This window comes from Lathyrus oleraceus, chromosome 2 (assembly GCF_024323335.1).
Source record: "Lathyrus oleraceus cultivar Zhongwan6 chromosome 2, CAAS_Psat_ZW6_1.0, whole genome shotgun sequence".
NCBI lineage: Eukaryota > Viridiplantae > Streptophyta > Magnoliopsida > Fabales > Fabaceae > Lathyrus > Lathyrus oleraceus.
Window position 1 is genome coordinate 450,206,390 of NC_066580.1, and position 72,089 is coordinate 450,278,478.

General features: G+C 39.7%; 1 protein-coding gene and 1 long non-coding RNA gene across 2 annotated transcripts; both read left to right on the forward strand.

Annotated features, from left to right (window-relative positions):
• The first annotated feature begins 26,424 nt into the window (after nucleotides 1-26,424).
• On the forward strand, nucleotides 26,425-33,986 carry LOC127120261 (uncharacterized). Its single transcript, XR_007803167.1, has 4 exons — nucleotides 26,425-26,559; nucleotides 26,648-26,699; nucleotides 26,791-26,907; nucleotides 33,858-33,986. It is a non-coding gene; the product is annotated as an uncharacterized LOC127120261 (long non-coding RNA).
• A 6,284-nt stretch (nucleotides 33,987-40,270) lies between these two features.
• Nucleotides 40,271-43,063, forward strand: LOC127123672 (cation/H(+) antiporter 15). The gene is made up of 3 exons (XM_051053873.1): nucleotides 40,271-40,546; nucleotides 40,636-41,643; nucleotides 41,816-43,063. Exons 1-3 carry the CDS (start codon nucleotides 40,361-40,363, stop codon nucleotides 43,061-43,063), a joined length of 2,442 nt encoding a protein of 813 aa, XP_050909830.1. The 5' UTR covers nucleotides 40,271-40,360.
• The last annotated feature ends 29,026 nt before the right edge of the window (nucleotides 43,064-72,089 follow it).

Below are 72,089 nucleotides of genomic sequence, written 5' to 3' on the forward strand. Positions count from 1 at the left end.
CTTCTCTTGATCCTGCGGTCAAGTGGTCGGTCAGGTTGATGGGTTTGCGAGCCTCTGATATAGCTTGGACTCATAACGGTATGGATGGACGGAATTTCATATATAGTTGTGGGAGTTTTCCCAATGTGCCTCTCATAGGAGTTCAGGGTTGCATTAATTACAACCCAACGCTTCTTAGGAGACAGATGGGATTTGCTATGGAGGTTCCTCCTCTCGAGTGCGAGATTCAGGAGTCTTTTTACTTCCCAGTTGAGGGCAATCAGGCCAAGTTGAGGCAGGTGTCTGAGTCATGGCGTAGTATTCAGAGGAAGGGCAAGGTTCCTTTTGGCAAGGTCAATAACCGGTCTTTTCCTCCATTTGATGATTGGCTTCGGAAGAGGATCGAGATCACACATCTACCATTTCCGGGAGGTGATCCTTGGTGTCCTTTGATTGAGGGTCCGCGTTCTTCTGTCAGTATGGAAGAATTCCTCGAGATGAAGAGAGCCAGAGATCAGTTGCTTGCAGAGAAAGCTGAATTGGAGATGAGTGTTGCTCGGATTCAGATGGCTAATCAAGAGATCAGAGTAAAGATGGAAGATCAAGACAAGCGACATGCCATGGAAGCAAAGCGCTTTGAGATGGATACTGCCTACTATGGGAAGATCAGCCAAGCCCTAGCGTCGTCGACAAAGGAGCACGACGTCACGAAGGAGAAGCTAGCCAAAGCCTCAAAGGTCATTGAAGATGAGAAGAGGAGGCAAATCCTCGTGAGGGATCAGAGGGAAGATAGAGTTAGAATCCTCATTGCTGAGTGGGAGTCAAGGCTGAAGACCAAGGAAGCAGAGAACATGAAGATCACCGCTAAGAGAGATCATTACATTGCTAAGAGAGATCATTACTTCAGGCAGATGAAGATTCACCAGAAAGAGGTGGGGAGATTACAGCAGGAGAACACCGAGCTTAGGTTCGCCGCAGAGTTTGCAAAGATGGTTGATGATATAGGGCCTTCTGTGGGACCTTCATCAGGCTAGACCTTTCATTTGTGTGGATTACCGTCAGGCCTGTTGACGAAATTCATTTGCTTGTATTTCTTTCCCGATTTTGGAGATTTGTATCAGCTTTGATGTATGACTATGGCACTTATTGTGCATTTTGCTATGTGATGGTTATTTTCATTCAGTGATTGATCTTCAAGCTTTATTTGCTTTACTGTATACACTCACACAGCACACACATGGTTGGGGGTATAATGCTAAATCATATATCTCTAATCCGTATGATGAAATCAAATGATGAATGTCAGAATATTGCTGCCGGATTATTATCTGTCTCGATGAAGCCAGGATCGAGAGACAAAGTGTTCCTCATGTGGATAAACACTACATTCATGCATGATCATAATAACATGTTTTTATTTTGCAGGTATCAGTTCTAACGTGCTTGATTGTTTCAGGAATCATTGCTCGTGCTCGTAGAGTTGTACCTTTGCACTCAACACGTCCTCACCGATATTTTACCAGACGCAACACTCATAGACTGATGGATCTCCCTAACACAGATATTCTCGAGCTGAAGGATAAAATGAGCGAACTGATCAACATCATGCAAGGGTTTGCAGTTGGTCAGAAAGCTTTGGCTGATAAAGTTGAGAAGCTCGAGCGGGCTTCGGCTGCTAACAGTGGTGTTAACCTGGATGGTGTCTCCAACCAGGGGCTGGGTGGTTCTAAAGACGGTGGCAAGAGAACGAATGTGGGTGTAGTAAATAATGCTGGTGGGTTTGGTGCTGCTGCTGGTGGTCAACCTTGTCAGATGGGTAATAATATGAAAGACAGTCTATTCCCTCCATTCTTTAGGGTTGATGATGACAGAGAGGAAGACCGAGAAGCTGATCAGTTCTCCATGCATAATGAGTCGTTTGGGCAGTATGGCGTCCAACCACCCAATAAGGAGATCCAGTTGTTGGCAGAAAATATCAGAGCTTTGGAGAGCTATGCCACTCCCGGTGTTGTAAACATGTCAAATATGGGGCTGGTTGAGGGGATTGTGATCCCATAGAAGTTCAAAGCGCCCGCTTTTGATAGATATAATGGGAGTTCCTGCCCGGAAACTCATCTGCAAGCATTCGTTCGTAAGATCTCTGCATACACTATGGACCAAAAGCTGTGGATGTACTTCTTCCAGGACAGCCTGTCTGGAGGATCCTTGGAATGGTACACCAAGCTGAAGTCGTCTGACATTAAGAGCTGGCAGGATCTTGGTAATGCATTCTTTAAACAATATCAGTTCAACGCTGATATGGCTCTGAGTCGTACCCAGCTGCAGGGTATGTCTCAGAAGAATAACGAGGGGTTTAAAGAATATGCTCAAAGATGGAGGGAATTGGCTGCCAGAGTGCAACCTCCGCTGGTGGACAGAGAGATGTCTGATTTGTTCATGGGTACCCTACAGGGGGCATTCGCCGAGAGGATGGTTGGTTGTCCAGTGACAAACTTTGCGAACATTGTGGTAGCTGGAGAAAGGATAGAAAGTTGGCTGAAATTGGGAAAGATACAGGGTAATGCTTCATCTTCAGGGTCGAAGAAGCCCTTCGGAAATGGGCAGAGGAAGAAAGAGGGTGATACAAGTGCAGTATATGCTCAGAGAGGACCCAGTAGGGATCGTTACTTTCAGCACACTGCTGCGGTAACTATTCCTGTTGATAATCAGCCTGCACAACAGCAACAACAACAACCACAACAGCAGCGTCAACCATTTCAGCAGAGGCCTCAGAGGGCTGGATATCAAGTCAGGGGAAGGATGAACGATCGGCAGTTTGATAGGCCTCCTGTGACTTATTCCTTCTTGTTGAAGAAGCTGACAGATCTGGGGTTGGTACAGTTGAGAACTCTGGCACCTTTGAGACCTGATCAGAGGCCAGCCAATTACGATGAGAATGCAAAATGTGAATTTCTTTCAGGTGCGCCCGGACACAATGTAGAGAACTGCAAAGCTTTTAAGCATGTGGTTCAAGACCTGGTGGATTCAAAGGCGATCAACTTTGCGCCGTCTCCCAATGTCAATGCTAATCCCATGCCCGCGCATGGTCAAAGGGGGGTGAATGCAGTCTCGGAGGAGAACAAAATTGGGCTATTGTCTGTTGATCAGTTGGAGACTCCTTTGGCTGAGGTCAAGAGGCAGTTGTTGTTGAATGGGGTTTATTCGGGTTGTGGTGATGATTGTGTTGCGTGCACTATTACTGTCAATGGGTGTGAACTCTTGAGAGAGGCTGTCCAAAGGCTGATGGACGATGGAAGTATTCGGGTTGAAAAGGTGGATTTGGGGAAGGATGAAGTCTCCACCATAACGATTTACTTCGACCCGGTTGATTTGTCAACTCTGGCGGAGGCGGCTCCAGTTACTATCACGGTACCTGGACCAATTCCCTATGACAAAGATGATGCTGTGCCGTGGCATTATGGTGGGGAAGTTTATTGTAACGGAGAGAAGGTAGAGGATCAAGTTGCAGGTGAAACCACCGCTTCAAAGGTGGATAATGCCGGTCCCAGTGGTTTCACTCGCAGCGGAAGACTGTTCGCTCCTGATGCGTTGAGGGGAGGAGAAGGAGAAAAAGAGAAAAAAGAAAAGGCCGAGGCTTTAGCCAGGGCAAAAGGAAAACAAGCGGTAGCCAGTGAAGGTACTCCCGTGGTGACACCGACACCTAGGTCGGAAAGAGAGTTTGATGATGAAGCAGAAGAATTCTTAAGAATCATCAAGAAGTCTGAGTACAAGCTTGTTGACCATCTGCAGCAGACTCCATCCAAAATATCAATTCTGTCTTTGCTGTTAAGCTCTGAGGGGCATAGAGAGGCTCTGTTGAAAATTTTGAAGAAAGCCTATGTTCCTCAAGAGATAACAATCAACCAGTTGGAGACGGTAGTGTCTAATGTGCATGCCAGCCATGGGCTGGGTTTTACCGACATGGATTTGACTGTGGATGGGAGGAATCACAACCGGGCTTTACACATTGCAATGGAATGTAAAGGGGCCGTGCTTTCGCATGTGCTGGTTGATACCGGCTCCTCTTTGAATGTGTTGCCAAAGAAAGCCTTGGCGAAGCTGAATTGTGAAGGGTTGATCCTGACGCCCACAAACTTGATAGTGCGGGCTTTTGATGGGTCGAAGCGGGCCGTATTTGGAGAAGTTGAGCTTCCGGTGAAGATAGGCCCTGAGGTGTTTAAGTTGACTTTCTACGTCATGGATATTCAGCCGGCATACAGTTGCCTGTTGGGTCGCCCATGGATTCATGATGCTGAGGCAGTGACCTCGACTTTGCACCAAAAGCTGAAATATATATGGGAGGGGCAAGTCGTCACCGTATGTGGGGAAGAAGATATCTTTGTCAGCCACCTTTCCTCGTTCAAGTACGTCGAAATGGACGGTGAAATATGGGAGACGCCTAGTCAAGCATTCGAAACCGTTAAGGTGGAGAATGCTCTTTTTGCAAAAGAGGAAGAGAAGCCGTCCATATCTTCGTACAAGCAGACCGCCGAGGTGGTGAAGAATGGAGAGGCTCCTGGTTGGGGGAAGATGATGGACATCTCCACCAAGAAAGACCGCTTCGGAGTGGGATATCAGTCGGGCCGAGGCTCAGGACAAGGCAGAGGACGTCGTACGTCAGTCACATTCACCAGTGCCGGAATGCTGGATCCGGATCACATCTGTATGGTGGGTGATGAAACTGATAGCGACTGTGAAATTGACCGATGGATAAAGCCGTGCGCACCAGGGATGGGAATCCAAAACTGGAGGGCTGAAAAGATCATCACGGTCACTCTGCTCGAAGAGTAATATTTTCCTGTTTTCAATTTTATGTGCATGAAAGCCATACGTGTTGCCCGACACGTAATGGTTCATTGTAAGAGCCACCTCATGTTCATTTCTGCAAATTTCTTGCATCATAAATAAAAGGATGTTTTTCAGTCAAAAGCGGTGTTCCCTGTTTTTCATTTATTTTTGCAGTTTAAAAATAAAAAAAAATGGCAATGTTTTCATTTTTCTTTTCTAATTTGTCTCACTCCGGTTCTAAAGCAATGCATGAATCCACATTCATGCAGATGCGATCATTCTCCGGATCTCATTGATAACAATCCTGTTACACCCTCGTATGACTTCGACAATCCGATCTATCAAGCCGAAGAAGAAGGCGAAGAAGATTGTGAACTGCCAGGGGAATTAGCCAGGTTGTTGAAACAAGAGGAGAAGGTGATTCAACCGCATGAGGAGCAAGTTGAAATAGTGAATTTGGGTACCGACGAGGTCAAGAAAGAAGTGAAAATCGGGGCTGCTTTGGGGGAAAGTGTCAAGAGCAGAATGGTGGCACTGTTGAAAGAGTATGTCGACATCTTCGCCTGGTCTTATCAAGATATGCCAGGGTTGGATACCGATATCGTTATGCACAAGCTACCGTTGAGAGCAGATTGTCCTCCAGTGAAGCAGTTGCGCAGAACACGACCTGATATGGCGATGAAAATTAAAGAGGAAGTGCAGAAACAATGGGATGCTGGTTTCCTTGCTATCACTAACTATCCGCCTTGGGTCGCGAACATTGTGCCAGTACCGAAGAAAGATGGGAAGGTAAGAATGTGTGTGGACTACCGGGATCTGAATAGAGCTAGCCCGAAGGATGATTTCCCACTACCTCACATTGATGTGTTGGTAGATAATACAGCTCAATTCTCGGTGTTTTCCTTCATGGATGGCTTTTCTGGCTATAATCAAATCAAAATGTCGCCAGATGATATGGAGAAAACAACGTTCGTTACACCATGGGGCACTTTTTGTTACAAGGTGATGCCATTCGGTCTCAAGAACGCCGGTGCTACTTATCAGAGGGCCATGGTGACTTTGTTTCATGATATGATTCATCATGAAATTGAATGCTATGTTGATGACATGATAGCAAAGTCCCAGACAGAAGAGGGGCATTTGGTAGATCTGGCCAAGTTGTTCGACCGGCTGAGACAGTTCAGACTGAGGTTGAATCCGAACAAGTGCACTTTCGGAGTGCGGTCCGGTAAATTGCTGGGGTTTATTGTAAGTGAGAAGGGAATCGAGGTTGATCCTGCTAAAGTAAAAGCGATAAGAGAAATGCCTGAACCGAGAACAGAGAAGGAGGTTCGTGGTTTCTTAGGTAGATTGAACTACATTTCACGGTTCATATCTCATCTAACAGCCACGTGTGAACTGATATTCAAGTTATTGAGAAAAGATCAAACGGTCAGGTGGAATAATGATTGCCAAGCGGCATTTGAAAAGATAAAAGAGTATTTGCAGGAGCCTCCGATTCTGATGCCTCCTGTGGAGGGACGACCGTTAATTCTGTACTTGACGGTCCTCGAGGGGTCTATGGGGTGTGTATTGGGGCAGCATGACGAGTCTGGTCGAAAAGAGCATGCCATATACTACCTTAGCAAAAAGTTTACCGACTGTGAAACAAGATATTCACTGCTCGAGAAAACTTGTTGTGCTTTGGTCTGGGCTGCTCGCCGACTGAGACAGTATATGCTGGTTCATACCACTTTATTGATTTCCAAGATGGATCCAATCAAGTACATTTTTGAGAAGCCAGCATTGACCGGACGGGTTGCGAGATGGCAAATGATTTTGACAGAATATGACATATAGTATACCTCTCAAAAGGCGATCAAGGGGAGTGTATTGTCTGATTACCTCGCTCAGCAACCCATTGAGGATTATCAACCGATGAAGTTTGAATTCCCTGATGAGGACATCATGTTTCTCAAATCGAAAGATTGTGAGGAACCGATCCCGGAGGAGGGGCCTGACCCTGAATCCGAATGGATTCTGATGTTTGATGGGGCCGTTAACGTGAATGGTAGCGGTGTTGGTGCTGTTTTGGTTACGCCGAAAGGATCCCACATTCCTTTTGCTGCCCGGCTAACGTTTGAGTGCACCAACAACGTGGCTGAATACGAAGCTTGTATATTGGGGATTGAAGAGGCGATTGATTTGAGGATCAAGAACCTTGTCATATATGGAGATTCAGCTCTAGTTGTAAATCAGGTTAACGGAAAATGGTATACGCATCAATCTCATTTAATTCCATACCGGGATTATACGAGGAGATTGTTGACGTTTTTCACTAAGGTGAAGATGCATCATGTGCCAAGAGAAGAGAATCCTTTTTGGCAGATGCTTTAGCTACTCTGGCCGCCTTGATCAAGGTGCAGTGGTGGAATCAGTTCCCCAGTGTTGAGGTTGGACGTCTGGATAGACCGGCTTATGTGTTTGCTGTTGATACAACGCCCGATGATGAGAAGCCGTGGTATTACGATATCAAGCGCTATCTAGAAACTCAAGAATATCCTGAGGGAGCATCTAAGAAGGATCGAAAGACTCTGCGGAGGTTGGCCATGGTGTTCTACTTGAATAAGGATGGGGTTCTGTACAAGCGGAATTTCGATTGGGTCTTGCTCAGATGTGTTGATGATAAAGAAGCAAGCCAATTGATGAAAGAGGTTCACGAAGGATCGTTCGGTACCCATGCCAGTGGGAATGCAATGGTGAAAAAGCTGCTGAGAGCAGGTTATTATTGGATGACAATGGAGGCCCAATGTTTCAATTTCGTGCGGAAGTGTCATAAATGCCAGATTTATGCTGACAAGGTGCACGTGCCTCCAAATCCGTTGTGCTTGATGTTGTCCCCATGGTCGTTCGCTATGTGGGGCATTGATATGATCGGAAAGATTGAGCCTACGGCTTCGAATGGGCACCGGTTCATATTAGTGGCTATCGATTACTTCACCAAGTGGGTGGAAGCAGCCTCTTACACGAACGTGACAAAGCAGGTTGTCGCCAGGTTTCTCAAGAGAGACATCATTTGCAGATATGGGGTTCCCGAGAGAATCATTACTGATAATGGTTCTAATTTGAACAACAAGATGATGGCAGAACTGTGCCGGGAATTCAAGATCGAACATCACAATTCTTCTCCCTATCGTCCGAAGATGAATGGGGTAGTTGAGGCAGCCAATAAGAATATAAAGAAGATTGTGCAGAAAATGGTTGTGACCTATAAAGACTGGCATGAGATGTTGTCGTTTGCATTGCATGGGTATCGAACGTCGGTGCGCACATCTATTGGGGCAACGCATTTCTCATTGGTATATGGAATGGAAGCCGTGTTATCGGTTGAGGTCCAGATTCCCTCTTTGAGAGTCCTGATGGACGTGAAATTGTAAGAGGCTGAATGGGTAAGAACCCGGTACGAGGAGCTGAGCCTGATTGAGGAAAAGAGGCTGGCGGCCATCTGTCATGGGCAGTTGTACCAGCAGAGGATGAAACGTGCTTTTGACCGAAAGGTACGACCTCGGGTATATCACGTAGGTGAAATGGTGCTGAAAATGATCCTTCCTCCTCAAAACGATCAAAGGGGCAAGTGGATATGGTTATGGATCCCATTCGTGGTCAAGAAGGTTTTCTCTGGCGGAGCCTTGTTGTTAACGGCCATGGATGGCGAGGATTTTCCATCCCCCGTGAAGGCGGACGCAGTTAAAAAATACTTCGTATAAAGAGACCCGCTGGACGAGAAAAATAAAATAGTCCAGGAAAAAATGGGCATCCCGGCGAACCAAAAAACAGAGAGAAAAGGTTCGGGCAAAAGTTAGGGATAAAAAAAGAAAAAATTGTACACCCGGCAAGTCGAAAACCTGAAAAGGCGACTTGGGCAAAAAAGGGTATCCCGGTGGACTGAAAACCCGAAAGGGAGGTCCAGGCAAAAGAGGGATTGAAACGAACAACTGCGTCTGGCATGATCGTTTGCGCTTTGGTTAAGGCACATGGATAATACCCGGGAGGGATCAGTCAGAAACGTCTTGTTCAGAAGGCAGAAGCACGGAGAGTCTGAGGACATATGGGGTGTAACCGAGTTGGAACTCGATGAGATCGCGGTTTCACATTGCCATTAGGATAGATTTTTCCTTTTGTGCGCAATTACCTCTTTTCAGGAATTGCTTCCTTTGTATTGCTCTATTTGAGCCACGCTTTTCAATCAATAAAATGCATATTCAGTCAAATAATTTTGTTTTTGTTTTTCATTACCGCTTTGATTGCAAAAACATCCGATTATTTTTGATAAAGAATCTTGCATTTTAAGACATACAGGTCCCTTCCAATGCATGCTTATAATATTGAAATTTGAAATCTTATTCGGAAGGTTAAGTGACCAAAGTGTTGAAATCTTGACACGTCTGGGGCACGATTTTGTCTAACGATCTCTTTTGCAGGTACTGTTAGGTATTTTCACTCACTTACAGGTTGTGATGTGGAAGCTTTTGACGAAACAATCCCCGTGGAGTCCGATCAGGGACGAGTGAATAGAAGCATGGTGAAAAGGGCGACGAAGGACGTACGACGATCCTGGATATTAATCAAGAAGACTCTTCAAAGTATGAAGATTGAAAAGTCTGTATAAGTCCCAGGAGGTTGTTCTCCGACGAGCACGAAGCGATCGGGAATACAAGGTGATGAATCAGAAAAGTCCAGACGAGTCTGGGAGTTCTCAAAATTGGAAAGTTGACATGGGAGTTGGATATGAATACCATGGTTCGACGAGTCGTCGGGTGTTCAGTATTGGACTGTCCTCCTTCCCAAGCAGAGTTGTGAGGACTAATTCCCCAGCAGGTTTTAGATCAATGCTTCCTCAGTCGCCGAGCGGATTGAGTGCAAAGAAGGATATCCCCAGCAAGGGTTGCTTTTTCCCAGCAGCAGGGTGGAATCGGAGTGTTGGCGGGTTCCTCAGCAGAGTGTCTCGAGCTCCCCAGAAGAGTCCCTTAAGGGGGATACTTTTTTATGCATTCATCATGTAGAATAAGCATAGCATATTGCATAATAAATCGCGTAGCATTTCCATGATTATGGAGCATTACGTTGAAAAAGTCATGCATCATTGCAAGCATAGGCTGGTCTCAAGCCGTGGTTACCGTTTGAGATATGGTTTTGCCAGTGGGTGAAGATGCTACTCGAACCGTGGTTACCGTTTGAGGAGTGGTTTCACTAGTTGGAAAATCATCAGCATTGCAAGTATCAGTTACTCGAGCCGTGGTTACCGCTTGAGGTTTTGGTTTCGCCGGATGGTGGAGATGTTACTCTGAGGAGTTTAACATCGTGGTGTTGGATCAGCAATATTCCCCAGTAGTGCGATACTGGAGGAGATTTCTGTCGTGCGAGACAGAAGTTGGTGAAGATGTTACTCAGAGGAGTCTAGCATCATGATGTCAGATCAGCAATGTTCTCCAGTAGTGCGATACTGGAGGAAACTTTTCTGTCGGGCGGAGATGGAAATGAAATCAAAGGACGTTACGTGATCAGCGCGACAATCGGGGTTCAAATGGAGAAAAGGAAATGTTGAGACATTTTCTGGAGAGCGGGGTTCAAATAGAGATGGGAGTTGAAGATTATATCCGGGATGAGGTCCTCAGGATTATCTTCTGTTCATGTGTCACCTTAGACTTTGGCTGAGGCCAATAGAGGTCGTTATGGGTGTCTTCTGAGGAAGAGATTCACATGTTACCTTCCTTTTGTGAAGGTGTACCCTCTGATATGTCGCCATCAGAGTGGTGTTTGGTGTTATTTCCGACATTGCCAGCGGAATTATCACAAGAAAGCGGAGAACGGGGTTCAAACGGAGAAAGGAAAATGTTGAGGCATTTTCTGGAGAGCGGGGTTCAAATGGAGAAAGGGAGACACGAGGTGTTTTCTGGAGAACGGGGTTCACAATGGCGATCACAAGTTATCGTCAGGCAACTGGGATTCAAATGGAGAATGGGGTTCATTATTTTGGCAAACAAGATGTCGGGGTTCAAATGCAGTGATCCGGGATCATTTGCGCGAAAGAAAATTTCAGGGTTCAAGAAAACGAAAGAAGAGAAAATTTTCGGGGTTCAGAGAAAAGAAAAAAAGATTATCATCAGAAAGTTTCGGGGTTCAAGAAAAAGTAAAAAAATAATAATCCCCAGCGGATAGGGTGTTCAGGCCATGGTTATCCCTGTGTTACCATTTATTTTGGTATCCAGGTCAACATTTCTGTTTCGGTATTCAGGCCGATTTTCTGCGTACCAGACGGATTCTTCTTTCAAGATTGTTTCTTTGCCGATTCTGACAGGCATTGTTAATTATTTTCCCATCAGAGTGCAAATTGTTCGTCTGTTCTTGGTATTCAATCACTCTACACCCTGATCATCTGAAAGCCGAGGCTATTCATATCGACAAGTTCACAGTGGATTGAATAGGGGCAGCTGTAACACCTCAAAATTTGCCCTCCTCTCTTGGGACTAGCTTAGCATATTGCATTTCATTTCTTAGGTCATTAGTCATTGCATATTTGCATATCATATAGCAACATTGAGCAAGCCATCCTCCTAGGTCTTGATCAGAAGATAAAGAGGTTAAAATTCAAGCCTGAGGGTTTCAATGAATTGATCACTAATCATCTGAGGGTTGGTGCTTCAAATTAGGGTTTCTTGGTTCTTCAAGGAGATTGATCATCATCTTGGTTGAAATGGTACATCATCATCATCATGGTTTTATCATCACCAAGAGATTCATTGTGCTTGATCAGATACCTTGAGATTAGGGTTTTGACCTCTAGTCAACCCTAATCATCTGCATTGTGCCAATCAGGGCTTGTCAAGGAGATGAGGTCTTCATTGAGATGGGGATCATCATATGGTTTCATTTAGCTTATGGAAGCTAGGGTTTCATCATTGAGCCATTTCATCAGGAGTTTGAGGCTCAAGATCATCAGTGCATAGCCAATTCATCTATCAGTCAACAAAAGTCAACCACAAGTCAACTGATGGATTTGGAGGTGGGAGAGGGTTACAGACACTTCATTCATGTCCAAACAAGTTTCATTTGACATTACAAACATTGAGATTGGAGAAAATAAAGTCAGATGAAAACTTTCCAAAAATAGAAAGTGACTTGTAATTCAAAATTGCCAAAAATGGAAAGGTTTTATCCTTAAAATTACATGTCAAAAAATGCTTCAAATGAAATTTTGCCCAACATGAAAGTTGTAGATCTTGCTCTCACCTTTCCAAAAAGTCCAAGAACATGAATTTATCATTTGTGGTTGGCAAGTTATGATCAAATCATGGTCAAGAAAAGTTGAATTTCAAAGTTGGATAACTTTCACACCAAATGGCCAAATGAAGTGGGACTTTTTGGAGCAAATTTCTTTTGATCTCCTCTATCCAAAACAAGCATTACATGTCATGAAAACTCATCACAAAAAAGTGCATTTTTCACTTGACTTAATTTGAATTTTGGAGGGAAAAAAGGCACTTTGAAAAATATTCATTGTATTCACTCAATTCCACTTGCATTTGCCTCTGCATCACATTTCCAATTGAATCAAAACAGAAAAATGCACTGTTACATTGGTTTTGTGCACTTGAGGGTGAAATGCTAAATTTGTCATAAAACTTGGTTTTGGCTTAAACACTTGCATTAACACTAATCATGATTAGCAACATGCTTAACATCACATATATAAACTAAATCACAACTGTTTCATTGCTAATCATAACAGAATTCTGAATTTGAGATCTAGATCCAAAAAACTCTTCACTTCTTCTCTCAACTTTTCTCCAAATTTCTTCACAAACCGTGCCAAGATCTTCATCAATCCTTCATCCATGAGCATAGTGGAAGCTAATTGAAGCAAGATCTCATCATTTTCAAGCCAAATCGTGAACTGTTGCAAGTGAACTCATCCATGGCAGTTCGAGTTTTCATCAAGATCAAGCACAACTGAGCTGTTCTTCCTCATTCATTCATCTTCCTTATCATCATTGAGCATCTGTTTCACTGTGCCATAGCCAGAATCCACGTGTTTCAACTCTGCCATCCAATCAAGGTCAGTTTTCGAGCATGATGATTCTTGAAATTGATATGTGTTTTTGATAGATCTTGGAATGTAGGTCACAGTGCAATTTGTTTCATTGATTTTCATCAAGTATTGAACAAGTTATGTGGATCTTAAGTTTGATGCATAGAAATGTTTCCCTTCGAATCTCTTGATTTAGGAGGAATTAGGATAAATAAGTTTGAGATTGTTGATGTACGTTGAGAGAGGATTCTAGTGATATAGATCTTGTTAATTTTGGTGAACAATTGTTCTTGAGCTATGAATGTATGAAGAACATGGATGAATGTGTGAAAAATCGTTTCCAGATTTGCTTTGATCCGTGCCTGGCCTGTTTCTGCATGGTTTTTGTGTTTGTCTCCCATACAACCAATTGCGCCGCGCCACCTGTATTAGTGAAATGCAGCGCTTCATGTGGCGCGCGCTAGATTTGAATTCGAGCGGAGTTCGATCCTCTGCTCCAGCAGTTCTCATATTTTGGTTTTGGCCTTTATTCAATTATGCTTATCATGTTCACATGTCTCCATTCATCATTTTTTAATTTTTCTCCACATTAGAAAATTCATATCTCACAAAATATTAACCCAATTAATATGAGATTTTTTCCACCATGATCCTTGCCATGTCTACTATTTTATGGTGATTTTTATTAAAATTGTGCACGTGTGGATTTTTGCATGGCCTAGGGTTTGTTCATACATGTGTTTGCTTGCACCTTGCTTGATATTTTGATCATGAAATGATGATGCTTAATCCAAAATTCTTGAAATTTTGCATGTGTAAAATAGACATCTCAATGAACATTTTGGTTTAGCGTTTGTGATTTTTTCTTTTCTGGTTTGTGAGATATGAGCTGTTGAATCTAGGTGTGACAATTTGTGTCACACCATTTCTTGCTTGACTTTCTGATTTTATTTGGCATGCCATATGAACTTGAAATGAGCTGAATTTTTGCATGTTGACTCTTTTTGATGTCAAGTTTGCTCATGAATATTTGTGGATTTTTTGAGTGCATTTCCAATTTGTTTGAGAATTTCCTTTCTGTTTGACCAATTGTGGACCTCTTGTGAGTCATGATCTTATATGATTTGTGAAATTCTTGTTGTTTATTGGATGGACTTGAAATTTTGTGGAGTGATTCTAGACATCTTGAAGTTTTCCATGGATTTGGTTTGGTTCATTTATCTTATGCCAATTCTGTTTTATGCTTGCTTGAAGTTGATGCATGATTTGGTGCCTTGTATGGACTTGTATATGCATACCTTGACTTATGGATTTTATTTTACTTGCTTCCAATTGTCCAAATGGCTTGAAATTTGGTGTGTAGATTATGGTATGAATGTTGTTTGATCATGAATTTTTTGGGGATTTATTGAAATGTTTGTGAGTTGATTTGAATTGGATCTTTCTGTTTGATCCTATGAGGTTCTAAATTGCATGCTTTGCACTAAATGCTTTATGAAATGATATTGGCTGATGATATGAATATGAGACCACTTGGATTTGATTCTCATTTGATTGATCTTGGTTTTTGATAATTTTCATATTCTGTTTTGGTTTATTGCTCCCATTTTGACCCTAGGCCATGTCCTAGTGGTTAGTGCTTAATGTTTGAGCTTTGTTTCAGGTTAAAAGAGCACAATTGCTTATACTTAATGATGTGCACTCAATTGGAGTTGGCCCATTGCTTGTTTATGACTAAACTTGAGTTTGTTTTGTAGGCTTTGAGACTTAAGCTTAAGCTTTATGGCTTGCACCTTTGTGCATTGATGCTTGTTTGTCTGTTTATGTACAGTTGACTGTTGACCATTAGCTTATCTGTTTGACTGTTTGAGCTGTGTACTGATTATGTTAGATTGATTTCAGGTACAGTTGCTATAGTTCATTGTGAACTTGCTTTTGCTATTGCTTGGTTGCTTAACCAATTGAGGTAGAACTCACTAACTCGATGTAGTCTGGAAGACCTGGCCTGTTACTTGGCCAGGCACCTGTCTGAAGTCCTCCTTAAGAGGCAATGCTTGTGATTGTTTATCTTTGTCCCCAAGCAGGAAAAGACCTTTGTTAAGGCAATTGGCAGATACAAGAGATGTGCAATCCATCTCCTGCTATTCAGTTAAGTCATCCCTTTGCTCACACAACTGGTGTTGATGCATTGTGGATAGTAACCCAAGATCCTTGTACAGTTGTACAGTTGAGTCAGTGTCATAAGTGTAGAAGGGTTCCCACTTTCTGAACCCACACTTCTTTGTCTGAAGCTCTCCCTGGCCAGGGATAAGAGCTGTGAGGCACACCCCTCACTTCCTATTTCATCTGGCTTCACCCTAACTCTCAATGTTAGGGTTAAGAGCTAACATCACCCGATTACAGTTGGCTTGTGTTTCGCAGCCTAACCCTTGTGTGAGCCCACTTTGTCTGTATATAGTGTGTGCTAATTGTGAATGTTTGCTTTGTTTTGATTATACTTGCATGCTTTGCTTTGCCTTGTTAGGATTAGCTTGCTGCCTGAGCAAGTTAGATAGCAACCTTAACTTAGGGATGATATGCATGATAACATCTAGGCTCGAGTCATAGTCTCCCTAGTTGTGTCTCCCTCTGTATCTGGTTAGGCTAGTCTTTCTCCCCTGTTCAGGGGAACTACGTTGCCCTGATCCTCATACCAGATGAGGTACGTAGGCAGGAGGTCGTACGAGATCTCTCCGGGCACCCTTTTCTTTTTTTGAGTGTGTTGTGCTTGACAGCTATCAGGCTCGAGTTCCTGACTCCCTGTTAGTCTGTGTGTTCACCCTTTTTCTTTTTTGTGTGTGTTTGCTTGACAGTTGCTAGGCTCGAGTGCCAGACTTCTTAGTAACTTGTTGCTTGTTTCTTATTGTGTGTGTTAGGAGATGGATGTAATCCCAGTGATTGGCATTCCGTATCCTTTTGTTGTGTGCTTGGAGTCCGGTATAAGTCCATCAAGTGGCATCTTCTTTCCAGTGTGGGTTTGTTTGGTTCGGAAGCTGATGTAAGTCCAGCGATTGGCGTTCGGGTTCCATGTTTGCCTTTTTGTGTCTTGTTTTGTTTCGGCGTGCGTGAGCCGAACTACGGTAGCTCTGATTCTCATTCCAGACGAGATACGTAGGCATAGGATGCGATATCCTAGCGAGCCCTCTCCCCTCTTCTCCCACCTGTGTTGTTTTCAGTGTGTGTGTGTGATGTTTGTTTTAGCAACCTTTTTCTATCGTTTGAGCGTGGATCACGTCGAGTATGACGGATGCGTAGGGGTGCTAATACCTTCCCTTTGCATAACCGACTCCCGATCCCATCTCTCTTTGGTCGCGAGACCATGTCTTTTCCAGGTTTACTTCGAGCGTTTCCTTTCCCTCTTTTGGGATAAATAACGCACGGTGGCGGCTCTGTGTTGTTTTTGTTTTAGCCCGCCGGTTGTTTTTCGCGGATGCGACACCATGTACTATTTGATTACGTATCCATTTTGATCTTATCTTCTAAGTCATTGGCTTCTAATGAAAGTTGACGAAGCATGAAATGAAGAAACATACAACTGGATTCAGAAACTTAAGAATCTTCAGTCATAATCTTGACAACATCAACAGTCTGGCTTGAGATCTTCAATATCTTCAGAATCTTCAGACTCTTCAATAAGAACCTTGATAACCTCAACGTATGGCTTGAGATCTTCATAATCTTCAGCTAAGTAACACAACTTTAGAAGCTTTCCATTATTTTGAAGTTTGATGATCAGAGTCACGTCCAGAAGCACAAACCGAGAGAACGTTATAACAACGACACAACGTCTCTTGATAAGCTTCTCGGAAGTGAATCAGCACAGAAGCAGAAAGATCATTGCAACAACAACTTGAACATCTTTCAGAACTTCTCATGATTAGCGCTAAAGCAGATTTTAGAACACAATGTTCAGAAATTGATGACATTGCACGTCATAAGCTCATAATCAGAATTGGATGTTAAAGCTACATAATAACAACCCATTAGGGTACCAAATATGTTCTCACATAAATACAACAATGTTATAATCAAAACTCAAGGTATAATTGCATAACCAAATATTTTTCTAACAATCTCCCCCTTTTTTATGATGACAAAAACATGTATTTTGATGAACAATTTTGTACAGGGTAATCATAGAACGATACATCTTACAGAAGCACAAAGCTCCCTATGAGATGTATAGTTCTAAAAAGATAAAATCAGAATGAAAGAACACTTTCCTGACTAACCTTTTTGAAGTACCAAAATGATCTTCCATCAGAATCTGGTTTGTCTTCAGAAGTTGCTTGATGTTATCCAGAACACTAGTTGTTAACATCAACAGTCTGATGAACTTCACTTCAAAAGCTTGGTTGAACTCTTTTGAAGAAGATTCAGAGCCTGGTTCTCTTTGAAATTCCTTCTGAACCTTTGAAAAAGCCTGATTATGAATTCTTCTTAAAGAGCTTGAAAGCCAATTATGATTACGATGGAATTAACAATTACTTTGAACTTGATGCTGAATTTTTAGTTCTTCAAAACTTAATGCCAAGTTTTGATTCCTGGTTGAGATCTTTCTCAAATAACAATGTTAAAACTTCAGACTCAAAAAGTATACCATTTATTCAGAAGCTGGTAACTTAAGTTTTGATCTGAAAAACTTTAAGAGCTTTTGTTGTTTGAACTTATCCCTGCAAAACATTTAACAAACTATTCTTCGAAGTAGTTTTTATCAGAAACATTAAAACATGTTTAGGTTATGATTCATGAATATAGGTATATCAAAATCAAAATACATTCTCCCCATTTATCATCAATCAAAAATACATAAACAAATAAAAGAAAAGTGATTAAAAGAAACACACGTGATTTCATTAAATAGTTCCAAAAGGCATAAACAATACAATCATGTTTTAGAAATACAAAACACTTAAGCACAATAAAAACACAAAAAGTTGCAAAACTATTTTGAAAAAGGCTAAGGGTTACATGGCGAAGGTGGCGGCGGAAGTCTAGATAGTATCAACTAAAATATCATTTCCTGCCTATCCAAACGTTCTTTAACTGGAGCATTTTCAGCTTTCATATCCTCAATGGTCTTCATAAGCACTTCAGGAATACCCCTAGAAGAGGTTCCAGCAGACAGTTGATTATTAGAAACCTCAATTTGTTGTTCTTCAGAAGCAATTGGCTGAGCAACAACATCTTCTATAACACATTATGGATGACCATAATCTACCTCAGTTTCCTGAACAACTTCCTTAACCTCTGGAGCAGGAAGACACAATGGAGTATTTTGTAACTTTTACAGTTCTATAAGGGGTATGAACCCAGAACATAATTTTCTTTCAAAAACTTTATACCAAAAGTTCTTCAACTTGGAGATCTTGGAGTTTATCCAGCTCCTGTAAGCTTTCCAAGTAGCGTCATTTTCTGCAGGATTAGCTGATAAACAACTAGTCCTCATAGCAGCGTGAAGACAACTTCTTGAGTTAGACTCAAAATTCTTTAGAATCGTACCAACATTTAGGTTAGGTTTATGTTGGCTAGGGAATCTGACATAAAGATTTCTTATGGTTGGATGAGGATCTGAACCATGAACAATTGGAAGAAGAGTGAGAATGAACTTATGTCTTTCCGAATCAGATACTTCTGGTTCAGGTTCAAATTCGAACATGCCTTAAGGAGTATCTTCAGACACTTGGTTACCAGAATCTCTCAAAGGAGATCTTCTGGATGTTGTTATATTTGGGATTTCAATGTGGGGAGCACAAACAATCGAAGATAGAGGTGGAATGGGTGATGAAGGTAATTGTGAATGAGGTGGTGTTTGTGATATATGTTGTTGTGGTTGATATAACTGAATTTCAGAAACTTTAGGAGTTTCTGTAACAGGTTCTATAACAATTGTGTTTGTGGGAGGTGGTTGTGAAATGGGAAATGGTTTGAGAAGGAGATGGAGAAGGGTGTGTTGGTAAGATCCATTCATAAATTACAGAGTCAGAAACAAAAATATTTCTGGCCGTAAGAATCTTACCAGGAGTAGGAGTGTCAGAAGCTTTGGAAGACAGTTGGACAACGCCAGACGTTTCCTTTAGAAGCATTTCTTTATGGTGCTTACTGAGAGGCACCTCATTTTCATCCAAAAAAGTAACAACCTTCTTCTTCTTTTTCTGAGGTCTTAAAGATCCTTCTTCACGAGACTCTTTCTTCCTCTTCCTATGCACATCTGGGTAAGTCTCTGGTAAGTTAAATGGGTCAACCATTATATTTATGCCATCATTAAGACAACTCTCAAGGTGATACTCCAGAACTTCCGGAGGATCAATCTTGGTGAAGATTGAGAAGTTGTCAATCAAAATCCTCGTTCCACACATATCATCCTTTGAAGGAATGAAATCTGGCTTGACGACCTTGGAAATGAGACCCATGCTCTTGAGATTCTTCCCTTAGAAGATCTTTCCAACATCCTTAATTATCTCCTCAATTTAACCACTGACCAGAAAGTCATCCACAAGACTATTTTCAACAAGAAGGTTAGAAGTTAACCTTTCATTTGGAATGAACCTTCTCTTCTTGGTCATACTTCTAGTTCTAGTCTCTCTAATAGAATCCCTGATAAACTTGAACAAAATCGCAGGAAGTGGCAATTTGTACCCTTTTTCCAAGAAGAACAACATATACTTTTGGATAGTGTTTATGTAATCAGTGGAGTTTGTATTGGGTCGATGATAAATACATCCCAAAATTATCTTGAACCAAAGCCTGAATCAACTTATCAGGTAAGTCTTTAGCACTTGGACCTTTGCCTTCATCCAACTTTGTTCCTTCCTTGAAAATAACAGATGCTACCCTAACTTCTCTTCTTGCATCTGTTTTAATATTGTAAACCCCTTTTCCATAACCATTGTGAGAAATTAGATCAGTAGTTGATTTCTCAATGACAATAATCTTCATGTTCATAACAAAGGAAGAAATGTTGTCATTGGTATAAATAACATGTATCCAAAACTGCTTCACAAGCACTAGATATGTTGGACTAGTTAATCTTTCGAAGAATCCCTTCCACCCTTGGAATTCCAAAGTCTCAGAGAAATTGAAGCCATTATCCTTCAGATTTTTGAAATCCACAATGTTTTCGCAAAGAACCATAAGCTAATCAATATGAATATTGAGAGTTAGTTCAAGAATCCCTTCCATAACGAGATGATTCTCGTCAGCAATGGAGCGGATAAGAGGTTGTTGTTGTTGTTGTTGAAGTTTTTGTTGTTGAGGAGCAGCCATTGTTGAATGTTGAAGATGAGGATGAATAGTTGCAGATGAGGTGTTTAAAGGTTTGAAATATTGAAAGTATGGGAGTAAAGTGCGCATAGTGTGAAAATGTAAGTGAAGTGAGTTTATATAAAAAAAATAGTAATGATGACAACAAAGGGAATACGTCGTCATAGGGAAACATAAACGATTTAACCTAATCCCAATATATAGAAACCCAATGTGTCACACTGACATCATACATGCTCAGAAAGTGGGACAACTATCACCACTAAGAACTACATGATATCAAATGACAAGACAAACATTTAATGTAACAACTGTTCAGAATCAAGAAGGAAAATCGATAAGATTGCTTCTGATCAAAATCTTTTTGATTCATGAAGCTTCCTCACTTCAGAAAGCTCATGTCTCATAATCAACAATTAAATTCTTATAACCTAATATAGAGTTCTGAAGACTTAACGTTCTGAAATTAATCTTTTCATTATGGACAAAAATCCATAAATAAGTTTTTCAGAATGAAAACGAATCTATCTTCAGCAAGGGATTTTATAAAGATATCAACCCATTGATGGTCTTTATCAACAAATTTTAAGTGAAAAACACCCTTCTAAACATAGTCACGTAAAAAATGATGTTTAATTTCAATATGCTTAGCCTTAGAATGCAAGATAGGATTCTTAGACAAATAAATAGCAGAAGTATTATCACAGAGAATAAGAATGTTACTCTCAAATATCTGATAATCTTCCAGCTGACTCTTCATCCAGAGTATATGAGTGATGCATCCAGAAGCTGCAATATACTTAACTTTGGTTGTTGAATGCACAGTTGTTGAATGTCTCTTACTGGACCACGAGATCAGATTGTCTCCAAAAAATTGACAACTTCTTGAAGTATTTTTCCTTTCTATTCTGTCCCCAGCATAATCAGCATTATAATAGCCTATTAATCTGTATACACTTGATTTTCTATAAAACAAACCAAGGTTAATAGTACGTTTCAGATACCTAAAGATTCTCTTAGCAACAATTATGTGAGTCTCCCTAGAATCTGATTGGAAGCGAGCATATAAGCAAAAATTGAATAAAATATCAGGTCTAGAAGTTGTTAGATAAAGGATAAAGCCTATCATATCTCTGAATAACTTTTGATTTACCTTACTGCTCATCTCTTCTTTCTTCATAATGCATGTAGGATGCATTTGAGTCTTTATTGGCTTGCATTCTGACAAGTTAAACTTCTTCAGAAGTTCTCTTGTATACTTGCTCTGATGAATGTATGCTCCTTTTGAATGTTTATCAATTTGGATTTCCATAAAGAACTTGAGTTCTCCCATCAGACTCATTTCAAATTATACCTGCATTGACTTAGCAAAATCCTTGCACAATGAAGCATTAGCAGAACCAACAAAATATCATCAACATAAATTTTCACAACTAGAATATCATTCTTAAAGGTTTTGCAAAAAAACATTGTGTCCACTTTCCCTCAGGTAAAATTATTTTCCAAAATGAAGTTACTTAGTTTATCATACCAAGCTCTAGGAGCTTGTTTCATACCATATAACGATTTTTTTCAGTTTGAAAACAAAATATGGGTTTTGAGAACTTTCAAAACTATGGGGTTGGAGCACATCCATTTAAGAATGCAATCTTAACATCCATCTAATAAAGAATGATGTTATGATTGACTGCAAACGAAATTAAAAGACAAATAGACCATAACCTGGCAATTGGAGCAAAGGTTTATGTATAGTTTATACGTTCTTGCTAACTATAACCTTGTGCTACCAATCGAGCCTTGTTTCTGACAACTTCGCCCTTCTCAGTGAGCTTGTTTCTGAAGACCCATTTGGTTTCAATAACACGGAAACCCTTTGGTTTCTGAACAAGACCTCAAACGTCGTTTCTTGTGAATTGATTTAATTCCTCTTGCATAACCAGAACCTATTCATTATCTAGAAGAGCTTCATTAATAGATGTGGGCTCTATCATAGATACCAAACCCATATGAGTTTCTTTAGAAGGTTTGAATGAAGATCTAGTTCTGACTGATGCGTCGTTATCTCTCAGAATCAATTCTTCAAAATGAGAAGTTCTTGGTCTACTCTTCTTCTGATGAGTTGGACCAACGACAGTTTCTGGTTGAGTCATTTATGAGTATTTTGCTTCAGCATCTTTAGTCTTTCCTTCTGAGTCTTTTTCTCCAGAATCATTATCCTTGGGTTCTTAAAGATTGATCTTCAAATCTGCAAATTTCTCAACTAGCTTTGACTTTTAGGGGTCAAGCTTATCATTGAATCTAACATGAATTGATTCTTTAACAATTCGTGTCTCAGTGTTAAAGACTCTGTAGCCTTTAGAGCATTCATAAAATCCTAACAATAAACACTTATGTGCTTTAGAATCAAACTTGCCAAGATTCTCTTTAGTGTTCAACATAAAACACTCACATCCAAAAGGATGGAAGTAAGAAATGTTGGGCTTTCTGTTCTTCCACAATTCATAGGGAGTCTTACCCAGAATAGGTCTAATAGGAATCCTGTTCTGAATATAATAAGCTATGTTAACTACTTTTTCCCAGAAATGCTTAGCCATATTAGTTTATTGGATCATGGTGCAAGCCATTTCTTGCAAAGTCCTATTCTTCTTTTCTACAACTCCATTTTTCTATGGAATTCTAGGACATTTGAAATCATGGGAAATACCATTTGCATAAAAAAGATTTTCAAAATGTTTACTTTCAAATTCGCCACCATGATTCCTTATGACTCTGACTATTTTGTAATTCATTTCTGTTTGCACCAGTGAGCAGAAGGTAGAGAACACAAAACATGACTTATCCTTGTGTTTCAAAAATTTACCCATGTCCAACGACTATAGCCATCAATAATGACCAATCCATACTTCTTACCATTGACAGAGGCAGTTTCCACTGGCCCAAATATATCAATGTGCAAAAGTTCTAACAGTCTAGAGGTAGATACAATAGTTTCGCTTTGAAAGATGTTTTAGAAAACTTGCCTTTCTGACATGCTTCACAAAGAGAATCTGAAGCGAACTTCAGGTTGGATAAGCCTCTAACTAATCCAAGCTTATTTAGCCGAGAAATCCTTCTCGTGCTAACATGGCTTAAACGTCTGTGTCATACCCATTGCTCCTCATTAGCAGACATTAAACATTTTACATTTTGATCCTCAAGATCAGAAAGTTTGATATTATAAATGTTGTTTTTTCTCTTTCCGTTAAAAAGGACGGTATCATATTTTTGACTAACAACCTTATAGGATTTTTGATTAAAAATGATACCATAATCATTGTCACTAAGTTGACTAATAGACAATAGGTTATGCATTAAACCATCGATCAAAAGAACATTAGTAATAGAAGGAAGTTTACCGTTACCAATAGTTCCAGAGCCAATGATCTCCCCTTTATGGTTTCCTACGAAACCAACGAAGCCTCTAAGCTTGAGTTCCAAATCTTGGAACATAGACCTTCTACATGTCATATGTCACGAGCATCCACTGTCCAGGTACCATGACTGGTGTTTCAGCTGAGTTACTAAGGATGCCAACAACATAAATTATTTTATCCTTAGGTACCCACTTTCTAGGTCCTCTTTTATTAGTTTTCCTGGAGTTTCTTACAACTTTGGGTCTTTGTGCAGAAGGATAATCACATGGAATTTGAGCATTATACTTAGGTTTCAGAACTGAGTTCTCACCCTTTGTATGTTTCTGTGTCTATGCAGAAACATCAAGCTCAGTGCCATCAGACACGAAATGCTCATAGAGAGGTTTTGGTTTTACCTTCTGATTTTCGTCAGGTTTTATAGTTTATATACAACCTAAACCTTTCTTGCCATTTATGCTAACTCCATAGATTAAAGAAGCTATTTTACTTCTATCTATGCTTTTAGCCATAAAGTACTGAAATGCTGGGTCATATCTAATGACGCAATCAGTACCAAAAGCTTTTGAGACTATTTCTTTCTCTAGTTTTAAAATTTTACTTTTCAAAGCAGAGTTGTTGCTTTCTAAAGAAAATACTTTTTCATTTAGGGAAGAAATATCTTTCTCAAGCTCGCTACGAGTTTCAGAAGTAACTACTTGGACTTGTTTAAGGTCCTTGTACCTACTTTGAAGACTCTAATACTTTTCTAGTATTTTAGAGAGACATGATTCTAAATCAGAACGAGATAGTTCAAAAAACACCTCTTCAGAATCAAAGTCTGATTCTGGTTTTGATAACACCTTGTCTTCTGGTTCTTCAGAACCTTCTGGATCAATTGTAGTTGCCATCAATGCAACATTGACTTGTTTTTCGTCAAAATCTTCTTCTTCGGATTATGAGTCATCCCATATAGCCATCAACCTCTTCTTGCCTTTAGAAAACTTCTTCTTAGGCATTATGTCGTTTTACAGCTTAGAACACTCATTTTTGTAATGGCCTGACTCCTTGCACTCAAAGCAGATAACCTTTTTACCAGAAACTTGCTTCCATTGTCCAGACGAAGAATTAAAGTGACCAACAGTCCTTCCAGCTCTTCTGAACTTCCCTTGCCCATTCTGCCTATGCTTCCAGAGTTTGTTGACCCTCTTAGAAATCAAAGGCAATTAATCATCATCTTATGACTTTTCACCAGAAACTTCTGATTCTTCCTCAGCTTGATAAGCTCTTATCTTTGCAGGCTTGGACTTTAAAGCAACAAATTTACCTCACTTATGAGGTTCATCTTCCTCGAGTTCAATCTCATGGCTTCTCAAAGAACTAACAAGTTCTTCACGACTGATACTATTAAGATCATTTTCCAACTTCAAAGCAGTTACCATAGGTCTCCATTTTTAGGGAGACTCTTGATTATCTTTTTGACATGGTCAGTTGTAAAGTATCCTTTGTCTAGAACTTTCAGTCTTGCAACAAGCATCTGAAATCTTGAGAACATAGTCTCAACGATTTCATCATCTTCTATTCTGAATGCTTCGTACTTCTGGATTAAGGCCAAAGCCTTTGTCTCATTTACTTAAGCATTTCCCTCATGAGTCATCCTCGGAGATTTAAATATGGATTTGACAGATTATCTGTTTGTTATCTTCTCATACTTCGTATAATAGATAACATTTAGCAATATCGTTCTAGCCTTATGATTATTTTTGAAATCATTCTTTTATTGATCTGTCATAGCACTTTTTGCTATATTATTTCCTTTAGCATTAACTGGATAAACGTAGTTATCGACTACAAGATCCTAGAGATCAACATTGTATCCAAGAAAGAAACTTTCGATTCTATCTTTTTAGTAATAAAATTTCTCACCATAATGTTCTCTTTCATTGTTGCTAACAATGTTAGCAGTGACCATTGTTTCTCACACAAACTAAATCGGTACTGAACACGGTGAAGTGTTGATAAATCTTTTATCACAATCAGAACAGGAGCTCTGATTCCAATTGAAGGTATGAAAAACATAAAAAATAGGGGGTTTGAATTGGGTTTTAAAAAACAAAATCTTTTTACCAACTCAAAAACACCACTCAAATGTTAATAACAAAGAGATAAAAACACAAGTATTTTTATCCCGATTCGCTTGAAACTCAAAGCTACTCCAATTCACCTGTCAAGGATATTTTTCCTTATACACAAGGATTTAATCCACTATAATCAACTGATTACTATAATCATAAAAAATAACATTCTTTGTCTTCTCAAGGATCCGACTATACCCTAGTCTCCTTAAAGAATCACAAAGAACAACCTTTCACTACTAGAATAAGTCATTTTAGCCTCCTAGTTTAGAGTCGGCCACCGACACGGACACTATTAGTGTCGGCTAAGCCTACACTAACGGACTCTATCTACGTACATCTTTTAAGACAAGTTATTTTTTTTATCAGTGTCGGCAAAACCGACACTACTTGTTATGTTACCTTTGAAGAATGTTTGATTAATTTATTTAGAGTCGGTGAGACCGACTCTATCTAGTAGCATTATTTTTTAATTAGTATTAATTTACTTAGAGTCCGCTTAGCCGACGCTATTCTTATAACATATACATTTTCCATTTATTTATCTATAATATATATATATATATATTTAAGGTTTAAGTATTTTATTTATTAATTAGAGTCCGCTTGGCGGACTCTATGGAATTTTCTATTTCGGACCAAAAATTGCGCGACAACTTATTTCCCTCTTTCCTTTTCCCTCGTCATTTTTCACTCTCCCTCCATTTCATTTCACAAAACGAAAACCCTAATTCCATGCTAAATCGTGAATCCGTTTTTTCCCAATTTCGTGAACCGATTCGTGAATCCCTAATCCGTGAATCCATTGAAGAATCCCTAATTCAAAATCCCTCGTTAAAGGGTTTCTGAATCATCAAAGGTAATGCATATTCATCTCAAGTGATTTCCATGGAGTTTTGGTTTAATGAGTATGAGATAGTCATATGTTTTATGTTTTCTGAATGTAGGTTTTCCAGAACTATCGGCTTTGTGGATGCTGGAATCAACTTTTCTTTGCAAGTTTAGTATTGTTTCCAAATATGTTTAAAGTCTCCTTTAAGTCTGAAACTACAAAAATCAAATTATTTGCTAATTGGTTTTCTGAATGTAGGTTTTCAAGAATGCTCATCTTACTTAGTGGAGGCAGTAAGCAGTTGTTGAATGCAAGTTAATTTGGAACCGAAGCACTATATCATCCGGGATTTTGCAAAGACAACTCTTTCTCAAGGTTAGTCATCCCTATGTTAATTTGGAACCAGACTGAACTGTTAGTGTTTGCAATAGTTAGTGTTTGCATCAGTTAGTATTTCTCAAGGTTGAGAATTATTTATGAATTGATTTTGTGGTTATGAGGAGGCTATGGAATTTCCTAAGTTCTGCTTAATTATTTCTTATGGGGTCAAACTAAAAGAGCTGAAAAAGTTTGTGCTGGTTTAGATTTGTTTTTGTGGAACCAAGGTTTATGGTATGTTGATGATATTGATGCATGTTTTCATCCTTCCTCTTATCTTGAATGTCCTTCATGTGGTTCTCTTGATGATGTTGCCTCCGAGTAATTTCCAGTTGTTGCATTGTGTATTGATGATGCGGCTGCTTGAGTGCTTTATAGATGAACTCATATCTGTAGTTTAGTTTCCTTTTTGTTGTTTGATGTATGTCCTCTAATGCTCTAGATTGTCCTATTCTTGATGAGATATTTGCTGTTGAGCCTTCCTTGCTTCAGGCTGAAGGTGATGTTTTCATTGTGCCACCTGATTTGGCTGTTGTGCTTCTTGAATTATCTGCTGTGCCTGCATTCCATAACTGATTTCTGATGTGAGTTGCAGTGCCAGTATCAGCCATTTGTAACAATCTGTGTGTCTGCTATATATTTGTGACCTGATTATTAGTGCTTGTTTTCTAACTGTTGTTGATGTGTCTTAGTTAGTGCTTTGCTTGCTTCTAGTGACTGCAATTGAGAAGTGTTCCTTTGTTCTGTCTTGTGTTGTTGTCCTGTTGTGCATTCCACGAATTCGCGATATAGGGTTCGAAGAGGTTAGAATGGTGATTTATGTTAGAACGTTCGAAGAAGCCGCAAAGTTATGAGAGAGTGAGGTTATAGTCATTTTTCAATTCTGTTTGCAGGTGATTTGCTTGAGAAGTTTGTTGGGAAAAGTTGTTAGGTAACGGTTTAGAATTTGTTGTGAAATTCGGTTAGTTGATTTTGGTCATGAGAGAATGATGGTTCTGTTAGTTGGTTCCGTTAGTTGTGAAGAGTGAAGGTTCAGTTCTGTTATAGGTTGGGAAGAGGAGTTTTGAAGTTTGTTATTTTCGGAGCGGTTGTTGAAGAAACCTGGAAGTTTGAAGTTGGTTAGTGAGGTTCAGTTTCTATTAACAAAGTTAGTTATTAGTGAAAGTGGAATTCTGTTATGAACTTCTTAGCTAATTAAGTGTTAGGAAATTAATTAGTTGAATGTGTTATTACTTATTAGTAATGTCAGCTGTGAACTATTGTTGAAAGTCTAATAGTTTGCTTCTGTTAATGTTAATGTTGAGTTGTTATGACTTAAATGAAACCATGATATGCTTTTATTGTGGACTGCTATTAGCGAACTGTTTGGTGATTACTGAATTTCTGTTAGGATGGAGTTAAGTTTCTGTTAGATTTCTTACTTGAGTTAAGTCTGCTATCAGTTAGTAGGTTGTTTTGAATTCTGTTATGACTGTTAATGTTTGTTAAATTTCGGTTAAGTGAAAATTGTGAGAGTTAATTAGTTAGGAAAACAGAATTGAAAAATGACTATAACCTCACTCTCTCGTAACTTTGCGGCTTCTTCGAACGTTCTAACATAAATCACCATTCTAACCTCTTCGAACCCTATATCGCGAATTCGTGGAATTGTGAACCCTACAAATTTTTGAACTTTATTTTGATTTCGAACACGCATTGGCTATGTTGTGTTTTTCTCTTTTCGGTTTCCCTTGGATTGCGAATTGGTTATGTTGTAAATGAAATTCTAGCATCGGGATATAACCTTTCACCTTTGTGGCATTTGATTCGCATAGATTTTGTTTATATTTCGAATTAAGTTCTATTCTGTTGTTGTGATCACTGTCCCAGTGTTGTGTTTTTTTTTCTGGTTTCGAGGCGGTTGCTTTGTGTATCGGCTACCTTATGCGTTTTGGTTGCGTATGTTTGTAGGTAGAAGTTTTGTTTTGGTTTGTATGTTGATTTGTGTTGGCATGGTAATAATTTGGTACTACTGTACATGACAGTCTATATAGTGACTACATACTGCAAGTTGTTAGTTATTTCCATTAACATGTAGTTTTGGTTCGGTTTACATTAAAAAATAAACTAAGAATTAAGGCTTACATTGTTTTAGTTAGATTTCAGGAAGTGAGTACAATAGCTTATTGGATTTGTTAAAATATACAGCAGTTTAATAGATTTATAAATCTGTGCAGCAATTTTGTTTACGGTCTGAAATAATAATGTACAATAGTATTAAAATTTGGTATGTTCGTCATGTTTAATTTTTGAACCACTGAAAATAAAATAAAAATCCCTTGGAATGCATGTATTCTATTCTCTCCTAATACCCATTAGGAAGTTATCTGATTTTCTCCTAATACCCATTAAGAACTTATCAGCCATTCATTTTTGTCTAATATATGTTTTAATTTTCAGTGGTTGACGAGTTAATTGTTTGCCTTATAGAAAATGGATCGTACTTGGATGTACGATAGAGTATATTCCAATAGACACGGATTGAAAGAAGAGTATGTTCGCGGGGTTAAAGACTTCGTAAAGAGGGCTTTGAAACAACCTATTTGTAAATCTGAGGGAGGGATAAGGTGTCCGTGTATAAATTGCAAGTGTCTCAAGATAAGAACACCAACTAATGTTAGACTTCACTTGTATCGAGATGGATTTCAACCAGACTATTGGATTTGGACTCAACATGGAGAAGTAGAGCTCAATGTTAATACAAGGAATGATTCAAATAGTAGTGAGCATGTGCATCATGATGACCAAATTGAGGCAATGAATCAGATGGTGTATGATGCTTTTAGGCCTTATGGAGTATTCTCTCACGTGAATGATAACATAGAAGTTGAGGAATATACGGAGGATGAGTTTCCCAACGAAGATGCCAAACGATTTTATGACAAGTTGATATCTTTCAACAAGCCCATTTATGAGGGAGCTACCCAATCAATATTATCAATATCTACTCAACTTCTTGAAATTAGGTCTAATTGGCATGTACCACAAAAAGGTTTAGATTTTGTTGCACAAATGCTTAAAAGTGTATGTCCAGTTCAAAAATGCTTGCCCGAGAACTATTACCAAGCAACACAGTTGGTATCTAAGTTAGGGCTAAAGGTTGAGAAGATTGATTGTTGTAAGAATGGTTGTATGTTATATTACAAGGATGATAGCAATCTATCAGAGTGCAAATTTTGTAATGCTCCTAGGTTCATTCCTCGCAAGACTGGCATGGGAAAGTACAAAGATATCCCAGTGAAGAGAATGTTCTACTTCCCAATCATTCCCAGATTACAAAGATTGTATGCATCAACTGAGTCGGCAAGTGAAATGAGATGGCATCACATGAACAAAAATAGTTCCAACATCCTTCGCCACCCGTCAGATGGAAAAGCATGGAAACATTTTGATAGTGTATATCCTGACTTTTCTAGGGAACCCAGAAATGTAAGGTTGGGTCTGTGTTCAGATGGTTTTACTCCTTACATTCAAGCGTCTGCTTCTCCATACTCATGTTGGCCAATAATAGTTACTCCGTATAATCTCCCCCCTGAAATGTGCATGACCAAACCATACTTGTTTTTGGCATGCCTCATACCCGGACCTAAAAACCCTAAATTAAAGATAGATGTCTACTTGCAACCATTGATTGATGATCTACATCGATTGTGGTCCAATGGAATATTGACCTATGATATATCTACAAAACAAAACTTCATCATGAAAGCCTGCTTGATGTGGACAATTAATGATTTTCCAGCCTATGGTATGTTATCTGGATGGGGAACACAAGGTAAATTGGCATGCCCTCATTGTATGGAACACACTGATGCTTTCACCTTGAAAAGTGGCCATAAGAATTCCTGGTTTGACTGTCATCGTCGTTTCTTGCCATCTAATCACTCCTTCAGAAGGAGTAAAAGAAGTTTCCTAAAAAATAGGGTTGTGACCAATGAGCCACCTCCCATTTCCACAGGGAAAGATATATGGGCGGTAATAAGTAATTTTCCAAAAGTTACTGAAATTGGATGGGAGGCGAAATGGAAAGAATTCGAAGGGTATGGAGTGGATCACAATTGGAAAAAGCGAAGTATTTTTTGGGATCTCCCATATTGGAAGGATAACTTGTTAAGGCATAACCTCGATGTGATGCACATAGAAAAAAACGTCTTCGATAATATATTTAATACTGTCATGAATGTTAAGGATAAAACAAAGGATAATGAAAAGGCAAGAGAAGACTTGGCTAAATTATGCTTTCGCGGGGACTTGGAGCTCCAACCCTTAGAAAACGGAAAGAATGGTAAACCAAAGGCTAGTTACACTCTAACCAAATCTGAAGCCAAGTTGGTTTGTAAATGGCTTAAGGAATTGAGAATGCCAGATGGCTATGCTTCAAACCTCAGTAGGTGTGCCAATGTAGAAAAGGGTACGGTGCATGGGATGAAGAGCCATGATTGTCATGTTTTCATGGAATGTTTACTCCCAATTGCATTCCATTCATTGCCAGATTTGGTTTGGAAACCATTAACTGAGCTAAGTCGATTCTTTAAAGATCTTTGTTGCAATACATTGAGGATGGACGACTTAATTAAGTTGGATGAGAATATTCCAATTATCATATGCAAGTTGGAAAGGATTTTTCCACCAGGTTTCTTTGACTCAATGGAGCATCTTCCAATCCATCTTGCCAAAGAAGCAATTCTAGGTGGTCCAGTACAGTACCGATGGATGTATCCATTCGAAAGGTAATTGTTGTGGTTGATTTTATTAAGTTATTGCATGTTTATCATAAATTAATAAACGTGGAATGATTGAATGTGCAGATTTATGGGAGTCTCAAAGAGGGCAGTGACAAATAAGGCTAGAGTTGAAGGTTCCATATGTAGTGATTATATACATCGCAAGACAAATTACTTTTGCTCTCATTATTTCAACTCTTTCCGTTTGTTGCCAACCATAAATCTTAGTAACAAACCTCATTTAGACAATGATGACATTCTACCTACAATGTCCATTCTACAAAGTGGCGGTCGACCAAGTGGGAAGTCACGAAAATATTTTCTATCTGATAAGGAATAGAAGTCTTCACATGTGCATGTCTTGATAAATTGTGATGAGGTTAAACCATATCTTGAGTAAGTGTGCATCATAATATATTCAATCAAATTATTGATGCATATCATAATAGATATTTACTTATGAATCGTGTGATTTATTTCAGCATATTCTTAGAGAACCACTCTCTAGATATAGAAGATTCATCTGGGCGCATACATATAGAGTTTCCCATATGGCTGAAGAAATATGTAAATGAGGAGACAAATGGAGTTACTAACCAAGATATAATTGCCTTGTCTCGCAGTCCTGCATCAATGGCCATATCATGGAACATGTATTTTATCAATGGGTACAAGTTTCATACTGAAGAATGGAGCAAAGGTAGAAAAACTAGCAATTGTGGTGTGCACGTGAAAGGTCTTGCAGAAGGAGGAAATACTGATTTTTATGGAATAATCAAACATATCTTTGAGCTAGATTACTTTGGTCTGAAGCATAAGATTCCAGTTTTTTATTGTGAATGGTTTGATCCAACAAGGAATACGGGCACAAAGGTTCACCCACAATATAAAACTGTGGATATTAAGATGGATAAACGTTATCGTCCTTATGATCCTTTCATCCTTGCGCAAAATGCAAGACAAGTGTATTATGTCCCATATCCAGAAATGTGTAGAGATATGCGTGGATGGTGTGCGACAATCACCACAAAACCAAGGGGTCGCGTAGAGATTGACAACATAGAGGATGAAGTACCTTATCAATCTGATGGGATGTTACCGGCGCTACCCAATGTAGAAATTGAAGCAATATCTTGTTTGCGTGACATGTCACAATTAGATGTGTTTGAAGAGATTTTTGATTGCTCTACTAGTGAAGCAGATAGAGGGCATTGATGAAGATAAGCGTGATGTGACGTGAATGAGGGTTCAAATAGAAACAAAAGGGTGAAGCAGAACTAAATTTTCTTTTCTTTCTAGTTTCTCTTTCTAGTTTCTCAGCTAGAATCAATTCTGGACAAGTTATGTAAGATAAATTAAGTCGCTGTGCATTTATCTTTTCCCTGTAGAGAACTTTTTCTTTGTTTACCCCTCCTTTGTTAGCAGCATTCCTTTGTATTTGAAATGGCTCCATTTCTAATATCCAATAATTTGGCTATGTAGTGAATCACTATAGTTCTTCCCTGTGCTATCATGCAGTATAATACTTTCTAAAGGTCAAATACAGTTTTCTACACCTTGCAATATCATTTTACATGTTTTTGCATTAGATCGTTGCATGCTTTATCATGAAGTTGTTGTTAATCTTTTAGTTATTATTACTTTAGGACCACAATAGAGTATGCATATCTTTCTCTTAACTTTTTTTATTGATTGATTAATATGAGTCATGTTTTTATAAAGTTTGGAGATGTATGAGAATATCGTACAACAACAATGAATGTTTTTTATTTAGCAAGCAGCCGCCTCCCTTTATCTGTCTTCTGGCATATAATAAAAAATCCACATCTTCTCTGTTGAAACTAGGGGGCATTTTGGATTCTCCATTAAGAATCCGTACTGTAAATTGCTCAAATTTTTTCCTGTAGAGCAGTGTTGTGTTATCAAATATCCGTAACTGCGGCGCTATGGTAGGTATACGTGGCAGCTTTCGGACTCGCCACAGTATGGAGAGGTTTTTGCTGTTGTTGATGTTTGGAGGGGTTTTTGCGTGTTATGATAATGTTTGGCAACTGCATTTGAATTATCAAAAACAACATTGTTTCTTTTCTTTTACTTTTAATTTTATCAGAAACTGCATTTGATAATGTTATGATAATGTTAAGAGTGTGAGACTGACTAATCCTTTTATTTTTATGACAACAGATGACTAAAAGAGGTGGAAAAGCTAAGGTATTAGCACCAGGAAAACTTCAAGAAGAACGAAATCGCATAATTAACAAGAAGCATATCGTTAGGAAACCTGCTCAAACAACATTGTCTATGCAGGATGCATCATCGACACCAACACCAGCTCAGGCAGCACCGTCCGTGCAGGTTGCATCGTCGATGCCGACATCAGCTTCGAAAAAATCATCTGTGCAGGCTGCATCGTCGATGCCAACACCAGCTCAGGAAGCATCGTCCGTGCAGGTTGCATCATCAATGCCAACATCAGCTTCTAAAAAATCGTGTGTGCAGGCTGCATCGTTGATGCCAACACCAGCTCAGGCAGCATCGTCCGTGCAGGCTGCATCGTCGATGCCAACACCAGCTCAGGCAGCATCGTCCGTGCAGGCTGCATCGTCGATGCCAACACCAGCTCAGGCAGCATCGTCTGTGCAGGCTGCATCGTCGATGCCAACACCAGCTCCAACTGTAGTACCTGTTCATGCCACTACCTCTGAGAAATTCAGTTTTATGCCTACTCCAACTTTAAGCCATCAAACAATGGCTGGCCCTCAAAGTATAAACCTTCAAACAATGGCTAGCCCTTCAAATTTGGCAGAGGAGGAAGATGTGGATGCTGATGAGGATGAGGCGGTGGGTCAAGAAACTATTACCCCTCTTGTGCCAACAATAGATGAGAATGGGAAAGTTATTATAAAACCATCTGGTACTGGGTAAGTCATATATATTCTCATAATTTAATAATTTAGTAGTTTTATTATTGTATTTTGTCTAAAATATATATAACCTGTTAAGAAAGTTGAGAATATTACTATCCATATGATTCTTAATAATTTAGTAGTTTTATTATTGTATTTTGTAGGCTAGTTCCTGCCAAAGAAGTTGCTGGTGCCATTAATTATGCGATACGCAAACAATTTTATAAACCTATACATCATTGGTCTGCACTCGATCCTGATACGAAAGCTGATTGGTTTAAGTTGTTTGGAGTAAGTATTTATTGACTTTTGTCACTTAAGTTGATCAAATTATATTTAAAAAAATAACTAATTGGTTATTAATATTAATTATGTGATTTTAATTATTTTTAGGAGAAGGTTTCGTGGGATCCTTTCGATCATGCATTTGTCTATAGCGCATTTGAAAAAAAAGGAAGAAAACGATTAAACGACATGTTGGGGAAGGCGAGGAGAAAAGGGACTCGACCTTCATGGATTGGTGATGATGCTTGGGTTGAACTTCAAACTTATTGGAAAAAGACCGAGTTTTTGGCTGTGTCTTCTCAAAACAAGACCAATCGAGCTTCCGCAAGAGGCGGAGCAGTCCACACCACAGGCCGTAAGGCTCATATTGATGTTGCACTTCAACTTGTAAGTAATAAAATCCTAACAAATTATTATTATTATGAAGATTCTTTATATCTTGACAGTTTTACTCGTATTCTGTATTGATTATTGGATTATTTGATTTTTGTAGTCACGTGAACTTCAAAGGGATCTGCGTCCCGATGAGTTATTTTTAAAAACACACAAGAGGAAAAATGGTGAATGGGTTGACAGTCGTGCTGCATCTACTTATGTAAGTTCTCGTAAATTTTACTGCATCAATATTTGCATCCATGCTTGAAACATATTATGTAGCTGTTATGCATTCCTTATGGCGCTGTTCTCGTAAAGTTTCTTCTCTTTCTTTGACTGGATTTTTGATAGAAGTATTTGGAGTTTCTGACTCCACCTTATTTGGAGGTTGATATTAATTATAGTATCGTTAAACATATTAGTAGTTTTAAAATATATATGTTTACCCCTTGTTTTTCAGAAGCAGACTTAATCAAATTAAACTCTCCAAAAAGGATCTAGTTACCATTTTTATAGTCTAATGTAAGTTAGATATAATAGCACAAGTCCTATGTTTATCAACATGCTTAGAGTGACCATAGAAAGCTGTAATTCTACAGTCAGGACTGCTATCAGTTTGAAAAGGAAAGTTTTGTTGAAAATGAAATTCCTGCTGTGCTGTTTGATATCAGTTTGAAATTCCTGCTATCAGTTTGAAATTCCTGCTATCAGTTTGAAAATGAAATCCGATTGAGGTTTCAAGTGAGTAGCAATGTTGGGTCCAATTGGGTGGGATCACGGTTCACAATACCTGCAGGTTGGAAGGCAGGTGCTACTTATTAACTATTATTACAGAAAAACAGTTTAAAGTCTCATAAACTGTTTGTTGTTGCTGCTTTTCAAAATAGGAGCCTGCTTTTCAAGTGAGCCTGCTTTTCAAACAGATAGCAGGAATTTCAAACTAGTGTCCTGTTGTTGCTGCTTTTATATGGATAGATATATATTAACTAATGTATATAATTACTGTACTTTTATGATAAAGTGAGCCTGTACTTTTATAATTACTGTATATATTAACTAATGCATTGTCACTTTATATGGATATGGGACTTTTATGACAGCGCACAAATATATTTTTGATTAGATAGATATGGGACTTTAAACTTGATTATTATTGATTAGATAGATATGTTATTAATCATAATAATCAATTTTATTATTTCACTTTAAACTTGATTATTAAATATATTTTTGATTATTATTATTATTGATTCTTTTCTTAGATAGATATGGGACTTTAAACTTGCTGTGTTATCTTGAGTTTCATTGGCATAGCCATTTGGCAGATATGGGACTTTTCTTAGATAGATATGGGGCATAACCATTTTGAGTTTCATTGGCATAGCTGTATAAGAATGATACAATTGCTTGTGTTATCTTGCTGTTAAATATTCCTTACTTTTTCTATTATGCAGAAGACTTTTAAAGAGAAGTTTGATGCAGAACTTCAGCCAACTGAAGAAGGGAATAGAGAGGTTGTTCAAGTGTTAGATGGAGAGCGTGTAAATCAGCTATGGACAGAGGCTGCTGGGGGCCGTAACCGTGGTCGGGTTTATGGCGCTGCAGATTTAGCTATTAATCTAAAACGTGGATCAAAAAGTTTTACCCAACAATCTCAAACTCCTCAACACTCTATGTTTGGGATGTCATTAGAAGCTGAAAGAGCAGCTAGAATTAGAGCTGAACAAATTGCCGAGGCTGCAACGACCCAATTACAAGAGGCTAACGAAGCAATGCGAGCTGCTACCGAGGCTGCAAAAGCTGCTACCGAGACTGCACAAAGGATGGAGAGGGAGATGAATGCTTGGAAGGAATTTATGATGAAGAAATTTGACACTTCAACTTTTGTATCACATTCTCATCATTATGATGACGATTTGGATGATCAATCATTAGATGAAGATTGATCTTGTACTTTTAGTAGAACGAATTAATCTCGGATGTGATTACTTTTTGTGTATGTTTTTTGAAAGTTAATGTGGGTAGAACTTTTGTAGTTACTTTCACGAATGTTTAAAATTGTTTCCAAATGTTTTACCATAAATATGATATTGTGGATTGAAAAAATTTGTTCGAGTGAGGTTGTCATGTTGCAACCCGTTATTGTCCTTTTTTGTTGACTTTAGAGTCGGTGTATGCAAGGCTAAATATTATTATAGACTTTTCTATGTTGACTTTAGGGTCGGTGACACGGACGCTATCTGTTGACTTTTTTTGTTGACTTTAGAGTCGGACCGGCCAACGCTAAACATAATATTGACTTTTCATGGTTTTGAAACAACATAGCGTCGGTTCAATTAGTGTCCGCTTTAGCCTCCGTCTCCCCGAGGCTACGTAGCCTCGGTGTATCTTTAGCCGACGTTACACAGTAGCTTCGCAACTTTTATTCAAGGCCCGACACCGATGCTAAACCGACGCTAACCACATATTAGTGTCTGTTTTTTCACCGTTAGCGTCTGTAAATGGCCGACGCTAATAACAGTTTTTCTAGTAGTGTTTGTTATCTTCTCAATGATCCAACTATACCCTAGTCTCCTTAAGGAATTACAAATAAATAGTTTGAATCAAAGGTTTTGTGTTTAAAAGATGCTTCTACACAAGCAAATTTTACACAAATGATAAACAAACACTTAAAGAAAAATGGTGTACACAAATGATAGCTTTTCACAAAGAAATAGACTTGTCAAATATTGTAGTGTGTCTCAACCTTTTCTTCAAGTCTCCAAGTCTTACTTATTGGAGGGCAAAATATGAATACCAATAGAGCGGTTGTCCACTGTTGGAAAGGTAAAAGGAGTGACACATAGTACCGTCATTCGCCCATAATTTCAGTGACAAGTGTGATGTATAATACTGTTCTTTTCCCATAATATCATGTAGTGGAAAAAATATTGATTTGTACCATGTACTATTTGATCACGTATCCATTTTGATATTATCTTCTAAGTCATTAACTTATGATGTAAGTTGATGAAACATGAAATGAAGAAACATATAGTTGGATTCAGAAGCTTCAGAATCTTCAGTCAGAACATTGACAACATCAGCAGTCTGGCTTGAGATCTTCATAATCTTCAGAATTTTCAGTCATAACCTTGATAACCTCAACGTTGGCTTGAGATCTTCAGAAGCTTGCCATTCTTCAGAAGTTTGATGATCGGAGTCACGTTCAGAAGCACAAACCGAGAGAATATTGCAGCAGCAACATAACGTCTCCTCAGAAGCTTCTCAGGAGTGAATCAACACAGAAACAAAAAGATCATTGCAACAACAACTTGAACATCTTTAAGAACTTCTTATGATTAACGCATAAGCGGAATTTGGAATACAATATTCAGAAACTGATGATGTTGCACGTCATAAACTCGGAATTAGCACTGGATGTTAAAGCTATACAATAACAAATCATTAGGGTACCAAAATTATTCTCACACAAACACAACATTGTTATCATCAAAATTCAAGGTATAAATGCATAATCAAATCTTATTCTAACAAGTTCTCTCAGGTTGTTGAGATGTTAATTGTTGATATTCACTTGTAATCTTTAACCGTTATTGAGAAAATGAATAGTAAATCAGTCTTCATCAATTCTTCTTCTTCATTCTTCTCTCTTTCATAAATTTAATAGGGTTTATTGTATTTATTTAAGAAACTCAATCCTTATCTCATAACTTTGTTTTGTTATTGACAACATCGTTTCACAACATATAGAGAACTCTCTTTTAAGGACGTCAGTACTACTAATTTTACTCATATTCAAGTTATTGGATGGATACATAAAATTTGGTCTAATGTGATTCTTCTCAACAAAACCTAGCTAATTTGAAAAATACTTCGCAATGCCTCGCCTACTGACAATAATATCAAAAGGAGGGGCTTACCTATGGTATCCTGTTGTAGTCATCGAATTAATGCTTTTGAAGACAATCACTATATTTTTTTCAAATGGTCTTTTGATTTGATGATTGGATTCTCAACTCTTCTTCGGAGGCTCTTGAATCTCACTTTGATGAATAACCTTCTTTCCAAAATGAATGAAAATTGAAGCTTGTATTCAAGCATGGTGTTTTCTTATCCATAAAATTATCTAAAGGACATATGCACTATTGTATTAAAGAATTCAAAATTATCAATTTTTTATGTGCAAATTTGTCAAGCTCCAAATTCTTTAGAGACTCATTTATGAGAACATTTGTTAATAATACAAGTGTTTCTAACTCTCTTCAAGATCTCTCATATATACAAGGAAAGAAATACTTATGCACACGACCTTGTTAAATTGTTGAGATAGATTGCTAAATTGTATTGGACATGAATTTTTCTATAAACATATGTGAATTGAAAATTCCATTAATTTTGTTTTTGTTTTTGTGTGCATTGCTTGCTATTTCTTTAGATTTAGACCTAATCCACCAAAATATTTGTTTTCCTTTGCAATTTCTAATAATACATGTTTTTTTTTTAAATAAAACATTTCAAGCGCTAATATAAGTTTAGAGTAATTGTTGAAAATGTTGTATATCAACTAATTTAGGAGTACTTTATACTATATTTAACTAATTTCACACTTTCTTATTTTTAGTTATATGATATTCCATCACATTAAAAATTAAATAATACTATATCATGTGTGATAGTAGAATCTGATTCAATAAAAGATTTGTATACACATTGATTGTTTATTTTTAGAATGACTAAAAACATTCAATATATTACAATGACATAATCATTTCCCACGTGTAACATGTTGTAATCAAAACAAAACAAAAAAAACGGTTACTTGGACATGTCATTTTAACTAAAAACAACGTAAGTTCCACCTCAAATAGACAAATATAGTTGAAATCTGTTTCTCCTAAGTTAATCTTGTTCATGTCATACAAATACATGATAGTTCATCTTGTTTATCCTCGAAGCAAAAACTCATTTGCTTTCCTTACATACAAAAAGAAAGCAAATTCATTTGCTTTCTTTTCATTACTCAAAAATGAAACATGGTAATTAGAACAAACCACTACAGCATAAAACAAAACTGAAGTTTCCATTTAAGAAGAAAAGAAAAGACAACAAGAATCAACCATGGTTCTACCTGCATGTTATGATATCAACCTGAGTAATCCAAGTAGAATATGGCAAACTGATAATGTCTTGAAAAACGAGCTTCCGATTCTCGCTTTTCAAATTGGTTTTGTCGTGCTGATTTCTCGTATATTCTTCTTTATCTATAGACCTCTTCATCTACCTCGTATCTTGTCCCAACTCTCGGTAAGTATCTTTATCTTGACCGCTACAATCATATTCTTTCTATATTTACCTAGTTTTACAATTAACATGTCGGAAATAATCTTCTGTAGGTTGGTTTTCTACTGACTCCGCCGTTAATTGGGAGATACACAGAGGTTTTCACATTCATTTTTCCTGTAGCCGGTGTTCTCAACGTTGAAGTTCTATCGCATATTGGTATAATCTATTATGCATTTCTGAGTGGTTTGGAGATGAACTTGAGTGTCATTTTACATGTTAAGAAAAAAGCCGGAAGCATTGCGATTGCCGGGATAGTTTTTCCGATGGTGATGGGACCGCTTTTATATAAGCTACATAGAACAAGTTATGACAAAGGTGATGAGATCTTAGTGGAAGAAAGTTCATTGAATGCTTATGTGTTATGGACTTTAGTTCTTACTGTGACTGGTTTTCCTGTTATCGCTCATTCTCTTTCTGAGTTGAAGCTTCTGTATACTGGTCTTGGTGAAGCTGCGTTAACAGCTTCTATGGTCAGTGACACATATGCATGGCTTTTATTCACATTGTTTGTTCCGTTTTCGATTAATGGTATAGGAGCGATATACTCGGTGTTGAGTACGATAATATTTGTTATCATTTGCATCTTCGTTGTGCGTCCTATCATTGTTAATGTCATCGATCGCAAGACGGAAAGAGACGAATGGGATGATAACAAGTTGATTTTTGTGGTTATGGGACTTTTGGTTTGTTCACAGATAACAGATATTCTTGGTACACATGCTGTTGTTGGTGCTTTTGTGTATGGATTGATTTTGCCTCATGGGAAATTTGCTGACAAAGTGGTGTCAATCTCAGATGATTTTGGTACCGGAATTCTCGCGCCGCTGTTCTTTAGTGGCACAGGAATGAGACTCATGGTTTCCACCATTTTCTATCAGGATAACTGGTTTGCTACACTTATTATTATACTCTTGCTGTGCTCTATAAAGATTCTAGGCACTATGTTTGCAGCTTTCTTCTTTGGCATGCGCACTCGTGACAGTTTCGCTCTAGGCTTGATTCTCAATACCAAAGGCGCCATTGCACTCATAATGCTCAACATCGCCTGGGATCGATCGGTATTAATACTCTTCAAGCTTAATATTTTTCAAAACATATGTTATTTGGACACAGAAGTTGTTGACGTCTGACACTCTGATACCTGATGATACTGTGTCTGATGTCAACATCTGTGTCCAAATATCATTTCTAATACACTAATGTTTGATTTGTTATATCGCGTAATTGCAGATTCTTTCTGTACCAACCTATGTTGTTCTATCCTCTTCAGTTCTTCTAATGACTATAGTTGTGTCTCCTATCATCAATGCCATTTACAAGCCTAGAAAGAGATTTGAGCAAAACAAGTTGAAAACCATACAAAAGCTAAGAAATGATGCAGAACTCAGGATTCTAGCATGTGTTCACAATACTCGACAAGCCACCGGGATTACAAGCCTAATTGAATTATTCAATGCCACTAGGCTTTCACCATTACATGTTTTCGCACTTCATCTTGTCGAACTCACAGGACGCGCCGCAGCACTTGTTGCTGCTCATATGGAGAAACCAAGCGGCCAACCAGGAGCACAGAATCTTACACAATCTCAAGTAGAACAAGAAGGTATCAACAGCACATTTGAAGCATTCGGAGAAGCATACGATGCTATAAGAGTCCACACATTAAACGTTGTCTCCGCCTTCGAAACCATTCACGAAGATATATACAATTCGGCCAACGAAAAACGCACGAGCCTGATCATCATTCCGTTTCACAAACAGTTAAGCTCAGAAGGCGCACTCGAAACAACCAGTGTCGTGTATAGAGACATAAACATGAATGTCATGCAAAGTGCACCTTGTTCCGTAGGAATATTCGTCGATCGCGATATCGGCTCTTTATCAAAAGAAAACTTCTGTATCCGCATGATCTTCGTTGGTGGACCGGACGACCGCGAAGCGATCGCTGTTGCATGGAGGATGGCAGGCCATCCAGGAATCAACCTATCAGTGGTGAGAATGCTTCTGTTTGATGATGCTGCAGCAGTGGACACATCAATTCATGTTGAAGCACAAGGTATACTATCAGCAGTAATGGATAACGAGAAACAAAAGGAGTTAGACGACGAATACGTGAATTCTTTTCGATTAACCGCAGTGAACAACGATGATTCTATAACATATTCAGAGATTGATGTTCATTCGGGGGAAGATATTCCGAAAATACTTAACGAGATAGATTCATATGGTTGTGATTTGTATATAGTTGGACAAGGAAATTGTAGAAACTCGCAGGTTCTTTCAGATATGTTGGAATGGTGTGATTGTTCGGAACTTGGAGTTATAGGAGATATTTTGGCGTCGAACAATTCTGGTTCACGTTCTTCTGTGTTGGTTGTGCAACAATATGGATATGGAGGAATGGTTTTGGGGAAACAATTTAATAATGCGAATAGTAATGAGGAGGGTAGAAAGACACTTGTTGTGAAATCGGAATAAGAATAATGGTTTTGTTGTGTGTAGATTTTGTACCAGATTCATTTATATGAGAATGAAAATTTAATTATATTATCGGTCTAACATTACTATATTCAGAAAAAGAAAATTTATCTTCTAAACATAAGGCAAAAGTAAAAACACACCAATTGATACCATCTTTTTGGGTCAATTCGGGTGACACAAATTTGTAGTAAATACATCATATACTCACATAAAATTTTAAACTGATACACATGTGACTTCTCTTATTTATAAATGTTCAAATTTTATATTTTTAATAAATGGGAGACTTCTCCATACTACTTACACTTGTAATTCTATTTTAACATCATTGATTCTTTACACTACACATGTTTTTTTTAACTATATCACTACTACTACTACTACTACTGTCTTATTTATAAAAAAAAGCAACTTTTATATTTATTTTGAATGATATTTAAGTATATTTAATTTTTGTTGGATTTCAAGTATGAGTGGTAAAATCTCACATCGATTAAAAATGGAGGAAATGTTGAGTTTATAAGAGAAGGTGATCCGTAATAGATAGCTATAACTAATACAGTATTTATTTATTGCTTAATAGTAGTAGTTAGTTACCTATTGTCATACCCCAAAATTTGCCCATTAATATTTTAAGACATTTTTCAGGGCACTCCGACTCATTTTTATGACACTGATCTTAAAGGAACGAAGGCCCAGCTCACGAATGGCCCAATCCAGAAAATGGCCCAAACTGGCCTGTTCGCTACACGCTCGCCTAGCGAAGCTGACAGATAACAGAAAATTCTGGGCTTCACTCTGAGCCTATTAGGTCACAAAAAAGAGCATTATAAATACCAGCACTTCAGTAATGAAAGGGAAAAAAGGACGAAAGGAGAACCCTAGCAAGCAAACCCTAGCGCTCACAGACGGAAAACCCTAAAGGAAACCCTGAAGGAAAAGCCGGCGGCAGCAAGGTCACTTCCGCTCAATTCGATCCGATCGGCCAACTCAAGGTTACAATTCGATTACAAACAGGTTGGCATTGCTATTACTACCTTATGTTCTTAATTTGCATATGGTATCATGATTGAATTTATGAAACTATCTTAAGTTTTACATATGAATTTAAGTATGCATGAACACCTGAATGTCTAACCACATAATCTCTGTAATGGATGATATAAGGTGTGAAGCTTGCTGACATTATGCTGTTATCAAAACCAGAATCCGCAGCCGCTCACTAGCACATCGCTAAGCGAGCATGCAGCGAGTATTCGCTAAGCCCTCGCTAGGCGAGGCAGCGGCGACCGGGACAGTCGCTGATTTTTCTGTTCTGTCCTTTGCTAACCTGTCATGTTTTTATCATAGCCATGCATTGTTTATCTGACCCTACTGCTGTTCTGGTTTCTTTTGCGGTGCAATCCTTGATTGCATCCTGACTTGGTACTCTAACCCGTTTGCTGAATTTTGTAAAGGTTCACCTTTCCCAGGAAAAGATTGCTGTCTAGGTCTTCCACTTTATTTGTGGGATACCCTTGTGGAGTTTCACCCTAAATTACCTAATTAATTTTAATGTATTAATTTTAATGTATTAATGTATTAATTTTAATGTGGAGATTCATCCTAATTACCTAATCGATTGTAAAATACGGCCTCTAAATATGTGATCTTGGACCTCTCTTTATTGCCTTACGGTATTACGGTCATGTCCCGCGAATGTGGGGATACCCTTAGCAAAGACCCTTCGATTAAATCATCATGTCCCTTTAAAATAAATCATAGTCCCTCGGATGTTGCCTTCGAATATATGATTTTGTCCCTCGATGACCCTTCGGTGTAGCCTACGGTTAAATGATGATCGTCCCTTCGAATGCTAAGGTATCCTTACGACTGTTGCCTTCAATGACCTATCGATGACCCTACAATGACCCTTTTACATCCAAAGGATAAAACTACTTACTTCTCAATAGTAAGGACAGTTTTACCCTCATAAGGATAGGAAATGCCCATAACGACCTTAGGAAGGTATAACTCTCAATTACTGGATCATAACCTAAAACATTTTCCACCCCTCACACTTTGCAAGTCCTAGAAAATCACCACTTGGTATACATTCATACTAGAATCATTACCAAGTTATATCTTTCTAAACTGTTTTTCAAAATCAAACGAGATAAATACTTTGTATACATTCATACGAGAATCATTACAAAATTAAACTCTCTTTTCGAAACATTTTTAAACAATTCACCAACACTTTTCAGACAAAAATATAAGTGATCCAGCAATTAAGAGCCCATGGATAACCATGGATACAAAGGGTGCTAATACCTTCCCTTTGTATAATGTACCTCCCGAACCCAAAATATATTGAGGTCTTTCCTGTTCTTTTCCACCTTTCCTTATTGGATAAAAGAAAAGTCGGTGGCGACTCTTGCTATCCGCAACATTGCGATAAAAAGCAAAACACATCAAGTCAGTTCACCGTATGACAGAACTGGCGACTCTGCCGGGGATACTTTAGAAAGAGAGGTTACCTTAAAAACAAGATCACTTATTCCAAATTGTCTGATTTACTTTTAAGGGATTGCTTGGGTATTTTTGAGTGAAAGATCCTACACCCGGATCTAGTGTACCTTAGGTAAGTAGCAATAGATCATCGCGACTATCCGGCGTATACTGGAATGGTTAAAATGATGGCTACGGTTAATGTGACACTTTGGATGTCCTGATGTTCCTCATGTTCACTTGAGGAAAAATTTGGCTTCCGCGTGGTGTCATTAAAGCATTAACCAGACCTTTAGAACCCTAATTGACTCATCCTGGCCATTAGAAAGTAGTGAGATAACTGACTTCGGTTCCGACTGGGGTTGGTTGAGACTCGATACTACACTCTTTGAGATTGGAATTTAGGGAAGCTTCGGTCAACCACTTGGTGTTGCACTGAAGTGGACTTAAAGGAAGGTCGGTGATTTGAGATCCTTCTAGAACCCGGTTACTATTCTAGGACAGGTTGAACCAACTAAACTTCAGTGGGGAGGGTACTTACCTATGGAACTCATGCAAGCCTTAAAACCTAGGAATGATGGTTGTGTGACTTGCTTGTGCTTGTTATTTATTTAACCTCATAACATCATAACATCTTAACATCATAACATCATGACATCATAACATTGTACTAACCATTTCAAGGACTTAGGGATTTAACTTTGCTCTGTTTTGTAAGGCTATGGCTCCCAGGAAGACCATCCGGATCAATTTTGTAGCAATCTCTCCTCAACTGAAGAATTTAGTGTCAGAGCTCCCCGATCATGCCCAGTTCATCAAGAAACACGGTTCTCTCCTCAATTTGGTTACCACTGGTTTCAAAGAAGATATGATGAGAGTTTTATTCCAGTTCTTCGACCCTAAACATCATTGCTTCACATTCCCAGATTATCAGTTGGTACCTACACTGGAAGAATTCTCCAGACTGCTTGGGATACCTATCCTTGATCAAATACCTTTCAGTGGTTTAGAAAAGGTTCCGAAGTCTGAAGAAGTTGCCGCAGCTTTACACATGACGAAGTCCGACATTGAAGCTAATTGGGTAACAAGGAGTGGAGTTAAGGGTTTACTTGCCAAATTCCTGACAAATAAGGCCCGAGAATTCTTAAAAGTTATGAATGTCCGTGCTTTCGAAGACATCCTGGCATTGCTAATTTATGGCTTGGTGTTATTCCCTAATCCAGACCAATTCATAGACATGAATGCTATTAAGATATTTCTCACTCATAACCCTGTACCTACCTTGCTGGGAGACATTTTGCATTCCCTCCACACTCGTACCATGAAGAAGCAAGGGACTCTCATGTGCTGCATACCTTTGTTGTCTAGGTGGTTTATTTCGCACCTTCCTCAATCAGTCTTGAAGAACGAGCAGAATTTGAAATGGTCTCAAAGGATAATGTCGCTCTCCCACCCAGACATCTGTTGGTGTCCTCAGTTCAAGGAAAATGTTACCATCATTGACCGTTGTGGCGAGTTCCCTAATGTACCACTCCTAGGAATAAGAGGAGGTATTACTTATAATCCTGCTTTAGCTCTGCGACAGTTTGGTTGTGCTCGAAGAGATGGTCCACATGAAATGATCATCGAAGGCATCATGTTCGACTATGACAACGATTCCCAAGGCCTCCGTCAAAGATTTGTACGAGCTTGGGGCATGGTGAAGAGAGGTACGTTAGGACAGAAAAATTCTATTCCTATGGAACCTTATCTCAGATGGGTACGCGCCAGAGCTCGTGAACTTGTCATGCCATATCTTGCAATCGGGCCTCAGATTGTCGAACCTGAAGCTGAAGAAGGTGCTCCTCAGATCATTCCTTATCCAGATATGCCTACCAACGTTGAGGAACTAAAGAGATCCTGGATCCAGTTGAGAGGAGAAAGGGATACTTTCGAGACTCAGTTCGTCGCAGAAAGGAAGAAAGTGTTAGAACTTACCGGTCAGCTTAATGAGGAACGAAGACTCAATGCGTATCTTCGCCCAAAAAGAAGTCGCCCCTGGGAGACTTGAGCTTTCATTGTATTTTTTATTATTATTCCTTTTGTAATGAACATTGATCAAAGAAATTAGCAATAAACATTTCTCTCTTGTTGGTGATTTACGCAAAGTTAAATTCCAAAAGTCCTTGAAAACATTTCATGCATTGCATAACATAACGTAACACTGCATAACAGGTATTCTACAAGTTCAATGTTCTCACGGTCTTCATTACAAACAGAAAAATGGATCTCGAACAAACTGTCAAAGATCTCCAGACTCAGAATGCTCAATTCAAGGAGATGATGCTAAGCTTATCCAAGGGGCAGGAGGAACTGAAGGCTCTTTTGCTCGAAAAGAAGAAAGACAAGAAAGTTGTGAGTTTCATTAACCCGGGAAGAAGGCGTAAAGGACAGGCCGCAGGAGTCAAGTTTGGAATCCCGAATGGTCCAGAAGAGGGGCGGAGAATGATTCAGAGGAAAAGAATGCTGATTTCTCCAACCCTGAGGATGACGATGAAGATTATGAAAATGAACAGTACTCTCCAAGAGATGATAAGTACAAGTTGCTGGAAGAACGTATGCTAGCTATGGAGGGTCAGAAGGCGCCCGGTCTGGATTTCGAAAGTTTGGGTCTGGTCTCCGATGTGACCATTCCTCGCAAATTCAAAATCCCCACTTTCACTAAGTACGATGGTGCGTCTTGTCCTCAGATGCATCTGAGAGCTTATGTGAGAAAGATTCAGCCGCATACCACTGACAGGAAGCTGTGGATCCATTTCTTCCAAGAGAGTCTGTCTGGCACACAGTTGGAATGGTATTATCAGCTCGAGAGCTCTAACATCCGCACCTGGACTGATTTAGCAACAGCTTTCTATAAACAGTACCAGTATAACTCTGAACTAGCACCTACCCGGCTACAGTTGCAGAATATGACTATGGGATCTAAAGAAAGCTTTAAAGAATATGCTCAAAAGTGGAGAGATTTGGCTGACAGAGTCAAACCCCCTATGACTGACAGAGAATTGGTGGACATGTTCATGGGCACACTGACCGGCCCATTCTACAGCCATCTACTGGGAAGTTCTTCATTAGGTTTCACTGAACTTATATTAACAGGTGAACGTGTTGAAAGCGGCATCCGAAGTGGAAAGATACAGGCGGCTACCTCTGCAAGCACCAAAAGGTCCTATCAGGGGAGGAACGAATCAAATGCTGTGTACGGTCAAAAGGGTCGTAACGAGAAAAACCGTGACCACGACATTGGAGCAGTTACGATTGCAGCACCACCATCTCAAAACTTCCAGCCCAAACAAGACAGGCCAAGAAGGCAGTTCACCAGGATCAATATGACCTTGGCACAGGCACTGCAGGGAATGCTAAAGGCAAATTTGATCACCCTTAGAGATCCTCCTACAAATCCCAACACTACCTCTTCTCGTTATAATCCCAATGCCAGGTGTGCATATCACTCCGATAGCCCCGGGCATGATACAAACGATTGCTGGTCATTGAAGAATAAGATTCAGGATATGATCGAAGCTGGAGAAATTGAGTTTGAGCCTCCGGAGACTCCTAATGTCATCACTGCTCCTATGCCTAACCATGACAAGACTGTTAATGCTATGGATGACGATTCTCACATTTCCAATGTGGCGGACTTAACATCTCCTCTCCCGATCATAAAGAGGAATTTATTGCAAGCTGGTTTATTTCCAGGTTGTGCTGAAGATTGCAATCTCTGCATACTCCGGCCCGAGGACTGTTTGAAATTGAAGAATGGTACTCAACGGCTGATGGACGATCGTACAGTTCTCTTCGAAAGGATTCCTAAGGCGGAAAACCCTATTGAAGAAATATCTGTGATTGCTAGGTCCAAAGTTCCAGTGAAGATTACCGCTACCAGGGCGCCTGTGAAGATTACTGTTGAGCCCAGGGTTGCTCCCCTAATCATCACTGCACCTGGCCCGATCCCGTATTCCTCAAGCAAAGTTATTCCGTGGAATTATGGCGGTGATGTTTACGTCCATGTCGTGAAGCAAGTGGATAATGCTGCTAATACTAGTGGCATTGTTGGGACTAGTAAAATTACTCGAAGCGGAAGGATCTTCTCTCCAGAAATCTCACCTCCTGTCCTTGAAACTCGAGGAAAGGAACCAGTCAATCCTTCTCAGTCAGAGACACCGGTCGAAGTTACTCCCGAAGATGTTGCCAAACAAGAAATGGAAGAAGTGCTGAAAATCATTCGCAAGAGTGATTTTGATGTTGTAGAACAGTTGGGGCATACCCCGTCTAAGATCTCGATGTTATCCTTGCTGTTATCTTCTGAACCTCATGCCAATGCATTGATAAAATTCTTGAAGACCGCCCATGTACCTCAGGAGACATCTGTCGATCAACTCGAACATTATGTTGCTCACTTGGCTGTTGACAATGGCCTGGGCTTTTCCGACGTTGATCTGACACCAGCAGGAAAGAATCACAATAAAGCCCTGCATATCTCCATTGAGTGTAGGGGGATCACTTTGTCTCATGTGTTGATCGATAATGGCTCTTCCTTGAATGTGCTGCCGACAGCCGTGCTGGATAAGCTGGATTGTAAAAGCATTGAACTGAAACCTAGTGACATTGTGGTACGTGCTTACGATGGTGCGAAGAGTGTTGTCCATGGCGAAGTAGTCCTGCCTATCAAGATAGGACCTCAAGTCTTCAACACTACCTTCCATGTAATGAACATTCGTCCTGCCTATTCCTGCTTACTGGGACGCCCTTGGATTCATGGGGCAGGCGCTGTAGCCTCGTCTCTCCATCAAAAGTTGAGGTATCCCACAAAGGGGCAAATTGTCACCGTGTGTGGAGAAGAAGAGTACATTGTCAGTAGTGTGCATACCTTCAGATACGTCGAGATGGATGGTGAATTCATTGAGACTCCTTGTCAGTCATTTGAAGTAGTTCCTCCGACCAATCTTGTCCTTAAGCCAACTTCCTGTGTACCCAAGGTTATTCGTGCTCCTCCTGCTATGATTTCTCTGAAGGACGCTCAAGCCGTGGTTGAAGATGGTGGTCGTACTGGCTGGGGTCAATTGATCGACGTACCGTACAAGTCTGACAAATTTGGCCTGGGGTTCAGCTCTGACAAGAGTCAAATTAATGCTGTAGAAGATGCTGACAGCGATTGCGACCTGGATAGCTGGATTTTCCCAACAATTGGTGACGGACTCAATAATTGGAAGGCTGAAGACACTATCCCGATTTCCTTTAGTCAGGAGTAATTGTTATTGTCTATTTTAGTATTGCAAATTTTTGTTTTTTTTACAATTGAACTTCTCCAAGCGTTGTGTCTATGCCCGGGGCACAATAGCTAATTTGTTAAGGGTTTTGTCATTTTCATAAGCATATTCATATTCAATAAATCAATGGACTTTTTGCATTCAAATATTGCGCTCTTTGTCTTTTCTGTCATCTTCCGAACAAGCTATGTTTTCTTACACACACTCACGTAACAAATTGCAGATCCATACCCACTCTGGATCCTGTTGACAATAGTTCTACTACTGTTCATTATGGCTTTGAAAATCCGATCTACCAAGCCGAGGATGGAAGTGTGGAAGATTGTGAAGTACCTGGAGAACTTGCCAGACTGTTACTGCAGGAAGAGAAGACTATACAGCCGCACGAGGAGTCAGTTGAGATTGTAAATCTGGGTACCGAAGTAGACAAGAAAGAAGTAAAAATAGGAGCAGGCTTGGAAAACAGTGTCAAAAGAAGGTTGATTCAGATGTTACATGACTATGTGGAGATTTTTGCTTGGTCTTATGACGACATGCCAGGACTGGATACTGATATAGTAGTACATCGGCTGCCAACGAGGGAAGATTGTCGTCCTGTTAAGCAAAAGGTTCGTCGCATGCGTCCTGAAATGTCTGAGAAAATCAAAGCCGAGGTTATGAAACAATTTGATGCAGGTTTTCTGGCTGTTACTTCTTATCCTCAATGGGTTGCTAATGTGGTACCAGTGCCGAAGAAGGATGGCAAGGTGCGAATGTGTGTAGACTACAGAGATTTGAATAAAGCGAGTCCCAAAGACGACTTTCCACTTCCGCACATTGATGTTCTGGTAGATAACACCGCTCAACACAAGGTGTTCTCATTCATGGATGGATTCTCAGGTTACAACCAGATTAAGATGGCGCCTGAGGACATGGAGAAAACTACGTTTGTGACGCAATGGGGCACGTTCTGTTATAAAGTAATGCCATTTGGTTTAAAGAATGCAAGGGCAACGTACCAGCGTGCTATGGTGGTTTTGTTCCATGATATGATCCATCATAAAATAGAAGTATATGTGGATGACATGATAGCCAGATCTCATACTGAGGAGGAACATCTCGATCATTTATACAAACTGTTTGAGAGGTTGAAGAAATACAAGTTGAGGTTGAACCCGAACAAATGCACCTTTGGGGTAAGGTCCGGCAAACTCCTGGGCTTTATTGTCAGTGGTAAAGGGATTGAGGTTGACCCGGCCAAGGTGAGAGCTATTCAAGAAATGCCAGTTCCTAGTACAGATAAAGAAGTCAGAGGTTTCTTGGGACGCTTGAATTACATTGCCCGATTTATCTCCCATTTGACCGCCACCTGCAAACCCCTCTTCAAGCTACTGAGGAAAAATCAAGAGATGATATGGAATGAGGAATGTCAAGAAGCTTTTGACAAAATCAAGAAGTATCTTCAAGAACCTCCAATTCTGATACCACCAGTTGAAGGAAGACCTCTAATCATGTATTTAACCGTGTTAGAAAATTCAATGGGGTGCGTGTTGGGACAACATGACGAGTCTGGTCGAAAAGAGCATGCCATATACTACCTTAGCAAAAAGTTTACCGACTGTGAAACAAGATACTCACTGCTCGAGAAAACTTGTTGTGCTTTGGCCTGGGCTGCTCGCCGACTGAGACAGTATATGTTGAATCACACCACTTTATTGATTTCTAAGATGGATCCTATCAAATACATATTTGAGAAACCCGCTCTCTCCGGAAGAATAGCAAGATGGCAGATGATCTTAACAGAGTATGACATCCAGTATACTACTCAGAAAGCAATCAAAGGAAGCGTGCTAGCTGATCATTTGGCTCATCAAGCGGTGGATGATTACCAATCTATGAATTTTGAGTTTCCAGATGAAGATGTCATGCTTGTTACTGATTATGAAGAACCTGGACCGGATGAAGGACCCAAACTAGGATCCCGATGGACTATGGTTTTTGATGGGTCTTCTAATGCATTGGGCAATGGTGTTGGTGTGGTAATCATTTCTCCCGAGGGTTACCATACGCCTTTCACTGCTAGACTATGTTTTCATTGTACCAATAATATGACTGAGTATGAAGCATGTATTTTGGGACTCAAGGCTACTATAGACCGGCGGGTCAAGTTTTTGAGTGTGTACGGAGACTCAGCATTAGTAATCAGTCAGATCAAAGGAGAATGGGACACTAAGCATCCGAATCTCATCCCTTACCGAGAACGGGTGATGACATTAATCCCATACTTTGAAGAGATTACATTCGAACATATCCCACGAGAAGAGAATCAGTTGGCAGACGCATTAGCTACCATGTCATCTATGTTCAGAGTCAGATGGGACAATGAAGCTCCCAGGATCACCATTGAGCGACTAGATGAACCGGCATACTGTTATGAACTTAACACTGAGGGAGTACGGGAAAAACCTTGGTTCCACGAAGTAAAAAGATATTTAGAAGCTCAGGAATACCCTGAAGGGGCATCCATCAATGACAAAAAATTCCTGAGGAAGTTCTCCGCTAAGTTCTTTCTGAGTAATGGAGTATTATACAAACGTAACCACGATTCGACTTTGCTTCGCTGTGTGGATAAAAAGGAAGCAGAAAAGATTATGGGAGATATGCACGACGGTATTTTTGGGACTCATTCTAGTGGACATACGATGGCCAAGAAGATTCTGAGATCAGGGTATTATTGGTCTACCATGGAAGCTGATTGCCACCATCACTCCAGAACCTGTCACAAGTGCCAGATATATGCGGATAAAGTACATGCACCTCCTGCTCCATTGAACGTGTTGACCGCACCTTGGCCCTTTGCAATGTGGGGCATTGATATGATTGGGGAGATTAAACCTACTGCTTCTAATGGACATCGCTTCATCCTTGTCGCTATTGATTACTTTACAAAGTGGGTAGAGGCCGCCTCATTTGCTTCTGTCACCAAGAATGTGGTGGCACGGTTCATCAAGAATAGTCTTATTTGTCGGTATGGTATCCCTGAAAGGATTATCACCAACAATGGTACTAATTTGAACAACAAGATGATTACTGAACTCTGCACGCAGTTCAACGTAAAACACCATAACTCTTCTCCGTACCGACCAAAGATGAATGGCGCTGTAGAAGCCGCTAATAAGAATATCAAGAAGATCATACAAAAGATGACGGTGACGTACAAAGACTGACATGAGATGTTACCGTTTGCTCTTCACGGTTATCGCACTTCAGTACGCACTTCGACAGGAGCAACTCCTTTCTCTTTAGTCTACGGAATGGAAGCCGTTTTACCAGTGGAAGTTCAGATTCCCTCTCTAAGAATCATGAAAGAGGCGGGCTTAGATGAAGATGAATGGATTCAGACTCGACTCGATCAGATAAACTTGATTGATGAGAAGAGACTTGCGGCTGTTTTTCATGGACAGATATATCAGAAACGCATGACCCAGGCATTTAACAAAAGAGTCAAGAGACAGGTGTATCAAATTGGCGATTTGGTGGTAAAGCGCATCACTCTACCACAAGGTGATCCCAGAGGCAAATGGATTCCCACGTACGAAGGGCCGTTTGTAGTTAAGAAGATATTCTCTGGTGGAGCCATGATACTAGCTACAATGGACGGCGAAGACTTCCCGCATCCCGTGAACGCAGACATAGTCAAAAAATACTACGCATAAAAGAGACCCGCTAGGTCGACGTATCTAGGCAAAAGTAAGGGCATCCCGGCGAACCAAAAGGGTTCGGGCAAAATTTAGGGATAAACATAAAAAATGTACACCCGACAAGTCGAAAACCTGAAAAGGTAGCTTGGGCAAAAAGGGGTATCCTGGTGGATTGAAAACCTGAAAAGGCGGTCCAGGCAAAAATTAGGGATCAAAGCGTATGACTATGTCCCGTTCTCAGACAGCTTCATCCAAGTTCAAAGGACTGAACAAGCTAATCACTTCTATTCGGCATAGCTTTCTCTTTGTTTTCTTGACAATTTCCTCTTACTAGGATTTTCGTCTCCTTGTACACAAATTGCCTGTTTATAGGCCCTCTTTCGAAATCAATATAATTTTAGTTTAAAAAAAAAATGCTCTTGTTTTACTTTCTCTGTTTTGTTTGCATAAACGTCCATTGATTTAATTCGAATTAATATATGCATTTGGATATGATCGATGTTTACCAAAAATGCGTGCATAAAATAGAAATAGCGATTACTACTAGGCTTCAGGATCGAGGAGAAGGTCTAATCATGCTTTCCAATGAATCCGTTGCTAATCCTATTCCCCAGCAAAGCCAGTCATTCCCAGAAGAGAGTGGCATTACTAGACAAATGGGTCATCTCTTCCACCCCCAGCCAGGCTTCTGTTGAACATTTCTACCATCAGACAGAAATCAAGCATCTCCGGCTAAGAAAGGGTCATCGATACCAGTATCTCCCAACCAGAAGATTGAGATTTATTTTCCCCAGTAGAGTCCCCTGGAAGAACTTTTCCGATGCATAATTCATTCATTACATCATTTCACAACATACGCATGCATACATTGTTCGCATTTAGTTTCAGAAGCATAAAACATCTCATGCATCATGACATGGCATGAAGCTAACTTTATTTTTCAGGTTAATTATCCTCCTGATACAGTCAAAATGAAGATCCATTCAGACGGACATCTTTATCGATTACATTCAAGATTCAAATACATTCATTCTGATAAGCACTCTGATATCCTCCTAATGGTGGCATCTTTAAGCCCACCCCAGATATTCATTGCAAATACAGCATCTACAAATACGATCAGATACAGTCTAACGTACGTGTCATACCCCAAAAATTACCCATCATTTTTCCAAAAAAAAAAAAAAAAAAAAAAAAAAAAAAAAAAAAAAAAACGAAAAAAAAAAGAAAAAAAAAAAAGAATTTTTTTTTAATTAATTAATTAAATAATTAAAATAAATAAATAAATAAAATATAACAAATTATTTTGGACTTGGGTCTCCCTCATTCCAAGCCCATTACCCACGAAATTAGTCTATAAATACTGAAGTTTCAGTAGGGGGAGTGAAGACTTGGAGTTTACACTGGGAGATTCACTGGAGAAAGAAGGAAGAGAAGCAAAACACTCTGAGGTTTCCTTGGAACAAAACCTTGAGGAAAAAGAAAGAGAGAGAACAGAGAAGGACGGATAGAAACTTTGGCATAGGAACCCTGCCTACCCGGAGAATTCCGAGTAAAGAAACCCTGAAGGCAGCCCATCTGCACCGAAGTCATCGCCGTCCAATTCCCGCTGCCTAACTTATTCCGATACTACAAGTGGTCAATCCCTTCAACCTTGAATTGGCAAACAGGTTTGCGTATCTCTATTGTTTATACTTTCAATTGGCCATATCTACATATATAATGTATCATGATTAAATGTTGATATATAATTTGCTTTCGTATGGGAATCTAAATACGCCTGAATACCCTGAATGTTTGACCATGTTATTCCTGTGATAAAATGCCATAAAATTCAAAGTTCCTAACATGGGGCTGTTTTCAAATTCAAAATCCGTGGCCTTCGCTAGGCGAGGCAGAGGCGAACGAGACAGTACCTGATTCTTCTAGTCTGTTTTTTTTATGTTTTTATCATAGCCATGCATTATTCATCCTATCCTATTTATTGTTGTGATATTTCTCCGGTGTAATCTTCGATTGCACCCTGATTTGGTGTTCTGACATGTTTCTTTTTTTGAGTTTCGTAAAGGTTCACATATCCCAGGAAAAGGTTATTGGCTAGGTATTCCACTTTATTTGTGGGATACCCTTGTGGAGTTTCACCATAAATTAATTTTTAATGTATTAATTTCTAATGTATTAATTTTTTAATATATTATTTTTAATAATTTTAATGTGGAGTTTCATCCTAATTATATAATTAATTGTAAAACTTTGCCTTTGAATAAGTGATCTTGGACCTCTCTTTGTTGCCTTACGATTACGATATTACGGTCATGTCCCGCGAACGTGGGGATACCCTTAGCAAAGACCCTTCGGTTAAATCATCATAAAATAAATTATAGTCCCTCGGATGTTGCCTTCGAATATACAACTTTGTCCCTCGATGACCCTCCGATGTTGCCTACGGTTAAAAGATGATAGTCCCTTCGAATGCTAAGATATCCTCGTAACTATTGCCTTCAATGACCTATCGATGACCCTACGATGACCCTTTTACATCCAAAGGATAAAACTACTTATTTCTCAATAATAAGGACAGTTTTACCCTCATAAGGATAGGAAATACTCATAAAGACCTTGGGTCGGTATAACTCTTAATTGCTGGCTCACAACCTAAAACATTTTTTCACACCTCACACCTTTCAAAATACCTTCAGAAAATCACCACTTGGTATATATTCATACTAGAATCATTACCGAGTTATATTTTTCTAAACAATTTCCAAAACTAAACGAGATAACTACTTTGTATATATTCATACAAGAATCATTACAAAGTTAAATTCTCTTTTCAAAACAATTTTTCTAAACAATTCACAAACACTTTTTTTTTTAAAAAATAATATAAGTGATCGAGCAATTAAGAGCCCATGGATAACCATGGATACAAAGGGTGCTAACACCTTCCCTTTGTATAATGTACCTCCCGAACCCAAAATCTAAATTAAGGTCTTTCCTGTTCTTTTCCACCTTTCCTTATTGGATAAAAGAAAAGTCGGTGGCGACTCTTGCTAACCGCGACATTGCGATTAAAACCACAAAAAAGTCCAGTTCACCGTATGACAGAACTGGCGACTCTGCTGGGGACCCTAAATATTTCAAAAGAGAGGTTACCTTAAAAACAAGATCACTTATTCAATTTGTCTGATTTATTTTTAAGGGATTGCTTGGGTATGTTATGCTTGAGTGAAAGATCCTACACCCGGATCTAATGTACCTTAGGTAAGTAGCAAGAGATCATCGCGACTGTCCGGCGTATACTGGAATGGTCAAAATGATGGCTACGGTTAATGTGGCACTTTGGATGTCCTGATGTTCCTCATGTTAGTTGAGGAAATATTTGGCATTCGCGTGGTGTCATAAAAGCATTAACCAGACCTTTAGAACCCTAATTGACTCATCCTGGCCATTAGAAAGTAGTGAGATAACTGGCTTCGGTTCCGACTGGAGTTGGTTGAGACTCGATACTACACTCTTTGAGATTGGACTTTAGGGAAGCTTCGGTCAACCACTTGGTGTTGCACTGAAGTGGACTTAAGGAAAGGTCAATGATTTGAGATCCTTCTAGAACCCGGTTACTATTCTAAGACAGGTTGAACCAACCAAACTTCAGTGGGGAGGGTATTTACCTATGGAACTCACGCAAGCCTTAAAACCTAGGAATGATTGTTGTGTGACTTGCTTGTGCTTGTTATTTATCTAACAACATGACATCATAACAACATAACATCATAACATCATAACATCATGGCATTGTACTAACCATTTCAAGGATTTAGGGATTTAACTCTGCTAAAAAAAAAACAGAAAAAACAAAAACAAAAGCAAAAACAAAAGAGAAAAGAAAAAAAAAGCTCTTTTTGTTAGTTTATGCAAAGTTAAATCCCGAAAGTCCTTGAAAACATTTCATACATTGCATTGCATCGCATAACAGGTATTCTAAAGGATCAGTGTTCTCACGATTTTCCTAGCAAACAGATTCCAACAGATTCCAGCAGATTCAAACAGATTGAACAATGGCTCTCGAACAAACTGTCAAAGATCTCCAGGCCCAGAATGCTCAATTCCAGGAAATGATGCTGAGCTTATCTAAGGGGCAGGAAGAACTGAAAGCTCTTTTGATGGAGAAGAAGAAGGACCAGAAACCTGTGGGTTACATCAACCCGGGGAGAAGGCTTAAGGGACAGGTTACAGGAGTCAAGATTAGAATTCCGAAGGATTCAGAAGAAGAGACCGAGAATGATTCGGAAGATGAGAATCCTAATCTCGTCAATTCTGAGGACGACGATGAAGATTATGAACATGAACAGTACTCTCCGAAGGATGATAAGTACAAGTTGCTGGAAGAACGTATGCTAGCTATGGAGGGGCAGAAAGTGCCCGGTCTGGATTTCGAAAACTTGGGTCTGGTCTCTGATGTGGTCATTCCCCGCAAATTCAAGGTTCCCATTTTCACTAAGTATGATGGTGCCTCTTGTCCTCAGATGCATCTAAGGGCTTATGTGAGAAAGATTCAGCCGCACACTACTGATAAGAAACTGTGGATCCATTTCTTCCAAGAGAGTCTGTCTGGCACACAGTTAGAGTGGTATTATCAGCTTGAGAGCTCTAACATCCGCACATGGACTGATTTAGCAACAGCTTTCTACAAGCACTACCAGTATAATTCTGAGTTAGCGCCTACTCGGCTACAGCTACAAAATATGACTATGGGCTCTAAAGAAAGTTTCAAAGAATATGCTCAAAAGTGGAGAGATTTGGCTGGCAGAGTCAAACCCCCTATGACTGATCGAGAGTTAGTGGACATGTTCATGGGTACACTGACTGGCCCATTCTACAGCCATCTACTGGGAAGTTCCTCGTCAGGTTTCACTGAACTTATCTTGACAGGTGAACGGGTTGAAAGCGGCATTCGAAGTGGAAAGATACAGGCAGCTACTTCTGCAAGCACCAAAAAGTCCTATCAGGGAAAGAGTGAATCAAATGCTGTGTACAGTGAGAGGAAGCATAACAAGAAGAATCGTGACCATACTGTTGGGGCAGTTACAATTGCCGCACCGCCATCTCAGAACTTCCAACACAGACAAGACAGGTCGAGAAGACAGTTTACCAAGATCAATATGACTTTAACCCAAGCACTGCAGAGTATGTTAAAGGCCAATTTGATTACCCTCAGAGGCCCTCCTGCAAATCCCAACACTACTTCTCCTCGTTATAATCCCAACGCCAGGTGTGCCTATCACTCCGATAGCCCCGGGCATGATACGAATGATTGCTGGTTGTTGAAGAACAAGATTCAGGATATGATCGACGCTGGAGAAATTGAATTTGATCCTCCGGCGACCCCCAATGTCATCACAGCACCTATGCCTAATCATGACCAGAATGTTAATGTTGTGGACGACAATTCTCACGTTACTGACGTTGCTGATTTAGCATCTCCTCTCCTGATCGTTAAGAAGAATTTATTGCAAGCTGGTTTATTTCCAGGTTGTGCTGAAGATTGCGATCTCTGTGTACTCCGACCCAATGATTGTTTGAAGTTGAAGAACGGCATTCAACGGCTGATGGATGATCGTACAATTCTATTTGAAAGGGTTCCTAAGGTGGACAACTCTATTGAAGAGGTATCTGTGATTGCTAGGTCCAAAGCTCCAGTGAAGATTACCGCTACTAGAGTGCCTGTGAAGATTACCGCTGAGCCCAAAGTGGCTCCCCTGATTATTACCGCACCTGGCCCCGTGCCATATTCCTCCAGCAAAGCTATTCCGTGGAACTATGGAGGCGACGTTTACATCCATGGCATAAAGCAAGTTGGTAGTTCTGCTAATCCTAATGATATTGTGGGGACTAGTAAAGTTACTCGAAGTGGAAGGATCTACTCCCCAGAAATCTCACCTCCCGCTCCCGAAATTCGAGGAAAAAGACCAGTCAATCCTCCTCAGTCAGAGACATCGGTCGAAGTTACTTCTGAAGATGTTGCCAAACAGGAAATGGAAGAGATGCTGAAAATCATCCGTAAGAGCGATTTTGATGTAGTGGAACAATTGGGGCATACTCCGTCTAAAATCTCAATGTTGTCCTTGTTATTATCCTCTGAATCCCATGCCAATGCATTGATGAAATTCTTGAAGACCGCTCATGTGCCTCAAGAAACATCCGTCGATCAATTCGAACATTATGTTGCTAATTTGACTGTTGACAATGGCCTAGGCTTTTCCGATGCTGACCTGACGCCAGCAGGAAAGAATCACAATAAAGCTCTGCATATCTCCATCGAGTGTGAGGGGATCACCCTGGCTCACGTGTTGATCGACAACGGCTCTTCCTTGAATGTGCTCCCGAAAGCTGTACTCGATAAATTTGACTACAAAGGCATTGAACTGAAACCTAGTGATGTTGTGGTGCGTGCTTACGATGGTGCGAAGAGTGTTGTCTATGGTGAAGTGGTTCTCCCTATCAAGATAGGACCTCAAGTCTTCAACACTACCTTTCACGTGATGGACATTCGTCCCGCCTACTTGTTGGGGCGCCCTTGGATCCATGGGGCAGGTGCGGTAGCTTCGTCGCTTCATCAAAAGCTGAAGTATCCAATAGCAGGCATGGTTGTCACTGTATGTGGAGAAGAAGAGTATATTGTCAGTAGTGTGCAAGCCTTCAAATACGTCGAGATGGATGGTGAATTCTTTGAGACTCCTTCTCAGTCATTTGAAGTGGTTCCTCCACCCAGTCCTGTCCTTAAGCCAACTCCCCTTGTGCCCAAGGTTGTTCGTGCTCCCCCTGTCATGATCTCTCTGAAAGATGCTCAAGCCGCGATTGAAAATGGTGATCGTGCTGGTTGGGGTCAACTGATCAATGTACCGTACAAGTCTGATAAAGCTGGCCTGGGGTTTAACTCTGGAAAGATAGTCAAAAATCAGATTAATGCTATGGAAGATGCTGATAGTGATTGCGACTTGGATAGCTGGATTTTCCCAACAATTGGTGACGGACTCAACAATTGGAAGACTGAAGACATTATCCCGATTTCCTTTAGTCAGGAGTAATTGTTATTGTTTATTCTAGAATTGCAAATTTTAATTTTCTTTTACAATCAAACTTCTTAAAGCATTGTGTCTATGCCCGAGGCACAATGGCTAATTTGTTAGGGGTTTGTCATTTTCATAAGCATATTCATATTCAATAGATCAATGGACTTTTTGCATTCAAATATTGCGCTCTTTATCTTTCCTGTCATTTTTCAAACAAGCTATGTTTCTTGCACACACTCACGTAACAATTTGCCGATCCATATCCACTCTGGATCCTGTTGGTAATGACTCTGCTACTGTTCATTATGACTTTGAAAATCCGATCTACCAAGCCGAGGATGGAAGCGAGGAAGATTGTGAAGTCCCTGGAGAACTTGCCCGACTACTGCGAGAAGAAAAGACTATACAGCCGCATGAGGAATCAATTGAAATTGTAAATCTGGGTACTGAAATAAACAAGAAAGAAGTCAGAGGTTTCTTGGGGCACTCGAATTACATTGCCCGATTCATTCCACACTTGACTGCTACCTGCAAACCCATCTTCAAATTACTGAGACAAAATCAAGAGATGGTATGGAATGATGAATGCCAAGAAGCTTATGACAAAATCAGGAAATATCGCCAAGAACCTCCAGTTCCGATGCCACCAGTTGAAGGAAGACCTTTAATTACGTATTTGACCGTGTTAGAAAATTCAATGAGGTGTGTTGGGGCAACATGACGAGTCTGGTCGAAAAGAGCATGCCATATACTGCCTTAGCAAAAGGTACCGACTGTGAAACAAGATACTCACAGCCCGAGAAAGCTTGCTGTGCTTTGGCCTGGGCTGCTCGCCGACTAAGACAGTATATGTTGAATCATACCACCTTATTGACTTCTAAGATGGATTCTATCAAATACCTATTTGAGAAACCTGCTGTCTCCTGAAAGAGTTATCACTGACAATGGTACTAATTTGAACAACAAGATGATTACTGAACTCTGCACGCAGTTCAAAATAAAACACCATAACTCTTCTCCGTACCGGCCAAAGATGAACGGCGCCGTGGGGACTGCTAACAATATCAAGAAGGTCATGCAAGAAATGACAGTAACATACAAAGACTGGCATGAGATGTTACCCTTTACTCTTTACGGTTATCGCACTTCAGTGCGCACTACGACAGGGGCAACTCCGTTCTCTTTAGTCTATGGAATGGAAGCCATCTTACTAGTGGAAGTTCAGATTCCCTCTCTAAGAATCATGAAAGAGGCGGGCTTAGATGAAGATGAATGGATTCAGACTCGACTCGATCAGATAAATCTGATTGATGAGAAGAGACTTGCGGCTGTTTGTCATGGGCAGATATATCAGAAATGCATGACCCAGGCATTTAACAAAAGAGTTAAGAGACAGGTGTACCAACTTGGCGACTTGGTGATCAAGCGTATCATTCTACCACAAGGTGATCCCAGAGGCAAATGGACTCCCACATACGAAGGGCCATTTGTGGTTAAGAAGGTATTCTCTGGTGGAGCCATGATACTCGCTACTATGGATGGTGAAGACTTCCCACATCCCGTGAACGCGGACATAGTTAAAAAATACTACGCATAAAAGAGACCCGCTAGATCGACGTATCTAGGCAAAAGTAAGGGCATCCCGGCGAACCAAAAGGGTTCGGGCAAAAATTAGGGATATATAAAAAAAAATGTACACCCGGCAAGTCGAAAACCTGAAAAGGCGGCTTGGGCAAAAAAGGGTATCCTGGTGGACTGAAAACCTGAAAAGGCGGTCCAGGCAAAAATTAGGGATTAAAGCGTATGACTATGTCCCGTTCTCAGTCAACTTTCATCCAAGTTCGAGGGACTGACCAAGCCAATCACTTCTATCCGACAGCAAGGGATGAGATGCTCGAAGACATAATGACAGTAGTAGGCTTAAAATCAATAGGACTTCTTCCACATAGCTTTCTCTTTGTTTTCGACAATTTCCTCTTACTAGGATTTCTGTCTCCTTGTACACAAATTGCCTGTTTATAGGCCTCCTTTCAAAATCAATACAACCCTCTTTCAAAAAAAAGATGCTTTTGTTTTTACTTTTCTGTTTTGGTTGCGTAAATGTCCATTGATTTAATTTGAATTAATATATGCATTTGAATATGACCAATGTTTACCAAAATACATGCATAGAATAGCAATAGCAATTACTACAAGACTTCAGGATCGAGGATAAGGTCTAACCATGCTTCCAATGAATCCGCTACCAATTCTCTTCCCCAGCAAGCCTATTTTTCCCAGAAGAAATTGGCAGTATTCCCCGGCACAGCCAGCTATTCCCCAACAGAGGTCGGCATCGCCAGACAGGCTGATCATCTCATCCATCTCCAGCCCGACTCTGCTGAATATTTCCACCATCAGACAGAAATCAAGCATCCCCAGCCGAGAAAGGGTCATCGACACAAATGTCTCAAATCAGTAGATGGGGATTTATTTTCCCCAGTAGAGTCCCCAAGCAGAACTTCTCATACGCATAGCTCATTCATTACATCCTTTCACAGCATACGCATGCATACAACATTCACATTTATTTTAGCATAACACGAAACATCTCATGCATCATGACATAGCATGAAGCTAACTTTTCTTTGCAGGTTATTTATCCTCCTGATATAGTCAAAATAAAAGGTTCATTCAGACAGACACCTTTATCAATCACATTCAAGATTCAGATACATATTTCAAATACAGTTCATGGGAACATTCATTCTGACAACACTTCGATATCCTCCTAACGATGGCATCTCTAAGCCCATCCCAGACATTTATTGCAAGTACAACATATACAGGTTATCAGATACAGCCTAACGTACGGTTCATTCTGATTCAGCCCAACATATGACTTCTTCAGCAACTCCAATGCGGTCTAACGTACGACCCATTTGGACCTTCAAATCCTCAGATGCTGCCTAGCGTACGGTACATTCAGGGGTGTAGTCTAGCGTACGACTACTTTCTTTTTCAGATGCAGCCTAACGGACGGCTCATTCTACAACTCGGATACGATCTAACGTACGATCCATTCTGAACTTCAACAACCCCAACGCGGTCTAACGTACGACCCGTTTGGATCTTACAACCCTCAGATGCTACCTAACGTACGGTACATTTCTGAAGTGTAGTCTGACGTACGACTACCGCTTTCATCATTAGATGCGGCCTAACAGACGACTCATTCTGCGACGGTCTAACGTACGACCCGTTCGGATGTCCATCCCCTCAGATGCTACCTAACATACGGTACATTTCTGAAGTGTAGTCTAACGTACGACTACCCCTTTCATCATCAGATCATACCTAACATACGGTACATTTCTGAAGTGTAGTCTAACGTACGACTACCCCTTTCGTCATCAGATTCAGCATAACGTACGGCTCATTATGCAACTCAGATACGATCTAGCGTATGGTCCATTCTGATCCTTTATCCCCAACAGCATATGACACACTCCGACTCCCCAGCGAAGTCGGCAGCCTAATGGATGACTCATTATACGGTCTAACGTACGACCCAGTGTGGCACCCATGTCTTCAAATTGGCCTAATATACGGCGCGATCTGAAGCTTTCGTCATCAAACCTCCCGGATGGCATCTTTAAGCCCATCTCCATCAAGACCAACTGTCGATTCTCAAGTGCAAATTTTTGGGGCATTCTAGTGTTCAATAATCTTCCACCTCCAGACCACGAATGGCATACACGCCATCCTAACTCTCTCGGTTCAAGAATATTGAACAGGGGCAGCTGTCATACCCCAAAAATTACCCATCATTTTTCCTAAAAAAAAAAAAAAAAAAAAAAAAACGAAAAAAAAAAAAAAAAAAAGAAAAAAAAAAAGAAAAAAAAAGAGAATTTTTTTTTTAATTAATTAATTAATTAATTAAATAATTAAAATAAATAAATAAATAAAATATAACAAATTATTTTGGACTTGGGTCTCCCTCATTCCAAGCCCATTACCCACGAAATTAGTCTATAAATACTGAAGTTTCAGTAGGGGGAGTGAAGACTTGGAGTTTACACTGGGAGATTCACTGGAGAAAGAAGGAAGAGAAGCAAAACACTCTGAGGTTTCCTTGGAACAAAACCTTGAGGAAAAAGAAAGAGAGAGAACAGAGAAGGACGGATAGAAACTTTGGCATAGGAACCCTGCCTACCCGGAGAATTCCGAGTAAAGAAACCCTGAAGGCAGCCCATCTGCACCGAAGCCATCGTCGTCCAATTCCCGCTGCCTAACTTATTCCGATACTACAAGTGGTCAATCCCTTCAACCTTGAATTGGCAAACAGGTTTGCGTATCTCTATTGTTTATACTTTCAATTGGCCATATCTACATATATAATGTATCATGATTAAATGTTGATATATAATTTGCTTTCGTATGGGAATCTAAATACGCCTGAATACCCTGAATGTTTGACCATGTTATTCCTGTGATAAAATGCCATAAAATTCAAAGTTCCTAACATGGGGCTGTTTTCAAATTCAAAATCCGTGGCCTTCGCTAGGCGAGGCAGAGGCGAACGAGACAGTACCTGATTCTTCTAGTCTGTTTTTTTTATGTTTTTATCATAGCCATGCATTATTCATCCTATCCTATTTATTGTTGTGATATTTCTCCGGTGTAATCTTCGATTGCACCCTGATTTGGTGTTCTGACATGTTTCTTTTTTTGAGTTTCGTAAAGGTTCACATATCCCAGGAAAAGGTTATTGGCTAGGTATTCCACTTTATTTGTGGGATACCCTTGTGGAGTTTCACCCTAAATTAATTTTTAATGTATTAATTTCTAATGTATTAATTTTTTAATATATTATTTTTAATAATTTTAATGTGGAGTTTCATCCTAATTATATAATTAATTGTAAAACTTTGCCTTTGAATAAGTGATCTTGGACCTCTCTTTGTTGCCTTACGATTACGATATTACGGTCATGTCCCGCGAACGTGGGGATACCCTTAGCAAAGACCCTTCGGTTAAATCATCATAAAATAAATTATAGTCCCTCGGATGTTGCCTTCGAATATACAACTTTGTCCCTCGATGACCCTCCGATGTTGCCTACGGTTAAAAGATGATAGTCCCTTCGAATGCTAAGATATCCTCGTAACTATTGCCTTCAATGACCTATCGATGACCCTACGATGACCCTTTTACATCCAAAGGATAAAACTACTTATTTCTCAATAATAAGGACAGTTTTACCCTCATAAGGATAGGAAATACTCATAAAGACCTTGGGTCGGTATAACTCTTAATTGCTGGCTCACAACCTAAAACATTTTTTCACACCTCACACCTTTCAAAATACCTTCAGAAAATCACCACTTGGTATATATTCATACTAGAATCATTACCGAGTTATATTTTTCTAAACAATTTCCAAAACTAAACGAGATAACTACTTTGTATATATTCATACAAGAATCATTACAAAGTTAAATTCTCTTTTCAAAACAATTTTTCTAAACAATTCACAAACACTTTTTTTTTTAAAAAATAATATAAGTGATCGAGCAATTAAGAGCCCATGGATAACCATGGATACAAAGGGTGCTAACACCTTCCCTTTGTATAATGTACCTCCCGAACCCAAAATCTAAATTAAGGTCTTTCCTGTTCTTTTCCACCTTTCCTTATTGGATAAAAGAAAAGTCGGTGGCGACTCTTGCTAACCGCGACATTGCGATTAAAACCACAAAAAAGTCCAGTTCACCGTATGACAGAAAGGTTCATTCTGATTCAGCCCAACATATAACTCCTTCCACTCAGATACGATCTAACGGACGATCCATTCTGATCTTCAACTACTCCAACACGGTCTAATGTACGACCCAGTTGGACCTTCATTTCTCAGGTACTGCCTAGCATACGGTCCATCCTGATTCATCTCAACATATGACTCCTTCAACTCAGATGCGATCTAACGTATGATCCATTCCGACCTTCAACAACTCCAATACGGTCCAGCATACGACCCATTTGGACCTTCAAGGCCTCGGGTGCTACCTAGCGTACGGTACCTTCTGAAGTGTAGTCTGGCGTATGACTACCCCTTTATTATCAGATGCAGCCTAACGGACGGCTCGTTCTGCTACTCAGAGACGGTCTAGCTTACGACCCGCTTGGAGGTTCATCCCCTCAAATGCTACCTAGCGTACGGTACATTCCGAAGTGTAGTCTGGCGTATGACTACCCCCTTCATCATCAGGTACAGCCTAACGGACGGCTCAGTCTACAACTCAGATACGATCTAGCATACAATCCATTCTGATCCTTCACCCCCAGTAACGATACAGCCTAACGGACGGCTCGTTCCGCAACTCAGATACGATCTAGCGTACGATCCATTCTGATCCTTTATCCCCAGCGGCGTATGACCCATTCTAACTCCCCAGTGAAGTCGACGGCCTAATGAATGACTCACTATACGGTCTGGCGTATGACCCAGTGACACCCATGACTTCAGATATCTTCTAACGTACGACGCACTCTGAAGCTCTCATCATCAAACTTCCTAGATGGCATCTTTAAGCCCATCTCCATCAAGACTAACTAATTGACAAGTGCAAATTTTTGGGGTGTTCTAAGTGTTCAATAATCTTCCACCTCCAGACCACGAATGGCGTACATACCATTCTGACTCTCTCGGTTCAAGAATATTGAACAGGGGCAGCTGTCATACCCCAAAATTTGCCCATTAATATTTTAAGACATTTTTCAGGGCACTCCGACTCATTTTTATGACACTGATCTTAAAGGAACGAAGGCCCAGCTCACGAATGGCCCAATCCAGAAAATGGCCCAAACTGGCCTGTTCGCTACACGCTCGCCTAGCGAAGCTGACAGATAACAGAAAATTCTGGGCTTCACTCTGAGCCCATTAGGTCACAAAAAAGAGCATTATAAATACCAGCACTTCAGTAATGAAAGGGAAAAAAGGACGAAAGGAGAACCCTAGCAAGCAAACCCTAGCGCTCACAGACGGAAAACCCTAAAGGAAACCCTGAAGGAAAAGCCGGCGGCAGCAAGGTCACTTCCGCTCAATTCGATCCGATCGGCCAACTCAAGGTTACAATTCGATTACAAACAGGTTGGCATTGCTATTACTACCTTATGTTCTTAATTTGCATATGGTATCATGATTGAATTTATGAAACTATCTTAAGTTTTACATATGAATTTAAGTATGCATGAACACCTGAATGTCTAACCACATAGTCTCTGTAATGGATGTTATAAGGTGTGAAGCTTGCTGACATTATGCTGTTATCAAAACCAGAATCCGCAGCCGCTCGCTAGCACATCGCTAAGCGAGCATGCAGCGAGTATTCGCTAAGCCCTCGCTAGGCGAGGCAGCGGCGACCGGGACAGTCGCTGATTTTTCTGTTCTGTCCTTTGCTAACCTGTCATGTTTTTATCATAGCCATGCATTGTTTATCTGACCCTACTGCTGTTCTGGTTTCTTTTGCGGTGCAATCCTTGATTGCATCCTGACTTGGTACTCTAACCCGTTTGCTGAATTTTGTAAAGGTTCACCTTTCCCAGGAAAAGATTGCTGTCTAGGTCTTCCACTTTATTTGTGGGATACCCTTGTGGAGTTTCACCCTAAATTACCTAATTAATTTTAATGTATTAATTTTAATGTATTAATGTATTAATTTTAATGTGGAGATTCATCCTAATTACCTAATCGATTGTAAAATACGGCCTCTAAATATGTGATCTTGGACCTCTCTTTATTGCCTTACGGTATTACGGTCATGTCCCGCGAATGTGGGGATACCCTTAGCAAAGACCCTTCGATTAAATCATCATGTCCCTTTAAAATAAATCATAGTCCCTCGGATGTTGCCTTCGAATATATGATTTTGTCCCTCGATGACCCTTCGGTGTAGCCTACGGTTAAATGATGATCGTCCCTTCGAATGCTAAGGTATCCTTACAACTGTTGCCTTCAATGACCTATCGATGACCCTACAATGACCCTTTTACATCCAAAGGATAAAACTACTTACTTCTCAATAGTAAGGACAGTTTTACCCTCATAAGGATAGGAAATGCCCATAACGACCTTAGGAAGGTATAACTCTCAATTACTGGATCATAACCTAAAACATTTTCCACCCCTCACACTTTGCAAGTCCTAGAAAATCACCACTTGGTATACATTCATACTAGAATCATTACCAAGTTATATCTTTCTAAACTGTTTTTCAAAATCAAATGAGATAAATACTTTGTATACATTCATACGAGAATCATTACAAAGTTAAACTCTCTTTTCGAAACATTTTTAAACAATTCACCAACACTTTTCAGACAAAAATATAAGTGATCCAGCAATTAAGAGCCCATGGATAACCATGGATACAAAGGGTGCTAATACCTTCCCTTTGTATAATGTACCTCCCGAACCCAAAATCTATTGAGGTCTTTCCTGTTCTTTTCCACCTTTCCTTATTGGATAAAAGAAAAGTCGGTGGCGACTCTTGCTATCCGCGACATTGCGATAAAAAGCAAAACACATCAAGTCAGTTCATCGTATGACACCTATCTAATAGAAACTGACTGTGGATTATCCATCCCTAGTCTCAAGAAAGAACTCCCTTAATATTTGGAGTTTCAGTTTCACCCCTGTATTATAAATAGCCATCACTTTGACAATTACAATATATATAAAACAATCATCCCTTTTATGGTATCAGAGCAAATTAACTTAAAAGTTTTTTTCTCTCGATCCTTCATTCATGGCATCACCAGATTCTGATGTTGAAACTCCCCAAGGGACACCCAGTATGTCATCACCGGCTGACAAGTTAATTGTTTTGAATGTCGGATCTCAACTCTGCATCAAGCTTGATGGAGACAATTATCCCGCTTGGAGAATTCAGTTCATGGCTCTCTTAACAGGCTATGATCTCATGGGCTATGTTGATGGAAGTAAACCATGTCCATCAAAAGTGTTGGAGAACAATAGTACGACTGTTAATCCAGTCTTTACACATTGGGTTCGACAAGATCAACTCATTCTACATAACATCATTACCTCTGTGGCTGCAACAGTGGTCACACACTTAGGCACTGTCAAAATCTCCAATCAAGCATGGGAGATTCTGAAAACCATGTATGCTGGCCGCTCTCGTGTGCGTGTAATGACACTCAAACAAAAAATTTCCAATTTCAAAAAAGGAAATCAATCCATGGCTAAATACCTTCAAGGAATTAAAGCCATCTCAGATGAATTATCAATCATAGATCACCCCCTTGATGAAACTGATCTTGTGATTCACACGCTCAATGGCTTGACCGATGAGTATCGTGAAATTTCTGCTGCACTTAGAAGTAGAGAGTCTCCAATTGTCTTTGCTGAATTACATGAAAAGCTTATGGACTTTGAAACCATCCATCATCGTGCAGCGCAAGAGGCAGCTGATATTGTTTCCACTACTAATGTTGTCACAAGAAATAAAGCGGATCAATACAGGAACAACAACAACCGCGGCTCCTCCCCTACTCAACGAACTGGTGAAAGCAAAATTGTATGTCAGTTTTGTGACAAGCCAGGCCATGTTGCGAAGAACTGCTACCGAATTAAGGGCTTTCCGAAAAGGCGTGGCATTAAACCGACTGCAAACCTGGCTCAGAATCAGACTGCCACCCAGAGTCCCAGCTGGATAATGGATACAGGAGCATCTCATCATATTTCACAAGATTTGCAACAACTTACGTTAGCAAATTCATATCCTGGAGCAGATCAGGTCGTTGTCGGCGATGGAACAGGTTTGAAAATTACTCATACTGGTAACTCTATCATTCACACCCCTGTTAAACCCCTTTATCTCAAACAAGTCTTATGTGTTCCTAAAATCCAGTCTAATTTATTATCTGTTTCAAAACTATGTCAATCTAATACTTGTTCTGTTGAATTTTTTCCAAACCATTTTGTTGTCAAGGACTTGAATTCGGGTCAGGCTCTACTCCAAGGTCCTCTTAAACAAAATTTATATCATTTACCCGCGGCTATCATTCCTTCACGTACACCTCATGCATTGCATACAAGTATCCATTCTGCATCTACATGGCATCATAAGTTAGGTCATCCTTCTTTCAAAATAATAAAGCATCTGATTGACGGTCATCATCTACCAGTAAAGCTTCCAACATCTCATGAGTGTAGTTCATGTCATTGTGCCAAAAGTCACAAACTGCCTTTCTCAAATCATCATCTCACAAGTAACAAACCATTGGAACTTTTGTACTCTGATGTTTGGGGACCGACTCCTGTTAGATCGTTAGATGGTTATTTGTACTATTTAATCATTGTAGATCATTTTTCCAAATATGTTTGGTTGTATCCAATGAAACATAAATCAGATTTATTCACCATTTTTGTTCAATTTAAGTCCATTGTTGAGAAAAAGTTTAACTTGCC

Bases quoted from the DNA above. Each gene is read 5' to 3' on its own strand.
- LOC127123672 (XM_051053873.1), top strand. From the start codon at position 40,361: ATGGTTCTACCTGCATGTTATGATATCAACCTGAGTAATCCAAGTAGA. The intron at 40,547-40,635 runs GTAAGTATCTTT...AATCTTCTGTAG, and splicing joins GTATCTTGTCCCAACTCTCG to GTTGGTTTTCTACTGACTCC. The intron at 41,644-41,815 runs GTATTAATACTC...GCGTAATTGCAG, and splicing joins ACATCGCCTGGGATCGATCG to ATTCTTTCTGTACCAACCTA.